The 72,089-nt window shown below is 38.0% G+C and overlaps 1 long non-coding RNA gene across 1 annotated transcript; it reads left to right on the top strand.

Annotated features, from left to right (window-relative positions):
- The first annotated feature begins 18,862 nt into the window (after positions 1–18,862).
- LOC148049183 (uncharacterized) lies at positions 18,863–67,534 on the top strand. Its single transcript, XR_015695387.1, has 3 exons — positions 18,863–19,076; positions 20,149–20,307; positions 66,407–67,534. It is a non-coding gene; the product is annotated as an uncharacterized LOC148049183 (long non-coding RNA).
- The last annotated feature ends 4,555 nt before the right edge of the window (positions 67,535–72,089 follow it).

Raw genomic sequence — 72,089 nt, 5'->3', positions numbered from 1 at the left:
ATTTAAAATAAATACAACATCCTTCTTTACATGCTATAGAAAGTGTATCAGTTGGTTACAAAAAGACTTCATGCATCTCTTCCACAGTCAACAAACATAAATCATATTAATTTAAGTATTTTAACTCAAATATTTATACATGTCACCATCATCATAGCTCCATTTTCATTTGACTATAATTGTTTAAGCGTCCTTCATCATAAAATATACCAAAATTTAATACATAACCACATACTGGCCTTTCAATTACTATTTCTAAAATCCTCCACTAACACTAAATCCTTATGTCCTATTCTAGATAAACATCCATAATATTTAATAACAAAGTTTTCTAATCCTCCTTTCCAAATCACTGTTTAAAGTTTACATCCAGTTTCCTTGTTATACCCATATCTATATATACATTGTTATTTTTATCCCTCCTTTATTTGACTATATCCTGTATCATTTTCCCCCTAATAATCAAAACTTTAATTTTATATCATCATCATCATCATCATCATCATCATCATCATCATCATCATCATCATCATCCTTTATGTGTAATCCAAAGAGATTGCTAATCTTCCTTACATGGGTGCCATTCAATATTCATATCCAATTATACTCATCATAACACTACACAGTGTATACATTAGTAACATTATCAGTTATTTGTTTAAGCTATATCTATTATCAATAAATTTCATTAGGTTTAACTAGTTTTAAATTATATTCTTCCATCTATCAACCTGTATTTTTCCAATAGCAAAACAGTCTCATATCTTCTGCCATTTGTGGTGCCAGTTCTCTAATCATCTTCTTGGTCAGCTTTGTATAGACTTCTCTTAGCAACTCCTTGCTTATAAGATACCTCATATAATCTTGATGCTATCTTTCTGTTTCCTTATTCAGCTTATCTTTCATTTCATTTCATTTCATTTATTAGGTTTGTATGCCGCCCTATTCCCGAGAGACTCATGGCGGCTTACAAAAGGGAGAGGATACAAAAATAAAATAAAATAAAAACAAACAATTTAAAATTCTACAACAGCCGTAACCTCGAATGAGGCTGGATAGTTCAACAGCCCCAGGCCTGTCGGAACAGCCAGGTCTTAACTGCTTTGCGGAAGGCCGGAAGGGTAGTAAGGGTCCGGATCTCCATGGGGAGATCGTTCCAGAGGCCCGGAGCAGCCACAGAGAAGGCCCTCTCCCAAGGAGTCGCCAGCCGACATTGGCCGGCAGATGGAATTCAGAGGAGGCCTAGTCTGTGGGATCTAATAGGTCTTTGGGAGGTGACTGGCAGGAGGCGGTCTCCCAAGTACCCAGGTCTGATACCATGTAGGGCTTTAAAAGTAATGACTAGCACCTTGAAGCGTGTCCGGAGACCAATGGGCAGCCAGTGCAGCTCGTGGAGGATAGGTGTAACATGGGTGTACCAAGGTGCACCCACTATCGCTCGCGCAGCTGCGTTCTGGACAAGCTGAAGTCTTCGAACGCTCTTCAAGGGCAGCCCCATGTAGAGCGTGTTACAGTAGTCCAGTCTTGAGGTGACGGGGGCATGAGTGACTATCCGAAGGGCCTCCTGGTCCAGGTAGGGCCGCAATTGGTGCACCAGGCGAACCTGGGCAAAGGTCCCCCTGGTCACAGCCAACAGATGGTGTTCTAAAGTCAGCTGCAGATCCAGGAGGGCTCCTAGATTGCGAGCCCTCTCTGAGGGGCATATAATTTCACCCCCCCCAGGCTGAGAGATGGAGTAGCTGGACCATCTTTGGGAGGGAGCATCGGTCCCTCAGTCTTGTCGGGATTGAGTGCCAGCTTGTTCATTCCCATCCAGACCCTGACAGCCTCCAGGCACTGGCACATCACTTCTACCACTTCACTGAGTTGTTCATTCCCATCCAGACCCTGACAGCCTCCAGGCACTGGCACATCACTTCTACCGCTTCACTGAGTTGGCACGGGGTGGACAGATACAACTGTGTATTGTCCGCATCTTGATGATATTTAATCCCGTGCCGGCATATGATCTCACCCAGCAGCTTCATGTAGATGTTAAATAGGAGGGGGGACAGGACTGAACCCTGCGGCACCCCATAATTGAGGGGCCTAGGGGTCGATCTCTGCCCTCCGACCAACACCGACTGCGACCTGTCCGAGAAGTAGGAGGAGAACCACTGAAGAACGGTGCCTCCCACTCCCACCTCCCACAACCGTCGCAAAAGGATACCATGGTCGATGGTATCAAAGGCCGCTGAGAGGTCAAGAAGCACAAGGGTAGAGGAGTGACCCCTATCCCTGGCTCGCCAGAGATCATCGATCAGCGCGACCAAAGCAGTTTCCGTACTGTAACCAGGACTGAAACCGGACTGAAAGGGATCCAGATAATCGGTTTCATCCAAGGACCGTCGGAGTTGAGAGGCCACCACTTTCTCAACAACCTTCCCAACAAAGGGGAGGTTGGAGACTGGACGATAATTACTCAAGATGGCTGGATCCAGAGAAGGTTTCTTCAGGAGGGGTCTCACCACCGCATTCTTTAGGAGGTGCGGGAAGGACCCCTCCCAGAGAGAGATGTTAACTATCGTCTGGATCCAGCCATGTGTCACCTCCTTGCTGGTCGAGACCAGCCAGGAGGGGCATGGGTCCAGTATACAGGTGGAGGCACTCACCGCTCCCATGGCCTTGTCCACTTCCTCAGGAGTGACAAGTTGAAACTCGCTCCATAAAATTGCTCAAGACCTTCCCCCGGTACCTCGGCTGGTACCGTGCAATTGGAGTCCAGATCTGTCCGAATCCGAGCGACTTTATCTGTTAGAAACTGAACAAATTCCTCAGCTCTACCTTGTAAAGGGTCGTCCGCATCCCTTCCTTTCAAGAGGGAGTGGGCTATTCTAAACAAGGCGGCTGGGCGCGATTCAGTGGATGCAATAACAGTGGCAAAATGCACACATTTCGCCGCCCGTATTGCCACGAGATAGGTCCTGATAAAGGCTCTCATCAGTGCTCGGTCTGACTCGGAGTTACTGGCCCTCCAGCGGCGCTCTAGGCGTCTCTTTTGGCGCTTCATCTCCTGGAGTTCCTCAGTAAACCAAGGAGCTTTCTTGGATCCACTAGCTCGGAGAGGCCATAAAGGCGCAATCCAGTTTAGAGCCCCTGCCACCGCTGTATTCCTTTTTTTTTTTTTTAAATATATATTTTATTATGTTTTCATTCTATACAATCACATATTCACTGTGCTTAATCAGGGCATATAACATTGAATAATAAACACGGCCCTCACTTATATAGAAAATGCCCTCTACAATACAAACCCAGTATACCACCTTAGCCTGCCATACACCCTCTTTCAACCCCCTCCAACTTTCATTCTTCCTTCTCACACACCCCTCTACGCCTACTTCCCCTCCCCTTCTTTCTAACCTTAACCCTATCACTCCCTCTCCATTCCCTCCCTCCCTTCTCCTCCTCCTCTCTCTCACCCTCTCCACCCTCCTTCTTCTTTCACTTGACTCTTTCCTTCGGTATCTATTACCTTCCAGTATATTCGGTTTGTTCTATTTTCGCACTAACATTGAAAAGCCACAGTATACAAATACAATCATGGAATTTAACACATATTGTATTTCCCCCCTCCCCCCTCCCCCTAAATCCCCACCTCCCTTCCCTCCCCCCGACTTCCCAAAGACCATACGTGGTATAATTTTTGAACAATCACAGTCTAAAATATCTCTACATTGAACTCAGCTTCTTACTGTTACCCAAATTTTAAACAATTTAAATTATTACTGATACTAAGCATAAGCTATCTGGAGTTTCTTAGTCCCATATTTACTTTTTATGTAATCAATCCACTTTTTCCAGTCTCGTTTATATCTCTCGTTTGAATGTTCTTTGAGATATGCTGAGATTTTGGCCATTTCGGCTAAGTTCATAACTTTCAAAGTCCATTCTTGAATTGTAGGTAAATCTTTCTTCTTCCAATACTGCGCCACCAAGAGTCTTGCTGCCGTTATTAAATACAGAATCAAATTAGTCTCTGCTACTGTAAAATCAATACATATACCCAGTAAAAACAACTGGGGGGTAAATTTTATCCTTCTTTTAAAGATGTTTTGCAGGATCCACCATATTTTTATCCAAAATGCCTTAACATTACGACATGTCCACCATATATGAAAATATGTAGCATCACAAGAACCACATCTCCAACATTTAGGTTGAACATTTGGATACATAGAGGCAAGCTTTTTAGGATCTAGGTGCCATCTATAAAACATCTTATAAAAATTTTCTCTCAAGTTTTGTGCTTGTGTAAATTTCACATTTCTTACCCAGATTCTTTCCCATGTTTCAAGCATTATTGGTTCCTCGATATTCTGAGCCCATTTTATCATACAATCCTTAATCAGTTCCGTTTCAGAATCCATCTGTACTAATACATTATATATCCTCTTTATATGCATTGAGCTTTGATCTCTTATTTGTTTAAACAAATTATCCTCAACTTTTACAAAGCCAATTTTTTGATCTGTTTTCCACCTAGCCTGTAGTTGACCATACTGAAACCACGTTTGAACTACCTTCTCTTCTTTAAGTACTCGATATTCAAAATTCTGTCATTAGTTAGATGAATCCAATCACTAATTGCAGATAATGCCACTGCATCATAGTATAATTTTAAGTTAGGTAATTTCAATCCTCCTCTTTCACGTGCATCTTGCATTATTTTCATCTTTACCCTCGGCTTCTTTCCTGCCCACACAAATTTGTTGATACCCTTCTGCCATTCTAAAAGATTCGCATCTCTTTTAAGTATTGGTAACATTTGAAAAAGAAATAAAAATTTTGGTAAAATGTTCATTTTTACTGCCGCTATTCTACCCAGCAAGGACAAATGCAGTTTTTCCCACCTTTTCAACTCCAACTGTGTACTATGCCAAAGTGATTCATAATTATACTTGTATAATTTCCCATTTGAGATTAAAATATTAACTCCAAGATATTTAACTTTTTTAACTACCTCACATCTTAGCATCGCCCCCAGTTCTTCCTTCTGTTTGGTAGTCATATTTATAGCTATTATTTTGGTTTTTCCTAGATTTATTTTAAATCCTGAGACTTGACCATATTGATTGATCGTATTCAATAATACCCTACTAGTTTCCTGCGGTTGTTCCAATATTATAACCAGATCATCCGCAAATGCACGGACTCTATATTCTTGCTGTCTAATTTTAATCCCTTTTAGACCGCCCAGGCCCCGTATCTTATTCAACAATATTTCCAAAGTTATAATAAACAATAATGGGGACAGAGGACAGCCCTGTCTTGTACCTTTTTCAATTTGAAAGGAGTCTGTCAGATTTCCATTGACAATGATCTGGGCTGTTTGCTGCTGATATATTGCACCAATTGACCGTAAAAAGCCATCTCCTATCTGCATTTTTTGCAATGTCTTCAGCAGGAATTGCCAATTAACTCGATCAAAGGCTTTCTCCGCATCCAAAAATATGAATGCGGCCGGGATTTGATTGTTCTTTCCCAGGTATTCTAAAGCGTTGATAATTAATCTAACGTTGTCCTTCATCTGTCTGCCCTGTATAAAACCAGTTTGATCAGTATGTATCAGTTGCTGAATTACCCCCATTAGCCTATTTGCTAATATTTTAGTAAAATTTTTATAATCTACATTGAGTAATGAAATAGGTCTATAATTTTTTGGTTGGGTAAGGTCTTGATCTTCTTTGGGTATCAACGATATGAACGCAGTCTTCCACGAAGGAGGCACTTTCCCTCCCGATTGAATTTTATTGAATAGTTCTCTGAGGGGTTCTACCATTTCTAACTGTAAATTTTTATAATAAACAGCTGTTAAACCATCTGTGCCTGGTGCTTTCCCTAACTTTAATTGTTTAATTGCCTGCAAAATTTCCCCAGAGGTTATAGGTTGATTCAGCTTATGCCTATGTTCTTCTCTAACTAGGGGGATTTTCTCTTTATCTAGGAATTTGTCTATATCTCCGTCCTTAATTTTATCCCCTTTATACAACTCTGTAAAAAATTCCCGAAATACCTTTTGAATCTCTTCCTGTTGAAACACTTCCTTCCCTCTGTAACACAATTTGGATACATTTCGAGCTTTCCTTTTTTTTCTAATCTGATAAGCCAACCACCTACCGGGTTTATTTGCATTGCAGAAAGTATTATGTTTAGCATATAATAAACTAGTAGCTACCTGGTCAGAGATCAGCATATCAAACTGAGATTTTAATATAGCAATTGTTTCCCTAATCTTTGTATCTCCTGGATTCAATGTTAACTCTGACTCTTTCCCCCTAATTTCCTCTTCCAATTCTTTTCGTTTTTGCCCTTGTTTGTGTCTATGTATTTTGTTTATATTCATTAATACTCCTCTCATATACGCCTTGCTTGCATCCCACACATATTCCAAAGATGTACCCTTGTTCATATTGAGAACAAAATATTCCGATAGCAATTTTTTACAATCATTAACATACTTTTCATATCTAAATAAGTTTTCATTCAACCTCCAGGACCTTCTTGGCTGGGCTACCCTTCCCAATTCCATCCAGACTGGATTATGGTCTGAAAGAACTCTCGCCATAATCTTTGTCTTCTTCACCCTACAAAGTAAATCATTTGTAATTAGTATAAAATCAATCCTTGAAAGAGATTGATGTCTATTGGAAAAAAAGGTAAAGTCATGTTCTTCTGCATGCCTCTCGCGCCAAGCGTCTCGCAATTCAAAGTCGTCCAGCATGTCAAAAAAGGCTTTGGGTAACTTAGCTCGAAATTTGGTGTTCGGGCGAGCTGTCTTCTTATCTCTTTTGGTGTCGATCACGCCATTCCAGTCACCCAATAATATACAAGACTCAAAGTCCCACTGTACTAATTTAGCGTGGAGATTTCTATAAAATCCATCTTGTTGTTGATTAGGAGCATAAATTCCCAAAAGTAACGTCTTTTTCCCTTCTAAGATTAAATCTAATGCAATATATCTTCCAAAGGGATCTGCTTCAATTAGCTCAGCTTTAATATCTTTTCTTAAATATACTACTATGCCATTTTTCTTTTCCATGGCTGAGGTCGCAAAATGTTGGCCCAGTTTGGGGTTAAACAAATATTTTTGATCGGTTGATTTGATATGAGTTTCTTGCAAGCAAATTATGTCATTCTTAAACTGTTTGAGATAATGAAATATTTTCTTTCTTTTCTGTGGAGAGTTCAGTCCGTTAACATTCCATGTCAAAATCTTAGTTGTCATTTTTGGTTGCCTGAAGCTTTTTTAGAGCCTCCCGCAAGGCCTGTCTCACCTTTGGTTTAGCTCCTCCCACAGCTTCTGAGCTTGTTGCAGTAGCTCCTTGATCAGTGGCCAACGATTGTTGAGATTGTTGCATAGTAGCTTGTTTATCCGTTTGTCTGGTGGTCTTACGGTTGGATCTTTTTTCCTTGACTCCTTGCCCTTCCGGAAGAGGGAGATGATACATTTTATCTGATGGTTGTGTGGTTTGCTGTTTATCTTGTTCGTCTCGTGGTTTTTCACCATATCCCGAAGGTTCAGGGTATCCCATCTTCAGAATCTTATGATAGAAATCACGAGCTTTCCATACAGAGCTGAGACAATATCTTTGTTTGTCCATTGTAACTATAATACCGAATGGGGCATCCCATCTGTACTGTATCTGACGCTTTCTGAGCTCTTCCACCAGAAAAGCATAATCTCTTCTGGCTCTTAGCATCTGAGGTGGTATTTCTTTCAAAACAATCAGGTCCTGTCCACCAATTTGAAGCTTAGTATTGTAAGACTCTTGTAGTATCATATTTCTAGATTCTCTTGTAACAAAGTATATTACTACGTCTCGGGGAAGTTGCCTTTGTTTTGCCGCCCATGAGTTAACACGAAAAATCCTGTCAATCTGCCAATCAAAATTGGATCCCGGTTTTCCCACCAGACGGTCAAAAGCTTCAGAAAACATTTGCTTTAAGTTATCCTGCTTTTCTTCACGCAGCCCCCTCACTCTTAATGCAAGCTCCATCTGCTTATACTGTATCATAATAATTTGTTTTTCAGCATTGTCAATTTTTTGTTCCACCACTTCAGTTTTGGATATCAGGTTAGTTTTAGCTTCATTGAGAGTTTCTAAATTATCTTCCATTCCAGAAATATATTCTGTTATCACATTTACAATTCCCATCATATTATCATTCGTTTTAGTGACCCTGGTATCGAATTTGTCATATAGAACTTCCATCTCATTCCTTATTTCATCTTTGAATTCTTTGAGCATTTCTAGATTCTGTTCTCTGAATTCTTTAAACATTTCTAAGTTCTGTTCTCTGGATTCTTTGAACATTTCCAGAAAAAATTCTTTTGTTAGTACATCTCCACTAGGGGGCATAGATGGTGGGGGCTGCAGCTTTGTACCAGGTATGGGAGACGTTTTCGGAGGTAATTTGACAGAGGTTGATTTAGATGCCATTATATTTTAGTTTTAATTATTTATTCTAAATTACTAATCCACTGTGCTATGTGGAGAAAAAGAAATTCCTCCCCCCCCTTTTTTTCCTTCTTTTTTTTTTTTTCCAAGGGGTTTTACGGAGGATTTCAAAAGAGAAAGTCCGTTTGGAATGTTTGGAATGTCCCTGTTTCAACAACAAAGAGTCTTGAAAGCTTTAAGGGAGTAGCTCTAATTAAATTATAAGAGATTGTTTCTTTAATTCTGTAGCAGGAAGCCGGAGATAACAAATGCAGAAGCTGTAAACGCCATTTTGAAGACAATTAAACAAAAGAGGTTTTTATAACATTGAAGCTGGTATTTCAGATAGAGAAAGGTTTTCAAAGTTCACAAGTTTGGTCTTTGCTCGTATTGATTTTTAATAGTCTCTTTTCTAAAGATTGTCCTGAGGGGGAGGGGGTCCTGTCTAGTGCTGTGAATAGCAGCTGCGAAGTTCAGGTCGGAATTGAATGACTCAGCTTTGGGTTAATCCTCCCCCTCCGTCCACAGCTCACAAAAAACAAACAAACTGTGAACTTCAAAGAAGATTCTTACCAGCTGAGATTCCTCACTGCTTTTTTCTTGTCTGAAAAAAGAGTTATCTTCTTGATATTAAGTAGATAACGAACCTGAATTCTGGGGGCAGCTCTGTTAAGCTGCCGACGGCGACAGGCCACTCCCCGGAAGTCCCACCACTGTATTCCAAGCAGCGACTAAGGACTCTACCGGATTGTGGATGAGAGTGTCAGGTATTTCTCCAAGTGCCGTCTGAAATCCCATAGGGTCCATCAGGCATCTAGGGTGGAACCACCTAATCGGTTCCTCCTCCCTACAGTGGGGGATTGGTCTCCGAAAGTCAAGCCTCAGTAGGAAGTGATCAGACCATGACAAGGGCAAGGTTTTAATGCCCCTCAAATCTAGATCACGTCTCCACTGCTCCGAGAGGAATACGAGGTCGAGTGTGTGCCCCGCTGAGTGAGTCAGACCCTGGATTACTTGGGTCAAGTCCATGGCCATCATGGAAGCCATGAACTCCTGCGCCCCATCAGAGTGTCCACCGAGCGAAGGCAGGTTGAAGTCCCTCAGGACCATAAGCCTAGGGAACTCTACCGCCAGCTCGGCTACTGACTCGAGGAGCGAGGGGAGGGCTGTTGTAACGCTGTTGGGAGGAAGGTATGTTAGCAACAAGCCCACTTGACTGTCAAGGTCCAACTTCACCAATAAGGACTCACACCTGACAAGCTCCGGAGCAGGGATCCTACGAGGAACTAATGACCCTCGGATGATGATAGCCACTCCCCCACCCCTTCTCTGGGGTTGCGGCTGATGAAGCACCTGAAATCCTTCTGGGCACATTTCAGTGAGGAGGACTCCTCCCTCCGGGCCCAGCCAGGTTTCAGTAATACATGCCAGATCTGCCCCCTCGTCTAATATTAGGTCCCGGACGAGGGGAGCCTTGTGAACCACAGACCTGGCATTTAGCAACAACAGCCTGAGACCAGGGCCCTGACCATTCTCGCCAACTGGCCTTGGAGTGGGACTACCAGGGCCGGAAAGAGGGATTGCTGCGATGTAGCGAACCCTCCTTCCCCGGTAATGGCTAGCCCTGAAGTTCCCGCCATACCTGCCCCTCCCCGTCATGACCATAATGTTCCGGCCCACTCCCGCAACCATAGACCCCTTTCCCTCCCCCAAAGCCTCCGCTATCTCCGGCAGGCTATTAATCTCAGTCATTCTAGGATGGGAGATAGGCCTGGGCCCCCTACCACTTCTGCAGTGGCACTCAGTGGAGGAGGCACCCGGTTTTTCTCCCAGTCCCCTCATGCATACATAGTCACTCACTCATACGGTCCCGACAAGTCAGATTAAAATTACAAAAATACAGTGACAATAAAATAAAAAGTGGGTACAAACAAACATCAAACATACATCACACACATACCACATACATATCCCATACAAAAGAAAAAGAAAAATTGCGCAGATGTTAAAGATGTAAAGTGCGTATAAAGTTTCTGGCAAAATCACAGTTCAGTCTGGAACAGTTTAGAATAGTCCGAGGGTCACCAAAGCAAGAGCAGAAAATGACAGCAAAGATGTTAAGAAAGATGTTAAAAATGCCAGAGACGTCGCATGTTGTAAACCGATGGAAACAGGGGGAGGGGGGGCGCCCAGGGAGACCACGACAGTGGCAAATAAATTGTCAGCAGTGTTATTAATGCTTTTGCTAATAGAATTTCTCTATTTAAATCCATAGATTCTTTAGTTTTTTCTTCTTCTGTATCTTGCCCCCTGGAATAGATTCCATTTAATTCCTCTTCCAGTATTTCATTCTTTCATTTCATTCTTTCCATTTTCAGAGACAATCCAATCACCATAAATATCAGCAGGTTTAATCTCTTTATATTCATTTTCCACTTCGATTTTTTGAGTTTCAACCACCCCTTTTGCATTTGATACACATACTCAATTTCATCATATTTTATTGTTATGTGCTCTAAGTATTCCAGTTTTTTCTCTATTCTTTCATATGTATTTGATAATTTCTGTATTTCTGAAAGTATCTTTTTCAAACTTGCGATCTCTATTTTCTTTTGAAATTGTGCCATTCTAACAAACACAGCTGCTCTAGCTTGGAATATTAATAAAATTAAAGTATAGATTCACAAACAATGTTGTTTTCATTTTTCTCTGATTAGAAATATACTTCAAAGGGACATCTGTGTGCTTCCCTTCTTATCACTCTCTGTAGCCAATCAGTAAAACCTTGTAGTGCCAAGCCAAAACAATCAGCGAAGAAAAAAAGTGTCCCATTTCCAATACACAAACACCAATCAACAAACCCTCCAGCCTCTGAGCAGCAGTGTTGTCATTGTAAATTTCCTTATTTCTTTTGTATCTTTTTTTGTATTTCAAGTTAGAAAAAATAGCCCAATCTTTAAATGAGTTAGAAAAACACCCACAGCAATGAAAGAGGAAAATAGAGTCCATAGGTTACAGAGAACAATAAAAGAAAAAATAGAAGAATAAAACTTAATCCATCCGTTTCAAAAGGCTTGTATAAATTCCATCCATGAAGATAGCATTAAAAAAGTAAGATAACCACTGTCCAAAACCATTCCAAATTAAATTCCGCCGCTTGATTCTTCTGTTCTCCAATTTAAATTAATTTTAAGTTTTTTATACGTAGTATCTTTTTAAAGCAATAAAAGTTCCTCACGAGCTGGAAACACTTTCTCTTTCCATATCCTTATGTTTTGGAGCCACCCTAACTTCAACAGCCTTGGCTGGATTTTTTGTCACTGGCTTGAAGAACTTCTCTTGGGACATCGCATCACTTTGCGATGTCCCTGAGGTTAGGAAGACATATTCTTACTGTTCACCACGTCTTTGGGACTGTTTAGGTCCAATTGGACCACCCAGCGGTAAAAGTATCAGCTGTGGTCTCGGAGCATCGAGACTGCACGTCCGTGTCATTGCGATGTTGGATGATCCCCTTATTTCTTTTTATTATTGTAAACTACCTAGAGTAGCCCCATAACGAGATAGACAACAAATAAATTTAACAAGTAAATAAATAAATGATACTAACTTATGAGGCCTAAAAACCAAGAGCAGGTGAATTCTAGTTTTGTTTTAGGCATAAAAACATTTTGGTTATTGGATCAGAGAGCCAATCTTCTTCCTTTGGAAGAAGACACTGGCAAACTATTTCAACAAAATGTTGACAAGAAATATCTTCAGGAATAAGTCTAACTTGAAGGCACACACATCCACAAACACAAAAAAAGACCTTTTACTTGTATAAAATGTGAAGAATTCCATCCAATCTTCAGAACAAAGGAATTACCTTAATTCAAAAATTTGAAGAGGTAATTTGATATGAAATTATGCATTTCTACTTTTTTCCCCTGTAGTGTGCACTCAGCGCCAAAAATGTCGCTAATAAACATGACACAAATGCAGACATATTAAAGGTATAACACACTTGTGTCTTTTTGAACTCTCATGCATTGCTAGAAAGCCTAAAGACCAAAGTAGTCCTGAGGGATTTTGACAGCTGTAAAATGCATAAACTGTAGTTGTTTTTCTGCTGTACCATTTTAAAATCCTATTGAGAAGACTATATTGTTTGATAAGTATTGATTTGATACCAAACTTCTGTTATTTTATTATTTATGAAAATTGTAAATGAGTATAGTCATTATTTCATTTATTTTTAAAACTAAAGATTTATTCAATAAATAATTGCATAAAATGGAGTTCATAACATCCGGTCAAAACTAGTTCACTGATTATATATAGTACTTTATAGTATCTATTCCCCATAGTAACTAGGTTTACTAAACTTGTATGTATGTTTGTGTGTGTGTGTGAGTGTGTGTTTGTGTGTGTGTCCGTCCAATTGCAATTGTATGATATCTATCTATCTATCTATCTATCTATCTATCTATCTATCTATCTATCATCATCATCATCTATCTATCATCTATGTATCTCCAATTGCAATAAAAATTTACCTTTACATTTTATTATTCACTTTATGAATTAGCCCCAATTTACTAGTTTTATTTGTGTCAACATATTTTTGAATACTATTAGCATAGTAATCAGACCAGTTCTCGAGTTCCTGAATGATGTGTTAACTTCTGAAGTAAATAGACATGCAGTGTGAAGAGTGAGCTGTCACTTTGGAAGCAGATTCCTCATCTAAATTAAAAGGCAGTTCTAATTGAAAACTGCAATATTGGCAGGACTGGGAGAAAATAAAAGCACTTCTTTTTCAAGCAAATGTTCATAATTTTTAACAGGAGGGAGAAATAGAAAACCTGCAGCAACATAAGAACAAAGTCATGCTGCTACATTTTGTAAATGTGTAAATTCAAAATGGCTTCTTGCTTTGCTGAGAACAACATTGTATACATTGACAGGGTTATATAAATCAATGATAATGGAAGTGTACATCTGTATTGATTGTTTTGCTCACACCTATTCATGTGCCTATCATAATTTTGACCAGATGGCATGGATGAATGCATATTACTATATTCTGCAGGAGTTTTATAAATAGCTAAATTATTGATTTTTCTGTCAAAAGTATTCTGAAAAAGGCCAGTTCATAGACACATTTAAAACTGTCTTAATCTAAGAAAGAAAGAACCACTTTCATGCAATGTTTTAATTTATTGGATTAAAAATAATTCTGATTTTTCCTCTTTAAGGGTTAAAACTGAATCATGTCTATATCTCATTTCTATAGTAACCACAAGACTGAGACTTTTTTAATGGGCACCTAATAATTAGAAAGTGCTAGAAGGTATAACAATATAATGAATCAAAACTGATAGACTTGTGGGTTTCCATAGAAACATGTATAATTATGATAATCGGTCCCTGGCGTACCCTCAAAATCGTATACATTCAGTTAAATGCAATAAACATTAGGCACTATTTAGTGAGCTGTGATGCAAATTAACAGTGTGAGATACAGGGAGCCTATGAATAAAATTGCTCTACAGTTTATCTAAAACTAATTTCTCAGATTGCTTTAATAGGTATACTGTGTGGATGGGAAGAGCAGAAAACTGTGTTTTGTTACTTGTAACAACAATAATATTTCAAAAAAGTGGACTGAATTATGGTTAATTTACTTCAGCGCATTATTACATGTAGGATCACAGATTGCCCACTGAGAAAATAACTTGGGGGCAGTTTCAAATTATTTTTTAAAATGAATATATTTGTGTTTCTTCTTTTCAAAGAAAGGTATTTTCTTTTTCTTTCTTCACAATAAAAAAATAGTGAAGTTTTCTGCTCATGGATTTATTTATTATTGCTTAATGAAATTACTGGCTTGGCCTATGATTGTAGAACCTGCTCTGCAGAATGGTATTCTATAATTCAGTAAAAATAAAAAAGGATCTTGTAGTATTTTATAGTATCTTTATAGTGTATTATATTATTTGTAGTATCTTGTACACCACACACACACACACACACACACACACACACAAACACACACACATTAGAACTATTGGATCTGGACTACAAAATCTGGAAAACCAACAGAAAAGAGATATAGAAAACTCCTAGAATTTTAATCACCAATTTGATCGTTCTACTATATATGAATATATCAATATGTACCTTATTTATTTAATATCTATATAGGAATTTATATTAAATAAAATAAATAATAGTAGTTTATTAAACTCGTATACCAGTCAAATCCCAATGACTCTGGGCAGCTCAGAACAAATAAATAAAGAAATTACAATAAAATCTATTTTAAAAAAGATAGCAAATATGACAAAGACCACTTTTGAATGAAGGGAGGACTCTTATTCTCCCTTCCCAATGAATATTTATGAATAATAATAACAATAAATAAATAAATAAATAAATAAATAAATAAACAAATAAATAATAATAAAAAACTCCGCCGTTGCCGGTCCCAAGCCCGGATGAGAAAGGAGGAGGGTTGGGGTCAGGTTGGCAACCTGGCCCCATAAAAAACCCATACAATATGGTGAAAGAAACAAATAAAAATTTTATACTGCATCGGTCGTCGCACGGGTTAACAAGGGCGGCGGCGGTTCTGCCCAGAGGGCTCGCGATGTGCGTCCCAGGCTTAAGCTTGAAGAAATTGGGCACGTTCCTCAAAGCCTTGAAAGGGGAACCGCGCTACCTCTTGGCCCAGAATGTGGCTACGTCAACGGACTTGCTGGACGGAAGCCTTGACCGGGAGGTTCTCCAGAACACCCTGCAGGTCTTCCAGCATGCAGTCCCAGCTGAAGGAAAACCGGTCACCAACCAGAAGAATTCAGGGTGCTGCTGGATCTTCTCCTGCTTGAACGTCATGTGGCTGCCATTCATGAAGAAGCTGAACATCGAGGCCGCGGCGGATGTTGGGGTCCCTGGACATCCATCGACAAGTGGGCTACAAGTGGACCAGCCAACAAAACGACACAAATATAGTGCAGATGAAAACCATGCCATAATGGCCTGTTACTACAACTCAGAGCCAGAAAAAAGAGGTTATTTAAAGCGAATGTATAAATTATGGAAACAACAATATCCAGATTCAAATGTTAGTGAACAACGACTAGCAGATCAAAGGTGATTTATTATACAGAATAAAGTGTTTAGTGAAGTTGAACTTGAGGAAATTCAGGCAAATTGCAAAACCCAAAAAACAATATCACAAGCGGAAATAACTGATATTCAAGACACAACTAAAGACATTATAGTAGAACTCTAAGAAGAAGCTCTCGGGGAGGAAATAACACCACCACCACTAGAACCAGTTATCACTGAACCAACTGATGAACTAACTCAAAAACAAAAAGAATTGAAGGATAAGATCATGGAGCATTTTCTGCTTAATGAGGAAAGGCAACGTTTACCATCACTAAAAACTGTGCCTAAGAAAATTTTGGCCCCTATCATGAAAATGGTTAATGCAGTGTTTTCAACAATTGAATCGGGATCCATCTTGGAAACGAACCAGTTAATGTACAGTGCAGCTGTAATAGTCAATAATGAACTAGGCATTAAAATCAAAGTACCTAGTCACACAACAGAAAAAGCATCAAGGCCAAAGTGGAAAATCCGATTAGAACAAAAAGTCAAAAAATTAAGGGCAGATGCTATAACTTAAAGAACATGCATGAGCAACGGCTTAAAAACAACAAAATCATAGATCAGCTAATCAGAAGATATAGATTGGATACAAGAAACATCAATGAAGCTGTAGAGATTGTAAAACAGCAGATAACAGCAACAGCTAGAAAAATTGAAAGATATGAGGCACGAATCATCCAATATAAACAAAATCAGCAATTTCGATCAGACCAACGGCGTTTTTATCAAAGTCTTAATGTGAATGGTGACACCAAAAGTGAAGAACCAGAAAAGCAGGCCACAGTTGAATTCTGGAAAGAATTGTGGGAAAATGCAAAGGACTACAACAAGGAAGCAAAGTGGATACATGACTTTGAGAAAAGCATTGGCAACAAACAAATGCAAGTATTAGAAATAACAACTGAGATGATCAAAAATCGAGTTAAAAAGGTAAAGAATTGGACATCACCTGGAAAGGACCAATTACATGGTTTCTGGCTCAAATATCTGACCAGTTTACATGCAATATTGGCCAGGCAACTGAATGAAATTTTACAAAAGGGCCAAATTGATGAATGGTTAACAACTGGAAAAACATACTTGATTCAGAAAGATCCAACTAAAGGAACAACACCTGAAAACTATAGACCAATAACATGCTTACCAACAACCTTCAAATTACTCACAGGCATTATTGCAGATAACATGATGGATTATTTGGAAACAAACAACATCTTGCCAGTAGAGCAAAAAGGCAACAAAAGAAGGAGCAGGGGCACAAAAGATCAGCTTCTAATTGATAAAATGATATTAGAAAATTGTAAGAACAGAAAAACGAACTTGAATATGGTCTGGATTGATTACAAAAAGGCATTTGACTCACTGCCACATAGTTGGATCATAAAATGCTTAGAAACAACTGGCATTAGCAAAAATATTACATCCTTTACTGAAAAGGCAATGAAACAATGGAGAACTGAGTTGGCAGTAGGGAATGAGAGCTACGGAATGGTTAATATCAAGCGAGGAATTTTCCAGGGTGATTCACTTTCACCTCTTCTCTTCATCATCGCAATGATCCCACTATCAGTAATCTTAAAAAAAATGAAATTAGGCTACCAAACAGCCAAAAAAGCTGAAAAAATTTCGCATTTACTATATATGGATGATTTGAAACTCTATGGAAAGTCAGAAATAGAAATCCAATCATTGACAAATACAGTCCGAGTATTCAGCACCGATATTTCAATGCAGTTTGGCATGGAAAAATGCGCCACTGTATCCATAAAAAGGGGCAAAATCACTGCATCTGAGGGAATTGAAATGCCCAATGGCCAAATAATTAAATGCAAAGAAAATGAAGCCTACAAATACTTAGGCATTCTGCAGTTGGATAACATCAAGCATGGAGAAGTAAAAACTATTGTCAGGCGAGAGTACACCAACAGAGTTAGGAAAATTTTGAAATCTAAATTGAATGGTGGAAATACAATCAAGGCCATAAATACCTGGGCAATACCAGTTATAAGATACACAGCTGGCATAGTTAACTGGACACAAGCTGATTTGGACCTTTTGGACCGAAAAACCAGGAAACTAATGACAATGCACTACAGTTTACATCCACGTGGTGATACTGATAGACTGTATCTGTCCCGAAAATCAGGTGGCAGAGGATTATTACAAGTGAAGCAAACAGTTGAAGAAGAAAAACATGCACTGGCTGATTATTTAAAAGAAAGTCAAGAACATCTATTAATCAAAGTAAAGAACAAAAATCTACTGAAGGCCCAACAGACGAAACAAGAATACAGAAAAGATGTGATAAAATCAAGAACAAAGCACTGCATGGCCAATTTCTGGAAAAAATAAAAGATAAAGTGGACAGTGAACAAACTTGGTTATGGTTAAAAACAGGTACATTAAAGAAAGAAACAGAGTCACTAATCCTGGCTGCGCAAGAACAAGCTATCCGCACAAATGCCATTAAGGCCAAAATCGAAAAATCCTCTGATGATGCCAAATGCAGACTTTGCAAAGAAGCTGATGAAACTGTTGATCACATACTCAGCTGCTGTAAAAAAATTGCGCAGACTGATTATAAATTGCGGCACAATTCAGTAGCACAAATGATCCATTGGAATTTGTGCAAAAATTATAATATTAAAACAGCAACAAACTGGTGGGAACATCAGCCTGAAAAAGTCACCGAAAATCAGATGGTCAAGATCTTGTGGGATTTCCGTATACAAACCGACAAAATACTGGCGCATAATACACCAGACATCACACTGGTTGAGAAAAATAAGGTCACAATCATAGACATCGCAATACCAGGTGATAGCAGGGTCGCCGAGAAGGAACATGAAAAAATCGCAAGATACCAGGACTTAAAAATCGAAATTCAACGACTATGGCACAAACCAGCAGTGGTAATTCCAGTGCTAATTGGCACACTGGGTGCTATTCCAAAAGCACTGGAATTACATTTAAAACAGTTAAAAATTGACAAAATCACCATCAGTCAAATGCAAAAAGCTGCACTGCTTGGATCTGCACGCATATTACGAAAATACGTTACGACGTCCTAGGCCCCTGGGTGGGGCCCGACTAGTAACCAATGCCAAATCCGGTGAAACAACTGGCCGCTGTGATACAATTGCATAATAATAATAATAATAATAATAATAATAATTTTATAATAATAAAATCCTTAAGAGCATCAAACATCCATATCAATAGATGGATAAAAATGCCAAATTCAGGGCTAACTGTGCAACAACCAATAACATAATAATTGCGATAGCTTTAAAGATGCATGAACTTAATGCCCAGTAAAACTCAAAAGAAAGGAAAAGTCATCAACTATTTGTAGGAATTGGATTACTGCAATATTTCCATGAAGACTGAAAAATCACTTTATTGAATAAAAAAGCAGAACTCTGTATAACTGCAGTAAGTATGGCAGTGATAATTCACAGTTAACAATTTGTAGAGCAGGCTGTCAAACTGGCAGCCTGTGGGCTAGATGTGTCACGTATAGGCCTTGCACACCCCAGCTCCACAAAGGTAAAAAACATTGCGATACATCACGTGATGCTATCGAGTTTGACCCCATGCTCTAGAGTATAAAGCATGTGGAGATGTATACAAGAGACAAAGAGAGAGAAGGGTCAGTGTGTCAGGCACAGAATCAATTGTACTGATTTGAAGACCAGTGACTGGGTTGGATTTTGATGACTAGAATAAGGATGAAGGCCACATTCAAAAAAATAAATCAAATCAAAAGAAAAAAAACCAAGAAAATTAAGGGGATTGTCAAAGCTATCCCACTAATGTTTCATACAATCACAGTTAGATTACATTATAAAATATAAAGCATTTGTTTGACAATTATAGTACTAAACTTTATTAATTCATGAACACAAATGTTCACAATAGCTTATTTAACTTTAACAATTTTTACGCTGTTTTTCCTTTACCCTTTCTCAAACACCAATTAATTTGTTTTGACAGATGCTAAAATATCTTGTGTATTACAACAAAAGCCTGCATTTTTAATTAAAAACATGGTCTCAAGTTTATTCATTTTATGGCCTTAGATTTATACTTTTAAAAAAATACTATCCCTAATGGTAAATCATATTAATGATAGCTTTAAAGAAGATGTGAATAAAAACTTACATTAGAAATTATAGCTCAGAATTATGCAAAATAGAAAAAAGAATGCCAGAATAAAACTGTTGTTATGAATGTATCATATGAAAAAAATGATAGTTGAGCAGTAATTATTGTATTAGGGTGGTAAATAAATAGTTTTTTCAACCATTTCAATGTGATTACTATATTTTTGCTATTATTAGAACCAATTTACTGCAGTTTTAATAAACTATATAATTGTTACTATAGTTTTTTCCCTCCAGCATTATTGTAGTTTAGTTGCAACTTCATGAAATGTAGTTTCATTATGGATTAGTATAATGCTTTCAATTTTAGGTAAAGATAAAAATATTTTTCTTCTTCATAGTGTTTTTTCACAAGTCCAAGGTGTGTCCCCCGCCCGCCCCGGGTCAACCAATGATAATCACTGAGATCCGAAGTGACTGATTGGCTTTGACCTAAACCTGATGTTGTGTTCTGAGAAACAGTGAGTGGCCAAAGTCAGCCACCAGCATTCATGCCTAAGGTAAGACTAGAGCTCACAGTTTTCTGGCTTCTAGCCTATGCCTTAACTACTAGACCAGCCTAACTCTTGAAAGAAGCAATACCAATCCATGATTTAAATTAGATTTTTTTCTAGCTTTTTACGTAACTTTCATTATTTTCTATTACAGGGGAATTGGGTGGTGTGTGTGTGCATGTGTGTGTCCTGTCCCGCCCCCCCCCGATACAATCATATGTGTGTAGACATGATCTTGACTCTCTTGATCCTAACTCTGGTTCATAATAAGTTTTCAAGACATATTATTCCCCAGCTTTGTATACATGAGGCTTTTTACTTCCCAGATATCTCGAAAGCAAATTTTTTTATGCAGTTTTATAGAATTGCTATCACTATTTATTTATTAGACATCTTGTTCAGGAACTTAAGGCAGCATACGTTGTCCCCCCCCCCCCCCCCCCCGCTCTGTGTACAGGTTTGCTGGGTGAGAGTGACTGGCCAAGTCACTTAGTAAGCTTCCATGACAGACAATGAGCAGTGGGTCTCCTCACCTGAAGTCCAAAATATTTGATCACTAAATTACATCAACTCTGATCAATGGAACCTGTGATGATGCAGAGCTAAAAATAATAATTAACTTCCCCAAATATATTGGTTTTTGTTTCATTGTCAGTGTAGCCAAAGTCCTGCATGTTAAGAAACCACCATCAACTTGGAAAACTGAATTCATTCAATGATCTAAGTCATAAACCCAGGATCCTACATAGCAAATGTTCTCCCTATTTTCATGTCTATCATTGTTATTTATTTGCACAATAGATCCGTGAAATTAATTATTTGAGTAGAAGACATTTTTAGAAGAGTCCCAAGACCAGTTTTTATCTTCATCATAAAAGCTTAAATGCCTTTCCCCAATTCCATGAAGGTCATTTCTTCTGTTTGTGGAACTCTTCATTTGAATATGGGCATGATGGTTAGATTGGCTACAATTTAAGAAAAACATCATTTTAATGCCCTATTTTAATGCTTCACTTTATAGTAGTTGGGATGAAAATCATATTTCATAGACATTTCTGTTGACACAATACATTTAGCTGTCAAATGTATTAGATCCAATCATGGAATACAGCATTTCAGCTTTTATTTATTCTTTTCAGCTCTTATTATTTATTTCTCAATCAATCATCTGCAAAACAACTGTATTGTTCAACTTCAGGTAGGTAGGTGTGTCATACAAAATAGTAACAGTTTTCTCCAAATTGCAAATAAAGAACAAGTGTGTTCCATGAGTTCTCTCCTTTAAATCCTAGTTTATTCTTTCTTTATCTTGCTTACTATGCTAAACTGATGCCATGAATAGGATAAAAGAGTGGGTATGGACAAAATCTCAATGAAGACAACTTGGACAGACCAGTATCATTGCCTTTTGGAATGTACAGGAGGTGTCAGGAAAAAAAATCCTTTGTACTGAGTTGGGTAGAAAAATGGAGGAAAGTGTATGGAAGACAATAAGAATGGATATGAATGTGTGTAACAAATTGTGTGTAACAAATTGCAGGAAAGAACATGTAGGTTGTCTCTGTGTGTCTCTGAGAAAGAGACAAAGAAAGAGGACTTATTTCTTTCATTCTATATTTTTCTTCCTTGCGCCAATTTTACTTTTAAATAATCACATTGGGTTCTTTCCTGATTTATTTTGAGGAAAAGGAGGCAGAAATAATTATGGAGGAACCTTGTTTTTCTATTTTGATTTTTCTCACATCACTGGTTGGCAAATCAAACATTACCCCAAGATTATACTGTAGGTCTTATAAGAATACTTACATATCATGGAAAGAATAAAAATGCAATAAATACTAAATAATAGCATCGTATTCCTCTCATTGAAACTCACATACTTTGGCTAACTAATGAGAAGGAAGGACTCACTGGAGAAGAGTCTAATGCTGGAAAAGATTGAGGGTAAAAGAAGAAGGGGATGCAGAGAATGAGGTGGCTGGATGGAGTCACCAAAGCAGTAAGCATGAGCTTAAATGGACTCCAGAGGATGGTAGAAGACAGGAAGGCCTGGAGGAACATTGTCCATGGGTTTGAGATGGGTCAGATACAACTTTGCAACTAACAACAACAATTCATTTCATTTGCTTAATTCAATGTCCTGCAGAAAAATAGAAAGTGAGCAATACCATTCGTACTATTTTTACTGATACACTTCCAGTAATGCAGTACAATTTTCTATATTTGCTATAAATCTCTATACTTAAGGTAGAGAGATCAGCTTCATCTTGCAGTATTAATAATGTTTATAAGTAATCCATACCAATAATTTTTGAAGCATGATTTCATCTTTCTTTAATGAGAAAAAAACTTTTCATGTAAGTTTTGTTTTTTCCCCAATGGTTTTAGAGAAACTATTTATTAGTTTTTATTATTACCATTGGATGCTGAATCTAACTAAAAGGTGTAATATGTATTTTTAAATGTTCATATGTTAAATATCTTTTGTATGAGCTATCTATTTTTAATGGAAACACAAACCTAAAATTATGGAAGATTTAAGGAATATGCCATGCAAATTTTCAGCCTTGAAATTCATCCTTCAGCTGGATTTTTTTCAATACTTATATTACAAATCAATTATTGGTGAAGCGTTTCCAGCATTAGCTGTTTTGAAGTATCTTCTTGCTGTAGCATTTCCCTAACACTTTGCCGATAATAACAAGGATATTTAAAGATGTTATTATGGCATAAGCTTTGACAGACTCACAGAATAACAACTTGGGTGGATTTTAAGATATCAGAAGATGTTTTATTCTTTACAGCAGCTTTACCTGGCTTCCAACTGTCAACAGTGAATTTGATGGAGCATCTTTTAGTCTTTTGTATTTCTAAGGCTTATAACTATAACATTTTCTTAGTTCTCAAACATGGGCATCTGGTTCAAGCCACAGTGACACTTTGGATATCATGACATCATTGTATTAATGAGAAGGTGGTGGCCTTTCAGCTCCAGCGGGCCTTGGAGGAAACCAGCTATCTTGACCCATTCCAGTCCGGCTTCAGACCAGGCTACAGCACAGAAACCGCTTTGGTCGCATTGACCGATGACCTCTGGAGAGCCAGGGATCGAGGCCATGCCTCCATCCTGGTTCTCCTTGACCTCTCAGCGGCTTTCGATACCATCGACCATGGTATCCTTCTGCGACGACTGCGAGAGGTGGGGGTGGGAGGCACTGTTCTACAGTGGTTCTCCTCTTACCTCTCGGACAGGTCGCAGTCGGTGTTAGTTGGGGGGCAGAGATCGAACCCTAGGCCCCTAACATATGGGGTGCCGCAGGGTTCGGTCCTGTCTCCCCTACTTTTCAACATCTACATGAAACCGCTGGGCGAGATCATTCGGCGGCACGGGATAAAATACCACCAGTATGCGGACGATACCCAGCTGTATCTGTCCGCCCCGTGCCAACTCAATGAAGCGGTGGACGTGATGAACCAGGGACTTGAAGCCGTTAGGGACTGGATGAGGGCTAACAAACTCGTGCTCAACCCGGATAAGACCGAGTGGCTGTTGTGTTTCCCTCCCGCCAATTTGGCAAATATTCCATCTCTCAGGCTGGGGGGTCAAACATTATACCCCTCAGACAGGGTCCGCAACTTGGGAGTCCTCCTGGACCCACAGCTGACTTTCGAACACCATTTGTCAGCTGTGACCAGGGGGGCATTTGCCCAAGTTCGCCTGGTGCACCAGTTGCGCCCCTACCTGAACTGGGAGGCTCTCACAACAGTCACTCGTGCCCTTGTGACCTCTAGGCTGGAGTACTGCAATGTGCTCTACATGGGGCTGCCCTTGAGGAGTATTCGGCAACTTCAGCTAGTCCAGAATGCAGCCGCGCGAGCGATTGTGGGTGTACCTTGCTTCACCCACGTAACACCTATCCTCCGCGAGCTGCGCTGGCTACCTGTCGATCTCCGGATATGCTTCAAGGTGCTACTTGCCACCTATAAAGCCCTTCATGGTAGTGGATCTGGGTACTTGGGAGACCGCCTACTGCCGATCACCTCCACACGACCCATTAGATCTCACCGTTTAGGCCTCCTCCGAGTTCCGTCCGCTGGCCAATGCCGACTAGCCACCACACGGAGGAGAGCCTTCTCGGTGGTTGCCCCGACCCAATGGAACGATCTCCCCGTGGAGCTTCGTACCCTCACCACCCTCCAGACCTTCCGCACAGCCCTTAGAATCTGGCTATCCCGTCAGGCCTGGGGCTAAAGATTGTGACCTGCCCGAATGGTATGAATGTTGCATTTTAATTATGTACTGTCTATATGTAAAAGTCTGTTTCCCCCCTTCCTTTTGATTGTGAGCCGCCCTGAGTCCCCCCAGGGAAAAGGGCGGCATACAAATAAACACAAATTCTAAATTCTAAATGTAAATTACATAATGCACATAATTTAACTCTCTTGTCCCCCCCCATTGCTCTATGGACCACATGCATACATCAGACAATTATGCTATATAGACTTACCTTAAGTCAGAGTTCAAGTTACAAACAGAGCCATAAGCATATCCATCTGAATAATTTTACAGTCCTTTTTAGATCTCTGTGCTAAATGAATAAGAGGTTTGGAAAATATTTTTTCCAAGGATGCTAAGATGAATCTTTCTACATTTTTATGGTATCTGTCCTGCATTTTTAAGGGCTGTTCTTCATGAGCAATTTGCTTTAGTGAAATATAGATCACTGATCATTTCTAAACAGTAATTCTAAATAGTAATTCACTATTGCTGCTCCGTCTTTCTGCTCCCACTTTTTTCCTATATGTCAAAAGTAATGTCTTCTGACTTGTGCTGGCTCAGACAATGCTGTCTATCTTGTTTCCCCTACCCTCCCATTCTAATTGAATACTACTTACAGGAATGGTACTCCTTTCTGATCACTGGTTGCTGTTTTCATGGATAGTGGTAAAAAGCTAAGTGTTTTTTCTTTTTCTTTTACCTTTCACTGATGGAATAGTGATCTGTACTTCTCTCCCTACCTCCCTTCATTCCTTTCTTCCTTCCTTCTTCATCCCTCCCTTCCCCTTCTTTTCTTTCCCATAAAATATCAAAAGTAGGATCTTTCCCTTTTTTAAAATCAAGTGAAATTGACAAGAGTTTGCCCCTGTCTCCTTCCAGCCCAAGTGACATGAAAAACAGAACATTTTCTGTGTTCGTTTATCAGTTCAGGACAGTTTACAAAAATTGGAATCCAGCAGTCAGAAACTATGGTAAGAAAGAACATCAAGCCATTGACATGGACATAGAAGGTGAAGGGGATAAAATCTGGAAAGGGGTTTCTAAAACCAGCTTGAGACCTTGCACAATCCCATCATGTTTCTCTGTCCTAAAAGTATCCAATCTTTTTATGCAAGAAACAACTATTAAAGTAGTAGCACTTTTTTGCAATATGAAAAAAAAGGTCAAACTCATTAATGGATAGAGACTCGCTGTGTTCGCTGAAGCAGTTTTTTTGAATTGTTTTCTAAGATATCACACCGCTAAATTATAATATATAACCATGTCCCCTGTCCTGTTATTTTGATGTTCATGCAGATCAATGCTTTCATAGTTCTACTGAGAAGTTTTGCACCATAGAACCAAAGGGGACTCACATTAAGTATGTATTTGCTGCTTAATTTTTTTTATACCAGATCTTATTACAGAATTATCTATGGGTAGGGTATTTTCCTAACTAATTCTTTTTTTATCTTAAATCTTGACAGCATCCTAAATCTTGGACAAATATGTTCCTGCCAACCAATCTCCTATATTTGGCTACTCATGGACTTAACGATCACTAAAATATTACACTGGATTTTGTATTCCAGTTGGCATTACTGTATAATTAAACCATAAATACTATTTCTCCAATTACTTTTGCAGCTGTGAGTGTGTGCCTTTGAGTCACTGCTGACTCTGGGAATCTCCTTATAGCAGTGAAAACATTGATGGCTTACATGGATTTTAAATATCTTTGAAAATCATGAGCTTCAGAAAAACCAGCTTTGTCTAGCGGTTAAGGCACCATGCTACTACAAACTAGAAACAATGAGCTCCACAAAGCTCATGATTTTGATACCTTTTTTTAAACCCATGTAAGCACTCAGTATTTTCAATGCTACAAGAATGAGGAAACAAATACTGTGCAACAAAATTCATTTTTTTTACTGTCCAATAAAAACTGCATTTCTTTAAAAGCTTTACAATGTTCCATTTCCCTTTTTTTACTTATATAAGCTATTTTATTTGCCATTTTAATATGTTTTATATTTATGTTTGTGTATTTACTTGTTGCTCAAAAAGACCTTCCACACCAATTTGTAGAAAAAAATTCAACCAAATCTCTGTACAGTACATTCAATTTCAGCTTCCAAATTAAGAGTGTGAATTGGGTGATCAATACGCTCTAAACACTGAAGGACAATAATACCTAGGGAGAGGAGGGAAGTGGCACTTCAGGCTCACAACTACTATTTGTAATCAGTGATTTATTTTAAATCATTGTATGCTGGGAGTGATAGTTCCCAGTGTATCTGCATTGCTTCATTTTAAACAATATACTGTTAATAAGCATCCAGTGTCCTTCTGGCCTGATACATCTTGTTCACCTCTCCTAAAGTTTCTGTGAAGTGGGAATGAGGTGTGAAAAAGAATTAGCATCAACAATTTAAACATTTGCTTTTCTGTAACTATGCAGTGGCTCAGTGGCTAAGATGCTGAGCTTGTCAATCAGAAAGGTTGGCGGTTTGGCGGTTTGAATCCCTCTGCAATGTAATGGAGTGAGCTCCTGTTACTTGTCCCAGCTTCTGCCAACCTAGCAGTTTGAAAGCATGTAAAAATGCAAGTAGAAAAATAGAAATTACCTTTGGTGGGAAGGTAACAGCATTCCGTACACCTTTGGTGTTTAGTCATGCCGGCACATGACCATGGAGACGTCTTCCGACAATGCTGGCTCTTTGGCTTTGAAATGGAGATCAGCACTGCCCCCTTGAGTCAGGAACTACTAGCACATAAGTGTAAAGGAACCTTTACCTTTAACTATGCAGCATCTGAAGCATGTGTATGTGTTATAGACATATTATGGAGATTTTGATTAGATGCAACATCTTATAAAAGTACAAAAATCATAGTCCTAGAAGTACAGTAGGATTTTAGCAACACTTCTATAAATGCTGTTTGCTATTAAAAAGAGACAACAGATGTCAGATGGAAAATTGAAATGGCTACAAAGCTAGCATAACCACAGTTAGTAAGGGCAGTCCTGTTGCCATTTCTGGCTGATTATTCGATAGGAAGAGCAGCCAACAGCAGTACAGATACAAGTTAAAGTGAATATTGCAACTTATTGTACCTGAATTCTGCACCTAATTTGAAGCCACATTTTTCAGCTTATACCCATGACCCAGAAAGCTGGTTTAGAGAGGGGGAAACACCTCTAATTAAGAAATTTACAATGGAAATATGTATGTATGTATGTATGTATGTATGTATGTATGTATGTATGTATGTATGTATGTATTTAGTGTCACAATCCCTGGTATGCCCAAATATGGGAGGAAGTCTACTGCTTCCATTCTTCCATTCTTTATTTCATTCAAATAAAGTCTCCCTTTATTTATTTATCAGCACAAATACAACATATATATATATATATATGTATGTGTATGTGTATGTGTATGTGTATGTGTATGTGTATGTGTATGTGTATGTATATGTATATGTATATGTATATGTATATGTATATATATATGTATATGTATATATATATCTCCATTGTAAATTTCTTTATAGTAAATCTTACACAATTGCTCATCACATCATCAGTTACACGTTGAATTAAAAAAATAGTAAGAACAATCCTTATAGTATGAAAATGCCAATCCCTCTAAAGCTACATTGATTTTAAAAAGCAAACCATCCAATAATTTAATATATAATTAAGCAACGTTGTGAACTTATTATTACCACAGCATTCAAATCACAGGGCTTATTCTGAAAATTACAAAGGCTTCACTAAGCAGATCACAGTCGCTAATGAGAAACGAAGCTTCTTAGGGCCATACCCAATGCAACAGCCAAAAAGGAACTTGATTCCCATGCATCTCATCCTTTGCATAAGTTATATAATATTTGTAGGACAGATTTCACAAATGAAATTCTGATTGCTTCTTTGAGAGAGTCATTTCTTAGAAAGAAACACAACTGAAAGTACACATTAATGAACATAACTGAGAACATATTTTATATGTAATTTTAGTTGGCAGGGTACATCAATAGGAACTAAATAAAATTAAACCTGCAGCAGCCTAGGATTTGTGAAAGTAGGAGCTTTCTGTTTACCCTGATGACAGATCAAAGAGAACACTGAGAGTGAACGCTGTAATAGGAGCTTTCTAGGAAATCTTCTAGGAAATGTGTTTGCCTGGTGATGCTCTCTGCTGGGGTACTGCAGACTGTCGAAGGCAGAAAACCATTTGAACATATGCATTTGAACACCGTATTTTAAGTAAGAATCAATAAAACTTCAGACAAGTGCAGGAAAACAAGACATAAAGCAGGCAATCCTTTCCAAGATGAACTATTTGGTACATGACCTTCATTGTGTGTTTTTTGAAATGAAGGAGAGAAGATGAATTACCATGGTTGGCCACACAGTTGGATTTTTATACTGGATTCAGGGGTTTTATCTACCCATTGTCTTTTCCAAGGATCTGGGATAGGCAGATATTGTTGTTTCATGATGTTAAAGGCATAGGATGTAAGCTGTTATAAGTAAAGTGTCTTTTGCAATTGACTAATAGTTAGCAGTTAGCTGTTAGCAGTTAGCAGTTAGACTTATATACCGCTTCATAGGGCTTTCAGCCCTCTCTAAGCGGTTTACAGAGTCAGCATATTGCCCCCAACAACAATCCGGGTCCTCATTTTACCCACCTCGGAAGGATGGAAGGCTGAGTCAACCCTGAGCTGGTGAGATTTGAACAGCCAAACTGCCGAACTAGCAGTCAGCTGAAGTAGCCTGCCGTACAGCACTCTAACCACTGCGCCACCTCGGCTCCTAGCTATTTTCTCAGTGCTGATGGTAATAATGGTATTATCTTGCTTTCTTTTGCCACAGGCATTCTATTTTTATTTGGAGATCTTTGCATTTTATGATTTTCTCCAGGTATTTTCCTTCCTTCCTTCCTTCCTTCCATCTATCTATCCATCCATAAATATATATGCTGCCTGACTTCTAGTGTTGTGGAAGAACATTGTGAACAATTGTAACTTTTAGAAATTAGCATTAAATCAGTAGTCCCCCCTCCAATCAACATTTAATTGAAAATGATACATGCTGTCCAAGAGATTTTAAGAGAAGAATGGGAAACCAGGGAGGAAGCTGAAAAAGGATTTGACTCACCCAACCTCTTCACAAAGAGATTAAATAGGAAGGAAGAGAGATTCAAGCCTATAGGCATCCTGTATAAATGACAGCTAGGGTTGGACTTCTGTTCCCCTATCAGAACCAACTTGTATTTGCCATAGAAGAAAGAGGAGGAGAACCAATGAAAACAGTACCATTCACCCTACTCCCAACTCCTGGAGATAGTCCAGCAAAATATCATGATCAATGATATTAAAAGTTTCTGGGATATTCAATAGAACCATCCTATCCTGAGTCCTTCAGAGGTTATCCATATGCATGACCAATGCTACCTTGATGAATAGCCTGCTCAGAATCTTGTTTGAAAAGGATCAAAATAATCCACTTCATACATGACCCTCTGCAACTAGAAGTCCATCACCCTCTCAACAACGCTGCCTAAAAAGGAAAGGTTGGAGACTGGACTGAAGTAATCTAAAACCATAAGATCCAAGATGGCTTTTAGAGAAGAACACAATCCATCTCCTTTTTCAAGGTATATTTTCATGCAAAGAGGCAATTGATGGGATTCAGCCACATCCAACATTCTGGAAGGCCTTGCTTTTTAAAAAAGTAACAGAGCCTTAATTATTTTTAGAATCAAACAATGTTGCTCCATTATATTAATTCTTTGTCTGAAAAAGTTTCTCATCCAAAAATTTCTTATCATTAATTTCAAAAACTTCATATACTATTTTATATTTTTTTAAACACCAAGTAGGAAATATTCTTTCAAATCCATCTAGCTCTTAACTTTTCACAATCAACATGTTAGTCCCATTTTTTTCAGTTTTCCAAAAATTAATATTTCTCTAGTGAGTCCTTAAACTTACTCAGAGCTTATTTCAACTAGGATAGAAAGAAAATATTCTGGCATAATACAGTTTGTCTTTGGAAGAAATCAATAATAAGCAGCTTCCTAAAGTAATTAAGAGAGGAAGTAGACTAATTCATTGTGTTTTTAAAGGGCACTTAATGTGGTTTAAGCAAGATGAGTATTCCCAGACTTCTCAAATCCACTGAAAAATGCTATTTTGGGATTTTTTTGCACCAAGAATCTGTTTGGAGCCAAACATGGACAGTCCTTATCTCCTTTTTAGTCTTAGAGAAAAGTTCCAATGAACCAATCCCTTCACTGGCTTCTATTTCAGCCATTTCTTATGTTGACTCCCAAAAAACCAAAAGTTGTGCTCAATCTGATATGTTGTCCCAAAAATCTGTCACCTTCTGGATTGCCATAACCACTGAGGAAGGATGTGAATGGAGAGCACAGGTGACAGACCTCACAGCATTAAGGCCTCTGTCCACTTTTCTGGGATCGACTGGTTCAAACTTCTCCTCAGACAAAGTGAGATCTGTCCCAGTCAATTCCACTGGATTTGCACAATTCCTAACAAATTCAAGCAACTTGAAGGAGGATTCTGGTCCCGTAAAACAGAGTGGCTGGCCAGCTGTCTGTGAACACCACATGAGCCCTCTAACTGTCACAAAGCAAATCTTAATGAAGCTCTTATCTGTAGTCAGTTAGATTTATGTCTATGTGACACCATAGATGTCTTTTGTATAATTTTCTCTGTCAGAGCTTCTCCATAAAACCTATAGGATCAACAATCACAGAAAGTCTGTATTGATGTAATGTGATCGAAGGCCCTTGTTACATGTTCACATCAAGTTGTGACTAAGCCATATAAACCTATACTATACCTATACCACATCCTCAAAAATTACCCTGAGATCCCTCTGAAATCAGCTATAGTCGGGCCAATCAAATGGACTTAATTTCCTGCAGTACGTGTACATGATGTATGTACAAAACATGCACAAAATGCATATATAATAGAAGGGATTTAATGACAATGCATAATTCCCCCTCCCCCCCAGGACACCCAGATACACAGAGACATTGCTGTGCATGGATATATTTAACTGACTGTTGCAGAAACTCAAATGAAAGAAACATATTTGTGTATGCAATTATTTGATAGAAAGAAAAGGAGCAAGGGGATTGTAAGTAGTAAGAATTTTATCTCATCTTTATTTCAGCCTCTAAAACATAAGTAAAAATGCTTATTTAGAAACCTTTAAAAACTCTGATCAATAACAGCAGGAATTGCAAGTATTCAAATCATCCCTTTGTGTCCCTGTATTGTTCAATGAATCCATTATAAGCTTACTTTGATGTACAAAATTAAAAAAAATTAAAAAGCATAAGAATTACTGAGCTGAAATTTAAATCCCTGAGTTCAAACTAAGATGCCTGTAGTATAATTCACAGTATAATTTTCTTCTCTGTTAGCAAGAGGAATGCACAGAATAATAATTATTATTATTTTGGCATTCTGTGTCATTGATTAAAATTCTTTATTGTTCATGTTTTATACTAGAAACTATATAGCTGTATTGCGAGAAGCACAAAACATTTAACAGTAATAATTTATTAAATTAATATGCTGTCTGACACTGGGCAGTTTACAAATAGTGACTGTAGACTAGAAAGACTAGTGATTCTCTTGGAGAGGAACTATCACAAGTAAAAAAATTAGAACAATAACAATTCAGGCCATTGAGAAAGCTAATATTTATTCTGGTAGAATATTTCCATGCAATGCTACAATGTAGGTTAGGAGGTGGACAATACCTGAGGTGGTGCAATAAACATTCAGATCAAGAACTACTGTAAACTAACATTTTATTTGGATAAGTGGCCAAATAGATGCTTCTGCTTCTGAAATACTCAGCTGCAGGAAATGGACACATACCAAATTCCCTTGCAAACAAAATTTGGAGGCATGATATTTATGGACCTAAGATAACACTGACTTTAGGAAAAATAGCTGGCCATAGAGTATTGGCAGGAGGACATCCTAGAAATGCTATATGTATGTATGCATGTGCCAATAAATAAACAGCTGTTTGTATATCTGTTCTCCATATATGTATTGAACCCTTCTTTAAAACCATCCAAATGAGTGGCCATAATAATGTCATTCAATAAAGGTTAAGTCTGTATTGTGTGAAGAAGTAATTTCTTAATGTCTGTTCTCAATCTTTTTATAAGCTTCTAGATTAACCTATAACTTAACATCCTCCTCCTTCCACTGCCAGTACCAATGGGATGGAATTTACAATCTCACTCTAGATCTGTAGCTCTTTTTTAATCTCAGTGCTTAAGCTGGCACACTGTTGTAACCTTTAGAATTCTCTAGTTCTGTTAATACAGTTTTATGAGCTTAGTGCCAATCAGGTTTCTAAACTACTTGAATTATTACAAGATGAATTTTGTTTGCACTTAGACTAAACCTATGAACGATTAGTATTGTCAAAGGTATCTATGGGGAAAAAAAGAATATTAGATTCATATAGGGGATAAACAAATATCTGATCCAAATATGTGCAGATTTGTTTTTTGAATTAATTTCTGGTGTTTTTGTTCTTCTGAAATTATTTGTTTTCCTTTGTTTTTAAGAGTTTTAGGGGAGAAATCTTAATTTTTATAAGATAAAGTCTGTTTTGTATTCAACTCTTGGTAATTTTACGGCCACGTTTCTCTAGTTAGCATGGTACCAAAGCAAAGTGAGTTCCCATTGGCTTCTTCTAGAACAGAGGTTCCCAAACTTGGCAACTTTAAAATTTGTGGACTTCAACTCCCACAGAGCTGGCTGGAGAATTCTGGGAGTTGAAGTCCACAAGTCTTAAAGTTGTCAAGTTTGAAGACCTCAGTTCTAGAATGTAGTCCTTCATTCCCAATACCCCTGAATGCTAGTAGGACTTGAAGAATTATACTGAACATGTCCAAATTAATAATCTTCAATAACCACAGTATTAATATATCTGCAGTATGAAAAAGGAGATTTATCCCAGAAGTCGATGTGTTGTTGATCAATCGAGACAGTTGGTTTAATGAAACAAAGCTGTTTTTTTTCCATCCTCTACTTCTAGATTTTTAATGAGTTGGCTCCTCGTTCCCTTCAGTGACTTTCTTTAAAATATTCGAATCACATTTATTGTAAACTTTCAATCAGCTGCTGGTTCCCCCCCCCCCCGATTATTAGAAAAACAATGCATGCTTACAACATGAGACAAGATTACATTCTGTATTCATGGAACCATCTGGGAAAGTACATTTCAACTAAAAGCAAAGCCTCAGGCTTTTCTGCAAAACAAGGGAGAATTTACCCAACATGATATACAGTGTGTACCTCTGCAGATAGTTCCTATGGCTTGGCTCCACAGTCAATTATTAGATTACCATCATTTGACTATTGTGACTATCTATCAAGAGCACCTTTCCCAGGTGCTTGTTCACATTATTTTGGACCATAGTAATTTACTGCATAGGCCTTGGCAACTTCCCATGAAATCAGCAGAACACAAGAGCTCCTTCATTGTGAAAAGGCCTCATGCTTACCTATTACATATTTATTTCCAGAATTATGTCATGCTATTTTGGAATCAGTGCACTCTTATATAATTTTCTAATGCACTGGGAGCATTCTCACTGACAAATATATTTCACCTTTTTTGGACCTTTACTGCATTGGTAAATGCACTGCCATAAATAATTCTGTAAGTATTCATTAAATACTGTTGGAAAGCAGTGCATTAATTTTGCCTGGGGGTACCAAGCTGTTTCAGTAGCGACAGCTGAAATCTTAGCATACTTCTCCAGAAGTAAATCAAACTGAACTGAATATGGCTTCATTCTGAGTAACGTACACCACTGATCAAATGGCTCTTAACGGTACAACACTTACTAAACTCTTTGAAACAATACTTCAGATTTTTAAAAGGATTCATAAGATTGCTAATGCACATTATTGAGTTCAAATTCGGTTCAGAGTCACTTTGCAAATATAACATGGAACCCATGCCAGATCATGAACTCTTCAAAGCTCTCAGATGTTATTTTTCAAAGGTTGACATCTTTGCATTCATTGCATCTGGGAATGAATATTGTTGTCTAAGATAATTTGTGAACCTGCTCAAGTGGAGTGTCTTAATGGAACTTCACCTTGGCCTCATTCATCTTTCATTATGATGTGCCTGCTCTGCACAGGATGACTAACACACAAATTGCACATATTAGCCAGACGGTTCCTTAGTGTATGTGATACAAAACTTTTCTAATCCTTACATTTTGTAGAACAGAAAGCATTTATAGATGCTTTAAAACAGAAGTTTTATAGATCTTCCAAAGACCGGTTCTTCCATATCTTAAGTTTCCTTATCATTTAACTATTTCAGCAAGTAGCAATTTCGAAGATCACAGAAACAATAAAAAATATCACAAGAGAAGTATTTATAATGGCTTGTAAAACTCTTGCGATGAATTTTATCTCAGATAATGGATTGCAACGCTCCATATGTGGGATTCTAGAATTCACAGGAATGACTATGTTGGCTGATAAATTCTGGAATATATTAGCCAGAGTATTTATTGGTATGTGATGCAAACACATACACATATGCATATACATACACACATGTATGCACAAACACACAAACACAGAATGTCAAGTCAATCAATCAGTCCTGGAAACAATTATTTTATTGGTTTTGGGATCCAATACAAGTAAAAGACTATAGATCATTTTTAAGGAGCACAGAAAGAGGCCGAGGAAGAAAAGAAGCTGTGCTTTCTTGTTCATGTACACAACTTTTGAATAATTGATTCAGAAAAAGAAAAAAAAAGATTTATATGAGAACAACTATTGTATCAAGCTCAGTTGTGTGAACAGGCACAATTATTGAAAAACATGTTATCACTTCTGTATTCATACCATTGCTTGAATTTTAATGAAGGTGAACTTCTGTTCATTAGGTTTTGATCATGTTTTGATGATGTTGTGCACTGTACACTGTGCTAGTGATAGCAGGGCTTTATAAATAATTTATTAATTATTATTTATTTAGCTTCTGGAAGGGAACAGCTTCAGAGGCAGAAATAATCTTCACTCTCAGAACTGCTTTCATAGAAAAGTCATTTAGGTGGGGTATTTAATGTGTTTTTTAGCTGTTTTTAATGAGACTTAGCAGTTGGAAGCAAGGAACAAACTGAAAAGGAATATTTGGTTGATTGTTGGTGGATCATTGAGTGGCAACTATATTTAGAGTTGTTAATATGTACCATACATTGATAACCTCATATTGTTTTTCCTCTCTTTTAAGATGCCTTATTTAGCAATGCTATCACTCCTAAATTCCTAGAACTACTTTTCCCATTGACATCTCTTTTTCTGAATAATTTTTCATGTGATAAATCAGTTCCTAACACTCCATGTATGAAAATCTCAGATATAATTGTACTTCAAACATTGGCATGGGCTTGATTTCCTGTTGTCTTGACAAGCTCCATGAGCCATAGACTACCACTCTTTCCTCTCATATCTCTTCTTTCATAGCCATGAAATCAGAAGCATCCACTTATTATTTCAACCAAATCACAGCTGCTTGTTACAGCTAAACTTGGGAAAGTGTGGCATATTTAAATTGTAGTTATTGAGAATAATCCAAAATGAAATCTTGGATTCAGAACCTTTTTTATTCTATTCTTTTCATAGGTCATTTTATTTTTAAAAAGGTTCTTTGAATTTTGTTGGAAAATGAAGGACATAGTCTTTATATTTTTCCTCTTTTCCAATCAAATGAGAGGAACAGAAGAACATGTTGTAAGATCACCAGGATTACCCAGATTTGTTTAGTTTAAAAGAAATCATGGTTTCTAATATATCTGAAACATTATTTAAAATATTCACATATAGTGCTTCACTATATAAACAATGCTTAGTATATGTTATCACAACAAGATTTGCAACATTATTATATTTACTGAAGATGAGAGCTAAGTTAATGACTTGTCTGAAACTATCTGCTGAGTGCTTGACAAAATACATTTTGATCCAGTGTCTTTAAGATTCATATCTTAAATTCTTTAGTTACTGACATGGTCAACCTGCTGCACTAAATTATCTCATAAATGTCAGACAGTACAACTGAAATTCTTACTCTGAGAGCACAAGACCATATAATTATATCAACTTTCAATTCTGGATGTCAACAGTACTTGGGTCCCTTGATTACTAGCCAAGGGCATTATATTTCCAAATACAGTTATGTAAATAATTAAAAGATTATCAAAATTTCATGTACTATTTGCAAACTTTAATACGTTGTAGGTGCTGTAATATGCTTATTGATAGGTCATTTGGAACAAAATGAAACACATGGTTAGACTCTAGCATATGATCTGTTGATTTTAAAGCAGATTGGGCTTTGTATGTATGTATGTATGTATGTATGTATGTATGTTATGTATGTTATGTATGTTATGTATGTTATGTATGTTATGTATGTTATGTATGTTATGTATTTATTTATTTATTTATTTATTTATTTATTTATTTATTTATTCATGTATGTATCAGAGGTATTCAACAGGTTCTGACCAGTTCTGGAGAATCGGTAGCAGAAATTTTGAGTAGTTCAGAGAACCGGTAAATACCACCTCTGACTGGCCCCACTCACATCTATTCTACGCCTCCCAAATCCCAGCTGATCGGGAGGAAATGGGGATTTTGCAGTAACCATCCCCTGGAGTGGGGTGGGAATGAAGATTTTACAGTATCCTTCACCTGCCATGCCCACCAAGCCATGCCCACCAATCCATACTGCAACCATCAAGCAACGCCCACAGAACCGGTAGTAAAAAAATTTGAATCCCACCATTGGTATGTATGTAAGTATGTATGTATGTACGTACACCCCTTTATATATAAACTGGTATATCCAGTATATCAAACTGAACACTGGTTGTTTAGCAAACTTTAATTTCATTGATACAACTATGGCTCTTGCTGCTTTCACGTAGTCTGTAGACAAGGTAACGTTCTATTTATATGCAATCTGTTCTTATTGTCCTTCATAAATGATTATATTTTGAGCAGAGTACAATGTGCCTTACTATTTTCTCCTCCCTGCCACAGTAGAACCACTGGGAACCTGATGGCATCCATGCAGGAATCTGTAAAGAAATCTAATATCTAACTGCCGAATTCCTAAAATATAATGCAACTTGTCTCTCAAATTGGTTTCGGTGCCAGAATATTGGAATAAAGATAAAGTACCACAAATGTTTAAAAAGAGACCCAGGGGAGATCTGGGAAATTATTAGACCAGTCAGCTTAACATCTTAAGGTCACAGTAGACAGCTCAATGAATATGTTGACTCAGTGTGTGGTAACTGTGAAAAAGGCAAATTCCAGATCATTAGGAAAGCGATTGAAAATAAAGCTATCATCACTGCTTATGTAAAAAAAAAATCTACAGTGTTACTTGTATTTGGAATATGGTCTGTAATTTTGATCACATTTGAAATAGATTATACTAGCGCTGATAAAATATGGTATTTACATAATATATTATTGTTACCTGATTTAAAAAATGAGATAAAATCAGTTTGTTCAGATTTATGGTTGAAGGATGCATGCTGACTTCTAGTAAGGCTTCTGTATTGCTAGATCACTGCTTCTTCAATATTAATTAATGGCAATTAAACATTAAACATCTGGAAACTGCATTGGGTTCGTGGTAAAAATTACTACTTGTATTTTTTGGAGTATAAGATGCATCGGAGTATAAGACACACCAAGATTTTGAAGAGGCAAATTAAAAAAAAAGTTTTTGCACTCTGCAGACCTCCAAAAAACAGCCCATTTAAAAAAAGGAGGCTTGCAGAGTGCTCCTGTGGGGTGGACCCCTCCCCAAATTGAGCAAAAATGACCCATTTTTCATGAAAATGGACATGTTTTTTGTCAAAAAAAGGGCATGCATAGCCTTTAGGAGGTTTATAGAGTGCTCCTTGGGGCTGCGGGGGGGGGGGGGCAAAAGTGAGCAAAAAACAGCCTGTTTTTCATTTGTTTCTGCCCTCTGCAGCCCCCAGGCGTACTCTGAAAGCCTCCTAAAGGCTATCCACAGCCATTTTAGTGAAGGGGGTGGGGTTTCAGGAGGCAAAAAATGCTGTAGTCAGCGTATAAGATGCACCCAGATTTTCAGCCTCTTTTTAAATAAATATTCTTTTATTTTTAATTTTCAAAACAAACACAACACAAAGAATCCTCCTTTTTTACATACTGTAGAAAGTGTATCAGTTGGTTACAAAAAACTTTCGTGCATCTCTTTCACAGTCATCAATCATAATTCATATTAACAAGTGTTTTAACTCAGATATTTATACATATTACTATCATCATACCTCCATTTTCATTTTACTACAATTGTTTAAATGTCCTTCATCATAAAATATATCAAGATTTAAAACATAATCACATTCTGGCATTTCATTTGCTATTTCTAAAATCCTCCAATAACACTGAATCCTTATGGCCTATTCTAGCTAAACATCCATAAAATCTAGTAACAAAAAATTCTAATCCTCCTTACTAAATCACTGTTTACAATTACATCCAGTTTCCTTATGTTGTACCCATACATATATATTTTCCTTTGTATCATTATCCCTCCTTTATTTAATTGTATCCTGTATCATAACATTTTTCCACCTAATAATCAAAATGTAACTAAATTTAACTTAGTTCTTTTTTATTAGCCTTTATATATAACTAAAAAGATTTCTAATCTTTGTTTCATGGGTACCATTCAAATATTCATATCCAATTATTACTTATTATAATACATATGCATATTTTATTATCATTATCAATTATTTATTTGACTATATCTATTGTCACTAAGTTTAACTAGTTTTAAATTATTCACTTCCATCTATCAACCTGTATCTTTCCAGTAGCAAAACAGTCTCATGTCTTCTGCCATTTGTGGTATCAGTCCTCTAATCATTTCCTTAATCAAATTTGTATGGACTCCTCTTAGCAACACATTGCTTATTAAGTCTGTCATGTAATTTTGATGTCCTCTTTCGGTTTCCTTATTCAGTTTATCTTTGATTGTCAGCAGTGTTATCAATGCTTTTGCTAATAGAATTTCTCTCTTTTATAGACAATAGATTCTTTAGTTTTTCTTCTTCTGTATCTTGCCCTCTGGAATTGATTTCCTCTCCATTTAATTCCTCTTTCAGTAGTCCATTAATCAGCTTATCTTTAATTGTCAGAGGTGTTATCAATGATGTTGCTAATAAAATTTCTGTCTTTAAATCCATAAATTCTTTTGTTTTTTCTTCTTCTGAATCTTGCCATCTGGGATAGAGTTTTCCTCCATTCAATTCCTCTTTCAGTGTTCCATTCTTTGCATTTCCAGACACAAACCAATCACCATAGATATCAGTGGATTTAATTTCTTTATGGCCATGTTCCTCTTTGGTTTTTAGGACTCTAACCTTCACTTTTTCCATTTGATAAACATCTCCAACTTCTTCATCATATTTTACTGTTAGATGCTAGAGGTTCAATCTCTTTTTTGAGGGAAAAAGGTGCATCTTATACTCCGAAAAATATGGTAAACTCTCTTCCTCAGAGATAGTCCTTCTATGTAACTGCACTCCTGGGATCCCTCTTGGCTAGTTCTGTCCACTTTCCAAACTATCTAGCAGCCTGCCATTAACCAGATTGGCTGGCTGCTACTTCTTTTCTCTAATAAGCAAGTCAGTCTTAAAGAAGCTTCCATATGCCCATGCCTTAATATGCTGTGTTAAACTGAGGTATAGACATTTCTTGTAATTTGATCTCAGTTCACTTCTGTAACACTTCCATTTCAGATACTGACGTGATCAGTAGACACTAACAACAGCCAGCTCCAATATATAGATTATGTTATCATTCAGAAAACAAAAACAATTCTTGTGTGAGGATACCAAAGAATTATTGACTGACTGGTAACAATTGGTTTTGTTGACTTTGGAAAAACAGAAAAGGTGTGCATTGCATGAACACTTAGCAGGTCTGAAAAATCTCTTTCTACTTAATTAAATAAAGCTTTCATTGTTTTTTAACTGAAACATCTTAATTGGATAAAGTTTGAGGATATTATATATGAAACACGTGGAGACATAATTAATGAAAGCTATATTTTGGGTCAATCCTGAGAAAATGCAAAGCTGAAGCTGAGAAATGTTTATGTACCTAAGGGAATTTATAAGATTTTTCCTTTTGGCTGGAGTCCAGCTTATATCCTATGCCAAATTACAAAGTTCTTTTGAAGTTTTTAATATGACTTGTTCATAGTGCAGTGCAGGGATATATAACTTTTGCCTTCAAGAATTCCCCTTGAGGTAGAGCAAATTATTTATAGTAAAATTTTCCAAGTTGACTTCAGATATTGTTAATAGTTAGGCTCTGGCCAGTGGCATAAAATGAAGATTTTATTAACATTATGGTAGTTTTAATAAGGCTGTTGCAGGCAGCTCTGTGATTTCAAAACTTCAAAAAGAACCCTGTGGAAGAACACAGAAATATATTGCTAGAATTAAGAAAACTCTCAGTTTATTCTGATGATTTTAATCTCCCATTTATACATGTTATTAAGTCACATGGATTGCATTGAAAAAGAAGGATTTCAAATACAGTCATTTCTTCTGTATCACTACGTCTGATGATGACTTATCTTTCATCAAGACTTGTTTGTAGTGGTTTAACAAATAATGCAGTGATGAGTTTCTGTTGTGGCCCGGCAGGAGCTGTTGGCTACCAGGTGGTGGCAGAACATTGGATCAGAGGGAGTGTTCAGGGAAACACTTGGGAGTTGTTGCAGGATGCACCCTGTCGAAGGGTTAATCGACGGAAGGAACAACTGAGTACTTACAGGAGATGATTGCGAGTAGCTGTTGCTCATTGGGATCCTCTCTTGAGTATAAAGAGACTGCTGGTGCCACGCCCTGGTTGCAGAAGTCAATGTTCCATTCTGTTCCTGTTCTAGTGATTGTTCTTGTTCGTGTTCACAAACCGAGAGAAGCCAACTTGGATAAGTGGTGTGAGATAAGAGAAGCCAGGTTTGCATTTTGGTGTGAGTTATAGGACTTTCTGCTGGAGCTATTATCTTTGTTTATTTGGGCTTGCAGCCAACAAGAGCTTGGACTGATTAAAAGAAACCTTTTGAGTTATGTGGCTTTTGGCTTTCATTCCTGGACTGAGAAGGGGGGTCAGAACAGATTGACTTCTGCCCCAGACAAACCTCCATTCATATAATTATGGAGCAGCTTTGTGCTGAGAACGCCCAGCTGGCTCAGGAGATTGCAGTATTGGCTGATCAGGTTTCTCAGCTGCAGAGACCTGCAAACGTCCTCCAGCCACGGAGAAAGTGCCCAGTGGCTATGCCGGATAAGTTTGATGGAAATCAAGCCATGTTTGCATCGTTTCTGGGACAATGCCAGCTGTTCCTGAGTTTGAGAGCGGAGGACTTTCCCACTGACCGGACGAAGGTGGGATTTATTATTAGTTTGCTCTCAGGCACAGCTGCCCGTTGGGCTACACCCTTGTTAACCCAGCCTTGCCCTTTGTTGGATGACTTCCAGGGTTTTTGTCAGTATTTTAGGCTGATGTTTGAGGATCCCATTAAGGGGGAAACAGCAACCAGACATGGACACTTTTCAAGACGGCCTGTCTGATGACTTACAGGATGAACTGGCGAGGGTGGACAGGCCACCGACGTTCAATGCCTTGGTTCACTTGTGCCTCCAGATAGACGCCCGGCTACAGAGGCAGAGGCCTCGCCATGCATCCCAGGAGACCACTAGCATGCTGGTTCATCAAGAGACTGCAGTCAAATGGGAGGAGCCCATGGAGTTGGGTGCTGCCAGACCTCGAGTGTTACGCACGGAGATGGACAGACGGCGTGCTGGGGGGCTGTGTTTTTACTGTGGGGATCCTGGACACCTAGTTGGGAGTTGCCCCAAGAAGAATAGGAGGGTTGCACGGCCTACGGCCTTCCCTCAGCAACGAACTATCGTGTCAGGAAACCGGCACATTTGTGGTACCCCGCTCGCCCATGGTAATGTGCATCCATGGTGTGTGGAATCAAAGGGAGGATGCCCTGTCTAGGAAACCGGAGAACTCTGACCCTATGGAATCGCTTCCACCCTGGAGTGTTCTACCCGTCACATCCTGCACTGCAATTCATCATCCTGTGAGCATACGGTCTCTGATACAGGATGTGCAGTGGGGTGACCAATGGGTGGAGCAATGAAAGGCGGAACTAGGGCCGGATTCCCTGTGGACTTTTGAGGAGGATCTTTTGAAATATCGGGACTGGCTCTATGTTCCCGCAGGGCCCATCCATAGATGGGTGCTCTCTCAGTTTTATGACACTCCCGCAGCGAGACATTGTGGGTTTTTCCGGACATTGCACCTGGTCTCCCATACGTTTTGGTGGCCCCGCTTTTGAAACGACGTGCAGAAGTGTGTGGTGTCGTGTGTCCAGTATCAAAGGGCCAGGTATGCAAGGAGGTATGATATTTCTTTGCTTTTTTATTTATGTTGCTAGTCCTGTCCATTTGGGAGAACAAAATTGGGCCATACTGGATGTAATCACAAGTAATTTCCAATACAATGAATCTAATGAAATCTTCCTCCAGAAGATAAAAACTTGCCCCAGTTGAAAATTAGGATATGTGTCAGGCTCTGTTTTGCTGCTTGCTTTTCGGCTGCCATTGAAATGGGGAGGGAGTGCATGGTATTTGGGTGGGGGAAATGATCTGTGCAGGAGGACTGTTACTTGGGAGTTGTTCTCACCATTTGTTTGTGCATGTGGAAGGAGGGGAGTTTCCCGCCAAGGCCAACTGGCCAGCATTCCAACCTGATGATGATGTTTGAAGATGTTTCCCACCTGACAGTTATGGTGATATATGATTGGACTGTGGATTGGGGTACCAAGGGGAGGGGAATGAATCATGTATTGCTATCTATTGCTTTCGCACTCTTTTACTCAGATCCAGCTTTGCTTTGCTTCTCATCGTTTATAATCAGTAAAAGTACACTTAATTCTGAAATATGGAGTTGAGTGGTTTCTTTCTTGGTTATTAAGTGAAGGGGCTGTGATAATACCTTTGATTCTGCATAAATTTTGCCAGTGTAATGTCTGCTCATTGAAGCCATTTTGATTTGAAACTGAGCTCTCCGTGTAATATCTAAGACAACATCAAGGGAAACAAAAGAAAATGAAATAATTTGAAGTAAGAGATTAGTACAATGAAATCAAAGTTGAGAGTGATAATAAGATATCCATAATATATTATTTACTTAACTGCATAAAATACTTGGAATTATGGGAGTAAATCTCATAGCTTCCAAGACTTGTTTCCTTTCTCTCCTTGAATACAGACTTTCACTACTGGACTAGCAGATATAGGTAAGGAATCTGTTATCTTCTAGACATCCTGAATTAGACAACTTTCACAGCTTCAACCATTGTGACCAATGTGAACATGTGGAAATTGTAGTTCAAAACAAAAGGTATAAAACTGTCAACATCTGTTCAATACAAACATAATGTCCATCCCACATGCCAAAACTTGCCATTCTCGGGGGCAAGAGAGAATGTGTGGTGAATCCGGTGATGATCTATATACCAGCAGAGAAGACTGATGGCAGAGCAAGGCTATCTGCTACAGGAGGTCCCCACAAAACCTTCTATGCCCAACTGTGAGGGTCACCAACAGATGACATCCCACTAGGTCTGAGCTGCACCTGGTGGGTGATTCGAAGCTACAGCTGAAAGCACGCCAAATAGCCAGGCAGGGGAGGGAGTCAGGAGTGCTGGATGGTGGTTAGTTTTAGGGCATGGACTGCATCTGTATAAAAGGTGCTGGCAGGCTGAGACTCCCAGTGCTAATGTTAGACCAACTCATGCACTTGCTGTGTTCTGAGGACCTGACTTGTTCATGTGATTAAAAAACTTTTTATTGTCACCGTAGCACGGGCATCCTGGTTTTTTTGTTCATTCTGCATGTGTCAGGGCTAGACCAGCCAAGACATAAATTGTGACACTGAGAGCTTCTATAACTATGGATTCCTGCATAAGGATATTTGTGTGAAATCTTCCTTCATATTAATTTGGAATATATGGCAACCAGGATATGTCACCAGGAGGCACATGAGCATGAAGAAAGGAGGTCACCAAGTATTTGTCTCTCCCCTGGTTATCTTCCAGTTATGTGATCTTCAGTTCCCATACATCATCCATACATGAAGGCGCTGAAACTTTGATTATCTAGAGAGCATCCAAGTTGAGAAAGTCTAGCTTAGCCTACAACATTCCACCACCATTTTCCTATGTTTGATATCCAAGTGAAGTGATCCCACAAATAAACTTAATATCTTGAAACACCTTTTGTTCTGACTTTCATCCAAGTTCAGTTCAAAGCTTCTTCTGAGAATACATGATCTTTTTGTTTGATTGGCATTTTGGTGTTTCACAAGTAAGGATTTTTTAATTAATATTATATTTAATACTATAGAATGTAACTGATGGTGATCTCCTAAAAGAAAGGCCAATTATAAATCTAAGCAATTAAGTGTTCCTTCCATTGAGAATCATATGAGAAGAATGAGACTGTGCATATTAGCTTAAAATGTTCACTTAAACAATTTACCCTTCACTTTCCGTGAAAGTCAGCAATCTTAAAAGCTATCACTCCAAAATGCTGAAGGTGACAACAGCAAAATAAGGAACTGAGAAAGTACACTTTAAACCTTCTCCAATTTGTCAAGATTAAAACAAAAGGAGAGCTGCATAAATCATAATGAAGAAACAAACAAAAGAAATGTGTCAAAACAATATAGCTTGATAATATCCTTTTTCCAAAGGTGTAAATTGCCAACCTGACATAGCTGCCTGCCTGAGATATCCTATTTAGCAATGAATTTTATCTGAAGAATTTTCGCTTGAAAAAACAAAACATATTTTTCTCTCAGTTTACAGGAAGGGCAGAATTTTAATCCAAAATAGATTTTGAATTGAAATAATAATAACAATCCAACAAGCAACAACATCCCAGGTCTTTGGGAAGGACTTTGGGAATGCCAAATCCATTCTAAACATCTGGCTGAATGGGTGATCAACCATAATAATAATCCTCGAGTGAGACACTACTTGACACGGTTGTGGGCTGTGTGTGGTCTGAGGAAGAGGAGCACTATGCCAGAGGTTTGATCATACTGTTCAGTCTCCTCAGAAAAGCCAGACCAAGAGTCCCTCTTCTATAAACAATTATGGTGAGACATAATTTACAGAAACCTATACTGGTTTGGTCATTGCCCAGGTCAACAAGGAACAGGCTAGATATTCTAGTTCCTGGATATATGTTGATAGTTAGATTACAGGATTCAGGTCTGTTGACTGAGCAACCAGGGTCAGCAGCTGCCAAGACTACTTGAAGAAATCTATAAAAACTGGAAGCAAAGAAATAATTATTTGTTATCATTTGCTATATAAATGAAATTCAACAGAAGAATATCTGAAAAGAATGTACCAGTTTGGGAAAGAACAGAATCCAGAATTACAAAATAACAGAATAGAGGCTAGTAGATCAATGTCAATTTGTAATACCAATAAAGTATCCACAGAGTTAGAATTGAAAGAATTGCAAAGGTCTACTCAGGGTGAAGAAACTGAAGCTCAGAAGTAGCTCAGACTATAGAGGCAAGCCAGAGGGGAGTTGGCACTAGATGAAGCCAATGTAACTGCTAAAATGTTTTCAGTTGCAAAGCAGCCATCTCTCCTCTGCCTTCTCCATGCACTAAGATGAAATACAAGCAAGCTAGAATAAAGAAAAAAAGATGAAGAACAAGAAGACTGAGAATATCTATTCAAGAAATATCACCTAGAAACAGGGAAAATCAAGGAAGCACTGGAAATACCAAAGCAGCAAATGATAGTCAAAAAGAAGATCAGATCAATGATCAAAATTGCACACTATAGGCAGAACCAGTCAACGTCTGAAAAGAAAAAAAAACCATTGCAGTTCTGAGTGCAGCTATAGGACAACTTGAAGAAAACCAGCAAACATGCAACTTGAAAAAAGAAACTGGGTAAGAATGAAAAAGTAGCAGAAATGAACAAACTTGTAATAATAGCACAAACAATAAAGAAAAGGGTAAGGAAGATCAAGAATTGGTCAGCATCAGATAAACATGACCTGCATATTTTTTTGGTTGAATCATGTGATGATCTGCACCCACTCATTTCTAAGCAGTTCAATTTTTATTACTGAAAGAAAATTAAACTGGAGATTAATATCTAACAAAGTCAACATGATCATGAAGAATCCAACAAAAGGGGTAGCAACAGGCAACCACAGACCAACAATCTGTTTACCAACAATTTTCAAATTGCTAACTGGTGTGGTAGCTGATAGCATCTTCTTGAAAACAAGATATTTGTACTTGAGTAGAAAATAAACTGTCCAAACAGCAGAAAACACACACACACACACAAAATCAGCTTCTCATTGACAAGATGATTTTGGAAAAATGCAAGAGATGGAAGACCAATTTGAATGTAGCTGGTATTGATTGCAACAAGGCATTTGACTTCCTGTTACATGATTGTGTAAAGCCTAGAAACTGAAGTCAGTAGAAGCAACAGAAGCTTTTGCAAAGATCAATGTCACAATGCAAGACAAAATTGCTGGTCAATGACAATAGACTGGAAGAGGTTAATATCAAAAGAGGAACCTTTCAAGGAGACTCATTAGCACCACTACTGTTTGCTATTGCATTGATTCTTCTGTCAAGCATACCGAACAAGTCAGGTCATGGCTATCAAATATCAAAAACATCCGTCAGACTATCCCATCTCATTTACATCAATAATATGAACCTACACCAGAAACAGCATCTGAAATAATATCCTTGCTTAACCCTGGCCTTATACAAGAAATTGCAAGAAATTGTAATATAGTTTGAACAGGCAAATGCTCCACTCTTACTATCAACAGGGTAAAAAGAGTAAAAAGAAATCAGGATGCCCTATGGAAATAACATCAATAATCTGGAAGAAGATTAGTACCTGGTCATACTTCAGGTTGACAACATCAAGCACACTGAAGGCAAGACGAAGGTTAGTAATGAATACATAAAAAGATCTTAAAGATCTTAAAGTCCAAATTCAGTGAAGGAAATACCATCAAGGTAATTAAGACCTGGGCAATTCCAGTAATTAGATATCATTGTTATATCATCATCATCATCATCATCATCATCATCATCATCATCATCATCCCTCACTCTGGGAATTTAGAATTCAAATAGACAGGCACTTTCCACATAACACCCCAAATTTAACAACTGTTGATAAGAAAGACAAAAAAAAGTCTGATAGTGGATGTGGAAGTACCTGGAGACAGCAGAATATAAGAGAAAGAACTGGAGTAGAGCACAAATACAAAGACCTGCAAATAAAAATATAATGAATGTAGAATAAACAAGCAATGGAAGTCCCAATAATACCTTGGTTGCAATCTCAAAACAACCGGAGCACTATTTGAACAGTATCAGCATTGACAAATTCACCAACAGTCAATTTCAAAAGATGACTTTACTCAGAACAACATACATCCTGTGATGATACCATTAATACCATCAAACATGCAGATCTGCTTATGCCAGGTCCTTGAAAAGGACTCAATAGGTACATAAAATGCCAAATCCAGTCTGAACATCTGAATGATTTTGCTACCAACCATAATAAACCTAAAAAGAGAATTGAACTTTATCACCAGAAGTACCTATGTGGTTGTTTTCCATCACACATGCCCTTATTTGGAAGCTCTCTGGCTGTACATACTTTAAGGCAAGCAAGAGGAAGAATTCCCTCCAGATGTTTTTCTCAGGATTGAAGGAATTGTATTTCATCAAACTGAATGGGAACTAATAGGAAAAATAAAGGACTATTTTTCTGTAGAGCATTAAAGATTACGATCTCATCTACTGAAATTAGTTAATACATTTTACATTGCTCAGCAATAATCACAGGCCATCATTATTTTAAGGAATGTTTTATCAGAAGATGTAGTATTGGGTCACTATTATATTTTTCTTTCAAAAAGGTATGATAATGTAACGGTATAAGTTAGTGGATTTTAATCATAATGAATATGTACAATCACAAACAAACTACTGAATGCCATTGAATGCAGAGTAACTATGTCTGCCCCAGTGGGTTTTCAAAAGTATCTTTGTACATTAAGGAAAACAGGATGCTAAACTGAGCTGACATTTATTCTGATCCAGTACAACTTTTATATTCTGATATATGATTCTGAATCCACAACAAATTCATGTATTTGCCTTAACCTTCCTTTTCCAAATTACTTTAAGGACTTTGGATGCTTTCAATATCATATTTTAAACAAAATGTAACAAACAGAACAAGCCTGATCAAGATCCAAGAAAATCATGGGGAAAGCTCAATAAATTGACCTGGAATCTACTTCTTGCTTTAATCCAATCCTTCAGGCCCCCATTCTTACAATGAATGAATTTTGTTTTGCATTAGTTGAATTCAGCAAGGGCAGACACTATCTAATGAAGCAGCTTTTGACTGATTGTTGCTTTTTCTTGGATGAGATATCTGCCATCTGTCCTAAAGCAGATTTTGGGTTAATTAGCTTACTAATGTCAGAATATATGTGTTATCATCAATAACTTTTTTAAAAATAGTTACTGTTAATAATCTATCATAGTCTCTATTTTCTGCATGACCTTACTTTCCCAATGGTCTCTCTTTCTTTCTTTATGACACATTTTGCATCTAATGAACTGGATTATATATTAGTGTTTTTAATTGTCTTGTTAATATTGTGCTTTATTTAGCACTGCTGTAGCTTTTTAAAGGTTGTGAACTGCCTTGAACACCCTGCCAAGAGAAAGGTATGGAAAACATAGGATAAATAAAAAAATAAATAAATCTTAGCCATGAAGCATTTCATTTGTTCATGTATTAATTTGTTTAAACGTGTTATATAGTTACCAATATCACCGTAGAAGCTGGGCAGCATACAAAGAATTAAAATAAAAGAAATAGTCTTTTAAGTTATTTATAAACAATTAGGATAACTGCAGACATTTCGGACTATCATTCCATGTACCCAACCATTAGGGCACATTGACTGAGGTTGATAGGAATTGAAGTATAAAATACATATGGATAAAACAGCCAATACAGCCAATCTATGTTTCAAGATAGCATTCATGCATTATTTGATTGGGATTCAAAAAACCAATTGTCTTCCATGTGATGGATCTTTTTGGTTCTTGATTAATTAGATGGAATTTTTTCTTTTTATTTCTTGATGTTCTAAGTTATAGCACTAAGTCTTAGCACTCTGTTTCTGAAAAGAGCAATTTTACTGAAGAAAAATATGCTTCTCATAATTTTTTAAAAAATAAATATTTGGTGGAATGTTCCAGGATTTTGAATAATAAAGAGTTATTACATCAATGAATGCAACAAAATTTAATTTTTCCACAAGATAGATGAGGAAAAGAGAAAGGGGAAGTAGGAAATGAAACTTAGGCAAGAATAGTATAAAAAGAATGGCTGCCTGAAACTGGTCCTTATGGGGAGTTGTAGGATGACTACAGCAATGGCATTGAATGATAATTCTAATAAAAGAAGGGTATTCTGACCTCCCTCTTCGCTATTACACACACGACAGTCAGACAAGGCTTGTAAAAGAATGCCTTTATCAGTCCTGGCTCAAGTTGGCTGCGAATTCAAAAATAAATGTAGATAAAGTCTCTGGCAAAAAGTTACACAGCAAATGCAAAACAAAAACTCTTATAGCAAACCAGGTTGACAGAAAGCAAATCACTTATCCAAGTGCCTCTTTGAATCAGGTTTTACAGAAAGCAAATCACTTATCCAAGTGCCTCTTTAAATCACGAAACTGAACTCACGAACAAACCACGATGAACCACGAACAACGAATGACATTGACTTTTGCAACTAAGGCGTGGCACCATCTGTCTCTTATCTGCAGAAGACGACCCTAATGAGCAACAGCTGCTCATTATTCCTGCATCGCGACTCAATTCACAGCAAGCTTCTGTTGAGTCACAACAGAAGGGTAAATAGAATGAAATATTAATTTATTTACAGGACAGAATTCCAGGAAATCAAAGTTTCTGTTGTAAGAAAGGAGATGAAAAGAGACTCAAACAGTGTTTTGGAAAGACAAGCTGAAAAAGCAAGAGTGGTTCTTTGAAAGAAGGAGTAAGGACATTTTATTTATTTATTTATTTGTTTATTTATTTATTATTTATTTATTTATTTATTTATTTGTATCCTATCTTTATCAGGGATGTGCAGTCACTGGAGGCAGGGGAGGCGGGGCCTCACCAGTCTCATGAGGAAAAGGAAAGAATTTTTAAAATAATTAAAAAGGCCAAGGTAGTTGCTGCCAGACTCCATGTCACAGTGACTTTGAGTCTAACTATGGGCCTCCTTTGCATAAGAAATTTTTTGCCTTTTAAGAGTAAAGCAAGGGTTAAAAGGCAAAAAATTCCATATGCAAAGGAGGCACGTGATTCTCCCGCCTCCTGATCTGGGAGCAGCAAATCATGCCTTGCAGGTTTGAAGTTGAGCGACTGTGGAAAAAGAAATAGTTTGTTGGTCAAGAGGAGCCACGAGGAAGGCACACTTATGTTGGGCGGGTTATTTCGGAGGGCACAGAAGGAGCACCTCAATGGCAGCAGCCTCCGCATGGAGTGCCCAAGTGAGCCTGCAGGTTCTCCCCAAATTTGGTCCTCGGGCTGAGGATTTTGTAGGAGCAATCTTCCCCACAGCAGCCGGACATGTTCGGTGAGGAAGAATTATTTGGCGGCGGGCGGGTGGACAGCAGCAGAAAGGAGGAGAAGCGGTCCCATTCACATCCTCGAACCCCCTCTCCATAGCTGAGCTGGGGGGGCTTGGCGCAGCTCTGACCTGGGCTGGGAGGAGATCGCGAAGGCACAGGGGTGGGAAGTAAGGAGACTGGAAGTCTGAGGCCGGTGTGTGGCACAGAGGGGGAGCCGAGGAGTATGCCGCCGCCTGGTTGAGGGATGAGAGCTGGCGGAGGCGGTCGCCGGCGGAGGTCCTGTTCAGCCCATCGAAGCAGTCCTGGTGGGGGACATCAAAGGGAGGGAAAGGTCACCATGCAGCCAACCGCGTTTGGGGTGCAAGGCACCGGCTTTCCCTTGCTCCAAGCAGCTCACGTCACTAGGTCTCCCAGTGGCAGCGGCTCCCTGACACCCTGGCTCGCAACATCTGAGCCTCAAGGCAAGGCTTTCTCTACTACCCAGCCGAGACCCGCTCCTATCTTTCTCCCCCCACCTCGCTGGACAACCAAGCCAGCCAGCCAGCCGAAGAGCGCAACGCGCTTTGGGGCTCGGCGCAGCTCAACCTTCCTAAGGGTGAGCCTTTCGCTTCCTGCCCTCTTCTGTCTACCCTGGAGCCAGAGCAGGCAAAGCTGCTGCTGAAAAAGAGCCCAAAGCACAACCGAGCAAAACAAAACGAGATAACCTTTGCGGTCTCGCCTCGCCTGCCTTGAAATCACACTTTTGGTGACCGGTGTGCTTTGGGGGACCGTAGGAGCCCCCGCCTGGAGTCCTTTGCCCCCTTTCTTGTTCTGCCTTCATTAGGAGAGACCCGCAGAGACCCGCAGGCAGAAGACCCTTCCCCCATGTCCTGACACAGCCTAGGTTTTGCGAATAAGAGCGGTGGAAGAGATCCCGGCCTTTTCGGCCAACCTCTGTTCGTGGCAAATAATCCGATTTATCCCTCCTCTATGTCGGACATAGCGGCGGGGCGGCCAAAAGCTGCTTTCTTTCTTTTTGCCTTACCAGCCATAAACTTCACTGCACATCACTGATCTTTATTATTTTTACAAATAACTCATGGTATACATCTGGCACACATTCGTCTTTTTATTTTTCCAACAACAACAACAACAACCATGTTAGGTGTGGTGGGCTGAGAGAGAGTGAGTAACCCACGGTCCTGCAGCTAGCTTTCATGGCTATGGCAGGACTTATGATCTCTTACTTTCTATCCTGGTGCCTTAACCACTAGATCAAATTGGCTTGTAACTGACCAACTCACATACCCTCTAATTGTCACAAGACTTACATCAGTGTACATTATCCTCATATATCCAGTTCAGTTATATTCATACATTTTGAAAAATTTATCTCCATTTAGAATCTTTGTTTGGTCAAGAACCTTAGTCCTCCAACAGTTTTTTTTAAATGTACCTGTTTTGATAAAGATATTATATAGATATTTAGCTGCTTCAATGATACAAAAGAGGGATTTGGAATTCTTGGGAGCATGTAACAGTCATGTTTTTTTAAATTAAATCAGCCACTATTTATAATAGAGTTCTTCAACTCTGGCAACTTTAAAAAGTGTGGATCAGCTCCAGGAATTCCCTAGCCAGGATGCTCAGGCTTTCTGTTAAGTACTTCCTGATTTACTCCATGGAGGCAATTAAGAAGTACTTCCAGCATGTGAAGCTGGCATCCTTTATGCCTTCCTTTGGTGCATCTTATCCCTGTGGCTCAATACTGTAGGTTCAGATCTACATCTGATCTGATGAATGAATGGCAATCTGCCATGTTAGAACATGTTATCAGTATCTGACAACCTAGTCCTGTTAGCTGAATTGGCTTCTCAAGCAGTGTAATCTCCAAAACCATCAAGTGTCAAGATGGTTAGTGTGTTATCAGTAATATAGTGAATTGTCCCTATAAGTTGAATTATATTTGTGATTACTATCCAGGAGTGGGTTTCAGCAGGTATGCACCGGTACGCCCGTACCCCTTTATGAAATTTAGCATGCTTTTGCGTACCCTTTCTTCCAGAGGCCGCGTACCAGAACGCTCCCTCTCCTGGCCCACACCCTCCTCATTCCCCCCCAGGGGTGGGTTCCTCCCGGTTCACACCGGTTCTTGCGAACCGGTTCATCAGTGAACCCAGAAGTAATTAACTTCCGGGTTCCTAGCTCCTAGCTCCTGTTGCTGGGTGCCTGCAGGGTTTTTCTTTTTAAAAAACGCCTCTCCGGATGATCTTGAAAACCTGCAAGGTTGCTTTGGAAGGGGACAGATGGGCAGCATTTTCCCCTGCCCCCCTCCCTGGGTGCCTGCAGCCTTAAAGCAAGCGTTTGCACAATAAAGAAAATCTCACGAGCGAGAGAAGTTCTTAATTGCTTTTACTGTGAAGTTTCGGAAGCTTCCAAGGCTACAGGCAATCAGGAATGGGGTGGGGGAATGCCTCGCAGGTTTTCAAGATCATCTGCAGAGGCGTTTTTAAAAAGAAAATGGTCTTCTTGGGAGGGGGAATGGGCTGTGCTCCTGGTTCTGGGGATTCCCCCCCCCCAAAAAAGACCAGCTTCCTATCTCTCCAAATCTTGTGGCTTTTCAGGATTTTCTTTTTTAAAAACGCCTCTCCGGATGATCTTGAAAACCTGCAAGGTTGCTTTGGAAGGGGACAGATGGGCAGCATTTCCCCCTGCCCCCCTCCCCGGGTGCCTGCAGCCTTAAAGCAAGCGTTTGCACAATAAAGAAAATCTCACGAGCGAGAGAAGTTCTTAATTGCTTTTACTGTGAAGTTTCGGAAGCTTCCGAGGCTGCAGGCAACCAGAGATGGGGTGGGTGACTGCTGCCTGTCTTCCTCCTCCCAAAGCAACCTCGCAGGTTTTCAAGATCGTCTGCAGAGGCGTTTTTAAAAAGAAAACGGTCTTCTTGGGAGGGGGAATGGGCTACACTCAGAGGAGCCGGCGCTTGGGGCACCCTGAAACAACGCATCCCCACCGCCTCGTTTTACTCAGCAAGCGGGGACATCCCGTCTGTGCCCACTTCTGCTGCCACCACCTCCGCTCCCAAATGCAACTGTCAGCTGCGAGCAGGTGACTGAAGCTGCTGCTTGCAGTCATTTACGGCTGCAGATAGATTGTGCCTGTAGCGGGAAGCTCTTCGCCCTGTGAGAGCTCCTCTCCAGCACTCCTAGTTTGGTAACATCATCAGTGCTAGAAGGGAGTGGGGTTGGGGGGGGGAGGAGGAGAAAGTTAGGACAAAAAAGAAAAAGATAAGGAGGGAGAGGACTGTAGGGTCCTTTGGTGTTCTCTGAACGTGGTAGTTTTTAATTAGTTTAGGGAATTTTTATTTATTTATTGTTTATAGAATGTTTATTACAAGAAATGTTATTCCTTTTTGCAAATGTTTTATTTGTGATGCAATATGTTGCTTTTAAGTGTTTAGACCAGGTTTATGTGTCTCAAAGTGGCTGCTTTTCTATGGGCAGGCCAGGTTTGTTGCAAGGCAGTGTGTTTCACCCTCCTTGTTTAGGTAATTCTGAAGTGGTTGATGGTTCTGTGAGTGCCTGTCCTTTATAATTTTCCACATTGCCTTGATGGTTTTTAATCCAGTGACTTTGTCTTTCCTGTTCTTAGACTTAGGGGAAAAAACCTGGTTTCATTGGCAGTCTTTTTTTGGGGGGGGATTTTTATTTTTTTGGTGTTTTCCTAGCACTGTCATAGTTTGTGGGTGTGGGTGTCCCACAGTTATCTATGCATTAATAATGATCTAGTAATATTAATAATATCTAGTAATTAGTAATATCTAGTAATAACATTGTCTTGGCCACTCCCACCAGGTCACATGGGTGGCAGGCCACTCCCATCCAGTCACATGGGCAGCAAGCCACTCCCACAAAGGAGGCCACGCCCACAGAGTAGGTTCAAACAATTTTTGAAACCCACCCCTGCTCCCCCCCCACCAAGTCACCACTCGCTCATTCCCCCTGCCTGCTCATCCAGTTGCCACTCACTTTACCCCTCCTGTCTGCACCAGGCTTGCCCTGCCCACCCACTTCCTTTTCCGGAGAGGAGGATTGGGAGAAATAGCATCGATCGGCAGGAAAAGTGGGTGGATTTTCCTTTGGCCTGTCCTTTCTTTGGTATCGTAGCACAGACATCCCTCTCAGGATTGCCAGGCTGAATGCTTTGGATTGAGCCTTTTGGAGGGGGTGTGTGCGCCTGTTCCTTCTTCGGCTGTTGGAAAAGCCCATGTGGCATGCGCTCCCTTCTCTTTGACAGCTGCCTGGTTTCCAATGAAGGGGATGGTGAAATCCATGCAGAGGGAGGAAAAACATGGATTCCTTTCCCCGCATTCCATTGGAAAACAGGCAGCTGTCAAAGAGAAGGGAGAAAAGATCCACCCCCTTTTCCTGCTGACAGTTTTTTATTGGGATTGGAGCACAGACACCTCCCCACCCACCAAATGGCTCAATCCAAGGCCTTCAGCCTTGCAATCTTGGGAGGGGCATCTGTGCTGCGATCCCAAAGAAAGGACAGGTTGCAGGAAAATCCACACCCTTTTCCTGCTGATTGTTCTTTATTGGGATTGCAGCACCAGAAACACATATCCAAAAGGCTCAATCCAAAGCCTTCAAAGCCTGCAATCCTGAGAGGTGCATCTGTGCTACGATTCCAAAGAAAGAATGGTGTCTGTGTGTGTGTGTGTGTGTGCGTGTGTGTGTGTGTGTGTGTGTGTGTGTGTGTGAGAGAGAGAGAGAGAGACAGAGAGAGAGAGAGAGACAGAGACAGAGAGAGAGACAGAGACAGAGAGAGAGAGACAGAGACAGAGACAGAGAGAGAGTGTGGGGGGGATACAATCCAACCTTGGAGTGTTATCCAGGGCTGGCAGCAATGTTCTCTCTGTCTCCTCTCTCTCTCACACACACAAACTGTTCTTGAAGAGGCGTGAGGTGCATGGGGCCCGTCCCCCTTCCCTCTTTATGGATGCAACTTGGGGGTGGCAGGTGGGACAGGGTGGGGCATGGGAGAAGCAAGACTCACATCTTGCCTGACTTCCAGCTCTGTCGCGTTTCTTGCCATTGATGGAGCTGGAAGTCAGGTAATGTGTTATCTTAATCTTCAAATCAGAGCTGGGAGTAATGTAGTTCAACTTCCTACTCACTGCAGGATTTACTACAACATCTCTACTGAGCAAACATGAACTACTTGGCCAAGCCAAGTCCCATTCCTTGCTTTTGCTTTTCATTTTTCTTACCTAGATGCAGGGCTTTATATTTCTTCTGGTTAAATTCTACTCATTTCAATCATTACCAAAACCTCTTTAGAGTTTAAAAATATTCTTGCTCGCGCAAAGAGAAAACCTATATATCTCATCTTTGCATCATTTATAGACTTGATAAGCAACTTCTGAACTATCTCATCAAAGTCACTAATAGAAAGGCTGAATGATTGCCATTAACAAGTACTGTGGGTGTGGTTTCTCAGCCAACTGTGCTACCTAATCTATATTGTATAATTTTATAAGGGGAATATTGCAAACAACTTGAAACTTACCAAAGTCCAGATTCACTATAACTAAATGTTCTCTCACTTCCTCCTCCCACCTGCCACCCCCAAGTTGCACCTCAAAATAGTAAGACCTTCCTGAAAATAAGGCCAAGCGCTTATTTTGAGATTCAAAAAAATATAAGACAGGGTTTTATTTTCATATAAACACGATAGGATTTATTGGGCACTGGTTTTATTTCATAGAATATATCTAAAAATATAATTGGAAGGGATGTGTGTGTGAGAGAGAGAGAGGAGGGGGAGAGAAAAAGAGAGAAAGTAAGAGAGAAAGAAAGTAAGTGGGAGAGATACACACAAGAAAGGAAGGAAGGAATGGAGGGAGAGTGAGAAAAAAGAGTGTGACAAAGAGAGAAAGAGAAAGAGAGAAAAGAAAGAAGGAAAGAGAAAGGAAGAAAGAAAAAAGAAAGAAAGAAAAAAGGTGGAGATAGACAAAAGGAAGGAAAGAAAGAAAGAAAGAAAGAAAGAAAGAAAGAAAGAAAGAAAGAGAAAGAGAACTTATAACCATAATTGAGCCCAAAATTTTGGTTGCGAAACAAGAGCTTTGTTAAGTGAGTTTCACCACATTTTCCAAGTTGGCCATGCCCACCCGATCACATGACTGACAAGCCACTTCCACCTGGTCACATGACCACCGAACCACTCCCACAAAACAGGCCACACCTACAAAATAGATTCTACATTTTTTTGAAACCCACCACTGTTACTACCAAACAAGAAGCCAAGGTGACTGGAAGAAGAATATTTAAGTCAGCCAACGAGCAAGACCTGAATGCCATGAACCTGGTGAAAGAGGAATGTTTGTATAATTCATCAAGAGAGTTTCCTCACCTCTTTCTGTGAAGGATATAACTCAAGAGATAGAGTTCTGCCTAAGAAGTCAAGGAGTGTATGGAGTTTGAACTGACAAACAGTTGACAAAACATGCAAAGGTGCTTTTTGAAATCAGGAAACATTACAGCACATTCTACAGATCTATATAGTTATGATGCCAGTGCACCCATCATAATCATATTCTACAGCAACTGAATAGCAATAGCAATAGCAGTTAGACTTATATACCGCTTCATAGGGCTTTCAGCCCTCTCTAAGCGGTTTACAGAGTCAGCATATTGCCCCCAACAACAATCCGGGTCCTCATTTTACCCACCTCGGAAGGATGGAAGGCTGAGTCAACCCTGAGCCGGTGAGATTTGAACAGCCGAACTGCAGAACTGCAGTCAGCTGAAGTAGCCTGCAGTGCTGCATTTAACCACTGTGCCACCTCGGCTCTGAAACAAATTCTACATAAGAACAATAAAACTACTTGGGTAAAACTCATCCTTTATAAAGTCAACCTTATTGTGAATAAATCAAACCAGCTATGGATATTAGATATCTGTATTGTGGCTGGTTCCAGATCTAAAAATTACAAAGTCAATATTACCTGCCCATGCTAAAGACATTCTGACTTGGCAGTCAATTCCAACTATTATTAACCATCTCCCAGTAGTATAACCGTGGTTCTCCTCTCAGATTCCATACTCCTTATATTGGATATAACTTGATGAGATACGGTAGACCTTTGTTTATTAACCATCAATGGATCATTGAAGTGCTATGACATATACACCTATGGCACTAAGACTGTTGCTGACTGGTTGCTGTATGGTGCTGACTATGATGTATGACTGCTTTGGGCATGATTATTTTATGTGACTACTTGATAGTGAATTCTTACCTTAAAAGATGAACCTAAAAACAACAAATTATTTATTGAATGCTTTTCAGTATGTTTATAATGTACAGATTTCTAATAAATAAATGAGGTCAGAAAACACCGATTAAGAGACAGCAAGAAGCAGGCAGATGCACAAACCCTTAAAAGACACAAATTGTTTTAATTATTACAAAAATCATTAAATGAATTTTTTAATTAAAAATGATTCAAAAATGTGCTTTGTTCTGAAGTCCATCTTTCACTTCTTGCATAGCTATAATGGAAATGCCATTTTCAGACTGATATTTAAGGTATTAAATAAGGCTGTACTACATAGTGAAATCTGCAACAATTTGGAGATGTACAGTATGTAGAAAGAAAAATTAATCTAAGATGATCCACTGGGCTGATTACATTGTATACAACACCGTTTATACCTTTGTGATAAAAAGAAATATGTTGGCATGTTTAAAATGGTTTTGATATTTATATGAGTATTGGAAAGCCTGCTGAATTCTTGCCCTCTCCTGTCAAAGATATATTGCATTAAGACAGATAACTGACTGCACTAGCTGTCTTGATAAAAGTTTTGTCTATCAGAATATTGGATATTTTGATATTTGCAAATATTAAAAGATTTTTTAAAAATAGGAGACAACTCTCAAAACTTTCTGAGCAAATGCGGTAATTTGGTTTCACCTAATTCAGAGCCTGAGAGAAATATATTTTGAATTATGAAGACCAATTGCTAAATGCACACACAGCTGATTGAAATGAATGCCTACTGCAGCTATAGGACCACTCTGGTAAGAGACGAGACTTCTAGAGCTCCATCTCAATGTATAGCCTGCTGATAATTAGACCATAGATGAATAAATAAGGTTTACTTCAAAGAAATAATAAATATGGTTTTCTTGAAAGAAAAGATGTGAAGTCATACAAACAAAGACAGATTTTTTGTTAGATTGACTACATTCAGTTTGTAGCTTCTATATTGGAAGTGTTTGGCTGATTATGTTTTCCAGCAATAGAAAATACATACTACATATTTGGGTGAGAGGAAAGAGGTTATTCTTTCTAATCTCTTTCCTCTCACCCAAATGTTGGGGGAAATTGTGTAAAGAACCTAGCAATAGCAATAGCAGTTAGACTTATATACCGCTTCATAGAGCTTTCAGCCCTCTCTAAGTGGTTTACAGAGTCAGCATATTGCCCCCAACAATCCGGGTCCTCATTTCACCCACCTCGGAAGGATGGAAGGCTGAATCAACCTTGGCCAGTGAGATTAGAACCGCTGAACTGCAGATAACAGACAGCTGAAGTGGCCTGCAGTACTGCACCCTAACCACTGCGCCACCTCGGGTCTACCTTTAGACTATCCATCTATCTGACATCAGGAAAACAAAATGGATAGAACTACATCATGTATGGAGGAAGAAGGTAGCAAAAGAAAGATCAAGGTCCATGAAGGAGGGGGGGAAATTGCCTTCATTAATGAAAAAAATAATAATCCCCCAATGTATCCATGTGGGAAGTAGAGTGGAAGCAGTGTCATTGGATGCTTTATTTTTAAACCTCTTTTCCCTAGTCACATGGCCTGGAATGGAGCCAAGTGCACACATATGCATACAAACAAATATAGATGTAATAATAGGAGACAGCAGAAATACACAGAGAGAAACGCAAGGTATGGACAAACCCTCTCAATTTCTACTGAGATTATCACAATCCCTAATTATCCCCAATCTTCAATCGTCTCTATCTGTCTGCCCTCCTGCCCACCTGCATGCTTGTATCTCTCATGCACACCGATTCTTCTCTAAACAGAAACACAGACGCAGCATATCTTCGCAGAGAAGACACTATGATGTCCTCTTTTATCAGTATGACTACTGGTCAAATTGATAAAACTGAAGAAGTGGTCCCTGTTTACTTATCCACAAATAAGTGTAATGAAATGTATTTGTGAATCAGTATGCCTAAAACTGCCCTACCAGTCTGCCTTAAGAAATCTAGCAGAAGTCGTAATGGGTGTGGGAACAGCAATTAATGTCATTTTTTTCAAAATAATCATGGGACTATTAGTAATTATTGTAATTGTTAAAATCATAAACATGAAAAGCCTTCCATCATAGTTAAATCAATTTACAATTAATTCATCTGAATTAAAAAAATATTTCCATAATGGCTTTTTATTTTCCATTAAAAAATAATTGTCTGTATTTTGGGAGGGGTATATTATCCCCTAAAATGACATCCTTAACTTCGTATGTTCTTTTTTGAGATTAGCATCATTATATCTTCTCAAGATATAGAGGCTTATCCCTGCAATCTGTAATTACTTTAATTACATGATAATTATATAAATAATGTATTTGAACACAGACTTCACTTTCTTTAGTTTCTAAATATTATTATGTTTTCAGACACATAAACAAAAAAACATTAAAGTTTAACTGAAGAACAGGTGAACTGACTGCTACAGAAGAAGAAACAATGAAAACATGATTATTGCAAACTGCCTAACTTGGAGATTATTATGACACAATTAGATGTGCACATTTTCTAAACATTTAAAATAAACCGAATAACAAGAAATCCTAATCTTAGGTTTGGAAACAGGTTATAGCATCATTTTTTTTGATGGAGGGGATACATTTGACAAAAATAAATTTGTAATAGACACAATATCCTGCATTTTAGTGGACAAAAGCAGGTGTGCAATTTATGTAGAATATGGAGAAATTAAGGAACATGGAGCAAACTGTAAACTTGGGCTTCTAGATACAAAGTCTAACCAAAACTAAGTTGCATAAATTAGTTTAGCACATCCATAATGACAAATAAGTGTGTTATTTTTGTATTATGGTCAGAACTTATAAAATCAATATTTAATTCTGGACAATCAGGGTTAGAAAAATAAATATTAGTCTTGAAAAGGTCCATACTGGAATAAAAAAAACTGTGAACCAACCCAACAACAACAAAGTATCCCACCTAATTTTTTTTAAAAAAATAAAGATTTATCATGAAAAGTGTGCTTTTATAAGAAAATGTAATCATATGTGTGAATGTTGACATCTTTGAGATTTAGCAATATCTGTTAAAGCACTCAATATTATGAAAAACACAGAAAAGAGCATGAAATTACACAGAAAATGAAATTAAGGATATGCTATAAGAAAAAAAGGACAATCAACTATAAGTAATCAATGCTAACATGATAAAAAGTATCATTTTTATCTTGTTCTTTTCTTTACAGATAACTGATTCTAACTTTAATTTTAATTTAATTTTGAGGTTCTATGAGCCTCATCTAACAGCTTTATGAGATTCTCAACAGCACACCAAATATCTCCTCATACTGAAGACTACTCTATCAAAATTTTGAAGTGCTTTGGTTAAAAAAAGTGATATAATACCCTGATTCTCCAAAAATAAGACCTCCCTGGATAATAAGCCCAATCAGGCTTTTGAGAGCATGTGCTAAAATAAGCCCTCCCCTGAAAAATAAGTCCTCTCCAAAAATATTGCAACACAGCAGCAGCTATGAGGTGACAACGCTTGCCGCCTCCTGCACCTCAAAAATACTAAGGCTTCCCTGAAAATAAGGCGAGGTGAAAAGAAAATAAGACCCTGTCTTTATTTCGGGAAAACATGGTAGCTTCCTCAAATATTTGTAAAGCTGTCAGGAAGCTGATGGAGTAATGGTTTTCCATTATCTATATTACTAAAATAATAAATTCAAATAAGCACCAAATTGATATGGAACAAATTACTTTAGAACAGGGCTGTCAAACTCCTGGCCCGTGGGCCAGATGCATCCCACACTGGTCATGTCCATGTCCAGTTTAGCAACGAGGAAAAAAGTCTGACAAGTGATGCTGCCATGACAACCTGAGTTTGACACCACTGCTTTAGAAGATAGATTTATCTTCATTTTTAAAGAGTAATGCTAGGTCCATCTACAACGTCAAATATCATAGTATATTTTTCTAGTGCATAAAAGAATCTGAAGAAAATTATCTTTATGACTTTATAATGAAAATTATTGGTTGAACAAAAAATGAAAAGTTATGATAATCTACGGTCTTTACCCTGTCTTTGTGTTGAGGTGGATAGACAATGTTTTTCTAGGTAGGAAGTTTGGGTATAAATCGCTCTTTTACAACATATGGAAGAAAAGAAGGGTTGCAGGATTAGGTAGAATCTCTTTGTCCAGTGACTCACTTCCATGTGATTGAAGAGGTTCTTTTTAAACAACCACTCCCTTCTGCTCAAATTGTAATTGAGTCACAAATTGTGAATCTTGCTATGGAATCCATTGTGCTTTTTTTTTTTCCTGAGCAACAGATCATTCTTAATGAACCTGCAGTATTTTAGTATGCACACTTACAGTGCCACTTGTGAACTGTTGCTCGGGCTTGAAGAAATATGGTGTCCTTTCAATAACAAACCCTTAAAGTATTAGTGATATAGAGGCTTTTCACACCCTTACCACTTAAACAAAGACAGCTTTTGTTTTTCATTGCCCAGGAGTCATCTTATTTTTTGTCAATGCATTTCTGGTTCTATTTTCCAAAATCATGTCAATGTCAGCAACCAAAATGTTCCAGAGTAAAGAGTAGGAGAAATGAATCTCTAAATATACTCCAAGTGTGCTTCCTTCATTTCAACATCTGAACTGAAAAAATGGAAAATAAAGTTTCTGCAGGTGGAAATTAAAAACATGTGTTTGTTAAACACATTGGTGATAATTATGAAATTCAGAGCAAAAGGCCTCTTCACATGTTAAAAATAAATATTACAGCTGAACAAATTAATTTCAAACTTTAAATATGTTCAACTGTTTTTGGTTCTAAGATATTACTTCTTAATATATAGTTCCAATGACAGGTTATTTCTGGTCCTACATGCAGTAAAGACAACATCCAATAATTGTCTACATAATCTTAAAATAAAATTTTAATAATATTTTTTTAAAATGGCATAAATGTCATGTTACTGCAATTGTGTGAAACTTTGTAAGGAATAGAGTATAAAAATAACTTTAATAATAAATTTCATCATAACCTCAAACACTAAGATATTTTATAACTTCTGATCCTTTTTACAGCAGTTATACACTAAGTTTACCTCTTATTCTACAGTTAAAACAAACCTCTTTTCTTTTTTAATCTATTCTGTTCAATTATCAAAATGATAAATAATAAATTTATTTTTTTCTGTTTCATACAAAAGATATATGTATAAGGAATTTCCAGTCAGAAATAAAGATAGGTACTACCTTTTCTCTAATCAGTGAAGTCAATTTAGCAAGTTCCGTCATCTTTACCATCTTTGCCATTTTATCAAATCTTTCCATCTTTCTGCATACAGTAATTTCACTACAGTTGTCATTTAAAAAAACACCAAATTTACATGATTTTGTTGTCCACCAGTCCCAAAAAAGAAAAGATCTGGTTAAAGTAGATACTAATTTAATCCACTGGAGGCACAGTGGTTAGAATACAATATTGCAAGCTCACACTGCCCAAAGCTAGAGTTCAATCCTAATGGGCTCATGGTTGACTTGACATCTTGCCAAGGTCAGTGAAATGAGTACCCAGATTGTTAGGGGCAATATACTGACTTTGAAAATCACTCAAAGAGTGCTGTAAAGCACTATGGAGCAGTATATATCGCGTTTCACTGTGACCACTGAAATAAGTGCTTGGCCTTATTTTCAGGAAGGTGTTATTATTTTTGAGGTGTAGGAGGTGGCGAGCATGGTCACCTCATGGCTGCTGCTGTGTTGCAATATCTTCAGGGAGGGCTTACTTTTGGGGGAGGTCTTATTTTAACATATGCACTCAAAAGCCCAATTGGGCTTATTATCTGGGGAGGTCTTATTTTCAGGGAAACAGGGTAAGTCTGGGTGCTATTGCTATTGTGATCTTCTCAATCAGTAATATACTTGAATTCATACTTTTCTAGATTTTTTACACATTCACCAAATAAATTTAATAATGTTGTTGCTTTTTAACATAATAACAAAAAAGATACAAGTCTTTGTTTTCTTAATATAGCTAAAAGACTGAATAAATATATGGCCCCATTTACCTAGTGAATGGAAATTTAATTTCACATTCTACTTATGAGTAGATTGCCTATCGACCTAGATTTTGCATGGAGAAATATAATGAAATATAATACATAAAGTACAGTAGGTTATTTATATTTTGTATTTACAAAAGTCTGCATTTGATAATTATATATAGAATTTCAACTGTTTACTGTAATGATGTATAATACTTCATATTTTGATTTTTTCTATTTATTTTTTCATTTATTTTAAGCACTTTTAATGTATTTTTTTATTATAAACATTTCTTAAATATGATAAACTCATTTCTTGAATGCTAAAATCCATAAATACATTTGCCTATTTCAAATTTCTCTAGTATTTTCAAATGAGAACTATTGACAATTATATCCTGCCATTACAAATTTAGATGAATCCTTATGCTACTGTTTAAATGTTGCATAAGTTGTCAAACAAATATTTCCTGGAACAAAAATATCATTCTAGGTAAGACATTCATTTTTATCATAGAAATTCTGCCATACAATGACAGTTCTAATTTCTTCCATCTCAATGTATCTTTTAAAAGTTATTCCATAAACATAATTATTGTAAAATAGCACAATTTATACTTGTCATAATCATATCCAAGTATTTTATCATCTTCTCAATTTAAAAACCTGTTTTATTTCTCAGTTCTGTTTTATCTTCTATTTTCATATTTTGCTATTCTGTTTATTAATCTTAAAATTGCTAATGCACCAAATTCTTTTAATTTGTCCATTATTGTTTTAATTCTCTTTAAAAAATCAGCAAACCAACAGCAATCATCTACAAAGCCCTTATTTTATAAATTATTTTTTATCTTTACTCCTACAATCCTCTCATCTTGTCTTGCATCTCTGTTCACATCCACCAATGTGTTAGCATCTGGAATTTAATTTGAAATTTTGTAGAAATTTAACTTCCTTGGAATTGACTTGGGGATCAGCACCTATATTTTCAATATAAAAACCAATAAACATTATTTTGGAGGTGGGTAATTTGTTCAGAGGCTTTGCTTTGTTGAAAAGATGCAAACGTTTTAAAAAAAACTATTGAAATTTTGCTTTGCTCTGCATGATGCAAGCCAAACTGCCCCCCTACAAAGACATCTTGCATTTGAAGAATTATTAATATTTCCATGATTACTGTATGATTTGATACCATTTACATTGATTTATTCTTTGTAATAAATTTTAAATATGATTAAATGAAAACAAAATCTGCTAAATAAAGGCATAGCTACTTATTTGGTTTTAGAGATAAACTGAGGTCAGTGAGGAATACTTTCAGAAATGTACAGTAAACTTATTTTCAGCTAAATTAAATAATGTATTCTACGTGAAGCTTCTTTTGAAAAGTTTCCAAAAGTTTTTAACTACTAGGGTACACTGCCAAAGAAATGCCATGATATCTTTCTCTGGTGTTATTTATTGATCATGGCCTTATTTAAATTGTATTGAGTATTAGCTTGTTTACAGATTCAGTTAAATGTATAAACAGCTACATAAAACTCTGAACATTTTGAAACTTGGATATTTCCATTGCAGGGCTGGAGATGGTACTGAAGACCACCACTGCTCCAAGCTGGACTGTGAAACTGTATGAAAACTTCCCAGAAGAAGACAGTGCCAAACAACTTTCATGCTGTTCCCAGGAATATCAATAGCCCTTTGGCATTATATACCGCTTCATAGTGCTTTACAGCCCTGTCTAAGCAGTTTACAGAGTCAACATATTGCCCCCAACAATTTGGGTCTTCATTTTACTCACCTCAGAAGGATGGAAGGTTGAGTCAACCTTGAGCCTGGTGAGATTGACCTGCTGGTGATCAGCAGAAGGAACTTGCAATACTGCATTCTCACCACTGCACCACTACGGAAAGCAAAAAGGACATGTCCATGTGGTCATATGATGTCTCAGAAGCTGAGCTTTGCAATCTGCTGTTAAAAATAGTACAGACTGACATAATTGAGGGCATTATTTGTGATGTCACAATTGCAGCACTGTCTTCTAAGGCAAGCTTTTATAGTATTCTGTTCAGCTTTTATTATATAATAATTTGTCCTGCTTGGACTGATATCTTTCTCTGTTCCCCCAGCTGGTTGTTAAATTATATTTATTTATATTAAAATAGCTTAAATGTAAAAAAAATAAAAATGGTAAATACAATGAGGATAAAGCAATTAATGAAGAAGTGAATGATTTCTACTTAAATATGAGAATGATAGCTAAATTTGTATTTATGATTTTGTGTAGTCTCCCTGCTTAATGGAAAAAGGCATCCCTAGTAACTAAAATATGATATAAACTGGCATTGTTAGGGAAGAAAAGGTAAGAAAAGATAAACAGTCTTCCAACTGTCTGCTTTTGTTAGTTCCTGCTGAGTCCTTTCTGAGTTGGCAACTTGAGAGCAATTCAGGTACTATTAGTAGATAGCAATAATTTCATAATGACGGAATTAAAACAAGAGGAGGCTTTTTATTTCTTGCTAAAATCTACTGTCTAATGTTTTGAGCTTGGCTGTAATGTAAATTTCCATTCTCTTGATTAGCTTCAGGGAAAATAGTCCCAAGTTCCCAACTGTAACTAATAAAAAGGGTCAACTTTGGTTATGATTCCGAAATTGTAATGCTGTATTTGAAATTGGATTTCATTCACGTATACTATGTATCATTGCAGAATTGAATATGGCAATAATTCCAGAAAATTAAAAAAATGTTATTTTTTTTTAAAAAGCATATAATTTCATTCATTTTACAATAGCCATTCAATAGCATAATTGAAACAGTTATAGCCAGTAGTGGAAGTTGTGCATTTTATCCTGAATCACATTTTAGTATAAATCCAGCAATTCTACTTAATTGAAAAAGAATAGAATAGAATACTTTATTTGGTCAAATATGATTGAATACACAAGGAATCTGTCCATAATGTAGAAGCTCTCAATGTATATGCAAAGCAATAACCATAATATGATACCAATAAGACAGGGTTATAGAAAAGAGAAGAAGGATAATAATAGTAATACTATAGCTATACAACATGGGTAAATAAACGTAGATATAAAACAATACTGTGGGAATTGGATGTTCAGCAGAATGATGGTGTGAGAGAAAAAAATGTCCTTGTGTTTAGTTGTTTTGGCATGCAATGCCCTATAATGGCATCCTGAGTGGAGAAATTGAAACAGCATATGTCCAGGATGTGAGGGGTCTGTAGCAGTGGTGGGTTTCAAAAATTTTTAGAACCTCTTCTGTAGGTGTGGCCTGCTTTGTGGGAGTGGCATGACAGCCATGTGACCAGGTGGGAGTGGCTTGCCAGCCACGTGACTGGGTGGGTGTGACCAACTTGTAAAATGTGGTGAAACTCACTTAACAAAGCTCTTGCTTTGCAACCAAAATGTTGGCTCAGAATCTCTGGCAAGTCTTAAAGCTGTCAAGTTACAAGACCCTTGCACCCCTTAACCCTTTAGAAAAAAACCTCAGGGGTGTTCAAACTTGACAGATTTAAGACTTGTGGACTTCAACTCCCAGAATTCCTCCTCCAGTCATGTTGGCTCAGGAACTCTGATATTGAAGTGTGCAAGTCTTAAATTAAAGCTGTCAAGTTACAAGATCCTTGCATCCCTAACACTTTAGGAAAAAAAAACCCAGGGGTGTTAAAACTTGACAGCTTTAAGACTTGTGGACTTAAACTCCCAGAATTCCTCCTCTCACTCTTCATCTTGATGATGTGCAAACCACCGAGGGAGGGAGCTGGAACCGGTTTTAAATGGTACTGTAGATTTGTGGAATTTCTTCTATAGAAGAGATTGGAACTGGCAGGAACCCACCCCTGGTCTGTAGATACAGGTCCTCAATGGAAGGCATGCTGTTGCAACTATATTTTCTGCGGTTCTAACTAATCGCTCTTACTCTTAACCACTTGTCCCCGACTAATATTTTATTCTATATTTTTGTCTATATATGCTCTATACAGTACATTTTTGTAGTGCATTTTATCCATCCTGATTATATGATTTTTTTTTCCTCATCCACAGCTTCTTGTACTTCTTCATTCCATTACTCCATTAAGCATCTCTTTTCATATTTTTCATTGATGGTACACACACACACATTCTCTAACGTAACTCTATTTAATATGTTCCAAGGAACTTCGATTTGCTCTTTCCTTTGGTTTTCTACTGATTGAAAAAAAAGTAATATATCTTTTAATTTTTTGGGAGGGTATAAGATTACTACTTTTTCCTGTTTCAATCATTCTGTTTTTACATTGCTAACTTTCATTCCTTTCTTTTTATTCCAATTACTTTTTATTCCAATTCCCAAGTATAAGGAAACCATTCCATCACCCTAGTTCCTTTATAGGTTCTCCCAATATTTCACCATAAAAAATAAAATTAATCATGATTTCAAATTTATATCCATGTCTTTGCAATGTGAAGATATAAATAATGGAAACAAATGGATCTTTTTCATACAAATGCCCATCAATCAGTCACTATTTGTATTTGTTCTTGGTTCTCCAAATAGTTAAACCACTTTTTCTCTCAACTCTTGTCTTATCTCATTCCTATTCATGTTAATTTTCTATACAGTACTAAAATATCTTAAGTTCTATTTTTTAAAATCAAATTTCATTTTAAAGGAGGAATCTTTCTGTTCCTTGATTCCAAAAGCCCATAGGTAAGACTCATTATCACCAATTGAGCCTAATTAGTCAGAAGGATTCTTGGTTTTAAGCATGGCTCTTCCTTTCCCTGGAGAAAATTCTCAAAAGTACTTTCCATTTCATCACCTTTAAAATTCAAGGCGCCCTCCGAAAAGGTACAGCATACATAATTTCTTGAATCAAGCAGCACAAGATAATAATAATCCTATGAAGTTGTAAATGTAATCAAGTCTTTGTTCTCTGTGTGCAAAGAACTATATCAAGATTTCATTGTGCAAAACTGCATTTTAAGTTGTGCATTTGTTCCTGGAAAATAGGAGTTCTTTTTGTACCATCAGACTGCACATTTTGCTGGTTCTGGGTCAAGATATCCTGTCCTATGCAGAACAGAAGTAGTTAAACTGGTATCAAAGAGCAATAACAACATACTTCCAGATTTGTTTACCTAAAATTCTCCATGTGTTCTGATTCCAAGGTTGATTTTTTGAGGATTTGAGAAACTCCAGTTTATGAAAATGTCCATTACTGAATTAGAAAATAATACTGAGCAATAAATCCTTGAACATATTTGAAAATTGTATTCTGCTTCTCAATTTGCAAATGTTTTCAGCACAGCTTTGAAAAGATGGTAAGTTATTAAAATTATTTATACTTGTTGTGATGAAGGGGAAAGACATTTCTTTATATAACTATTTACTTTTTATTTATTCTTATTTATTCTTTTCTATTTTTTTTGCAACACATTTCTATAGAAATGTAGATATGGAAAGGTAGAAAATGAGTCAAGGCTAGGAAGGAAAACAAATCTAGAAAAAAAGAATCTTCATATATGTTGCGATCTGCTGGCAGCCTGCAGAGCTGGCAGCAGAGTCAGACAGCGAAGAGGTTGGGGAGGAAGATGACCCAGTCCTGCAGTCTAGGGAAGGCTTGGACGATGTCTCTGTGTCAGAGACAGAGAGGGGGCCAGGGTCATCTGGGAGTTATGTGCTGCCTCCAGAGTCTCCAGAGTCAGACAGCAGCAAGGCAGAAGAACAAGCTCCCCCTGTTCCCAGTATGCACATGTGCAGAGCTGCCAGAAGGCAAGAACAGTTAATACAGAAGGGACAACTCAGGAATAAGGCTTGGAGGTGATTGACCCTCCCGTAGGACATAAAGGAGGAGTAAAGACATATGAGCCTTTGCAGGAAGCAACTTAGTTCATGGTGGTCAATTTACCCTCTGAAGCTTTGTTTTTACTTTTTGCTCCATATGACCTTGCCAAGATAATTGCCAATTAAGTCTTTGGCAGCATTTTCAAAGAAGATAAAGGTGGGTGCTTATCAGCCTTATCCAGAAGAACTTTGGCAGCCTACTGTAGAAACTATTTGGGACTCATTACGGGATGTGAATGAATATAATTCACAGCCTGTGAAATAAAAAGAGGCTTTTTGGACCTAATTGTGTGCTTTTTAATGTATCAGAAAGCCTAGGTCAGAACAATATATATCATAATATGTCAACAGCAAGAGGAAGGGAATGCAAGTGATGGTCAAATGAAGAAATCTTAACAGATGATCAAGAAAAAGGAGACAAACTCAAATTTTCTTCAGAGTTCTCATCAAAACAAAAGGTGACTCTTTAGCACAGACTGAAAATCAACATAGATGTGTAGGATAGAGCTCAGTAAGGATGTGGGAAAGGGTCTTCCAGCTAATTATAACTGACTAAGTCTCCAATCCTGAGGAGATACACCCTGGTATGCTGAGGGGACTTGCTGAAGAACTGTTGAGATCTTTGTCAATTATCTTTGAGGAGTCCTGGAGAATTTGGAAGATGCTACAAAATACCTTTTATTTTCTGACAAATCTTTAAAAAAAGAAAGAAAGAGAAGTGAGAAAAACAATTTAAACATCTGTTATCTCACTATCTCATACTAATATTCTCCCATATGCTTACACTGTAAACGCATACAAAAAACAATGACATAAACAGAGGAGGCAGCAGGACAATTTCGGGAGACCTGGTCATCCAGGGGGGGTCAAAGGCAGTCTTTTGTTGAATTCCTATGCTATAAAAGTTACAGCAACACTATGTTCAGTTTGGCGGTCAGTTTGGCGGTTCGAATCCCTAGCGCTGTGTAACGGAGTGAGCTCCATTACTTGTCCCAGCTCCTGTCAACCTAGCAGTTCAAAAGCATGTAAAAATGCAAGTAGAAAAATAGAGACCACCTTGATGGGAAGGTAACAGTGTTCCGTGCGCCTTCAGTGTTTAGTCATGCCAGCCATATGACCACAGAGATGACTTTGGACAGCGCTAGCTCTTCGGCTTTGAAACGGAGATGAGCACTGCCCCCTAGAGTCAGGAACAACTAGCACATATGTGTGAAGGGAACCTTAATCTTTAGCTATGTGGCTTCTTCAACATCTTGTAATACATGATGGCAACACATAAACTGAAGAAGAAATCTTATCTCACCTTCCCAGCTTTATTTATGCAGCTCCAATATTTTAAAGAAATACATTTTTCTTCAGGAGGCTACCTGAAACAAACATAAATTTGCAACTCTAAATAACATGTCTA

The sequence above is a fragment of the Thamnophis sirtalis genome, unplaced genomic scaffold, assembly GCF_051295495.1.
Source record: "Thamnophis sirtalis isolate CommonGarterSnake01/CBP01778 unplaced genomic scaffold, rThaSir2_p1.2 scaffold_2, whole genome shotgun sequence".
NCBI lineage: Eukaryota > Metazoa > Chordata > Lepidosauria > Squamata > Natricidae > Thamnophis > Thamnophis sirtalis.
Note: the sequence above shows the minus strand (reverse complement) of the source record. Positions and strands in the feature narration are given on the sequence as shown.